Source organism: Bufo bufo, chromosome 5 (genome assembly GCF_905171765.1).
Source record: "Bufo bufo chromosome 5, aBufBuf1.1, whole genome shotgun sequence".
Classification (NCBI taxonomy): Eukaryota; Metazoa; Chordata; class Amphibia; order Anura; family Bufonidae; genus Bufo; species Bufo bufo.
Genome location: NC_053393.1, coordinates 406439972 through 406512060, shown reverse-complemented (window position 1 = coordinate 406512060; position 72089 = coordinate 406439972). Strand labels below are relative to the sequence as shown.

General features: G+C 42.8%; 1 protein-coding gene across 2 annotated transcripts; it reads left to right on the top strand.

Moving 5' to 3' along the window:
* Positions 1 to 31848: 31848 nt before the first annotated feature.
* Positions 31849 to 71109, top strand: SGO1 (shugoshin 1). 2 transcript variants are annotated; one of them, XM_040433058.1, is made up of 10 exons: positions 31849 to 31945; positions 34190 to 34355; positions 34436 to 34632; positions 35913 to 36017; positions 36204 to 36265; positions 37671 to 37774; positions 59741 to 60601; positions 62363 to 62563; positions 67021 to 67150; positions 70063 to 71109. In XM_040433058.1, the coding sequence occupies exons 2-10, from the start codon at positions 34214 to 34216 to the stop codon at positions 70199 to 70201; spliced, it is 1941 nt and encodes a 646-aa protein (XP_040288992.1). In that variant the 5' UTR covers positions 31849 to 31945; positions 34190 to 34213; the 3' UTR covers positions 70202 to 71109. The 2 variants fall into 2 exon arrangements, with proteins under 2 accessions (XP_040288992.1, XP_040288991.1); XM_040433057.1 differs by having other exon boundaries at positions 66955 to 67150.
* The last annotated feature ends 980 nt before the right edge of the window (positions 71110 to 72089 follow it).

The window sequence follows — 72089 nt, the reverse complement described above, 5'->3', positions numbered from 1 at the left end:
ATTGAGAGGATTGATGTTCGAAATTATCTTCTTCAGAACAAATGCGTTGCATTCTGAGGAATTGGCCTACCAGTATTGCCTGCATTACCTTAGGATAATGAGCTGATGTAGCATGTAGGAGGAAGTTGACTGCTGTAGATTTCCTGTAGACATCAGTAGCTATACTTCCATCCAATCTCTTTTTAATCAATATTTCTAGAAATTCAAACTCACTCTGACTGATCTTCTAAGTTAGATTAATGTTCAAATCATTATCATTGAGATCATTCAGAAAGTTTTTCAAATTTGACAAAGAGCCCTGCCAAATAAAAAACACATCGTCTATATACCTCGACCAGAGGAGTACAGCGTCATAACCAGGAATTACAAACAATTTCCCTATCCCACAGCCCCAGGAACAAATTAGCATATGAGGGTGCACAAGATGCCCCCATAGCTGTTCCCTGGAGCTGCAGGAAAAAGCGGTCCTTGAAAAGAAAATAATTATGTGTTAACATAAATTCCTATAAAGATAAAATCAATTCCATCAATCCAGTCTCAAGGTCCGTCATTGATAGAAAAAATCTAGACGCCCGCATCCCCTGCTCGTGGCATATAGATGTGTACAGCGACTCTATGTCACGTGTAACAAGATATACCTCCTCCTCTAATTGAATATCATTTAATCATCTCAACATATCGGTAGTATCCTGCACAAAAGAAGGAAGGAATTCAACACATTTTTGTAAAAAGAAGTCAATAAATCTACCAATATTTGTACATAATCCACCAATCGCCCGATACGATAGAACGCCCCGGAGGATTGGTGGAATTTTTATGAACCTTGGGGAGGAGGTATAATGTAGGTCTCACTAGACAATCCACAGTCAACCCCTCCAACATCTTCAAACTGATAGTCCCATGGTCAAATCCTTCCTTCAACATAAAGTCCAACTCCTTCTTGAACCGGGTCACAGTCTAATTTGTTATAATAACATAAGGTATTATTGAGCTATCTGAAGGCTTCCTTTTTGTACATCTGCACCGGCCAGACCACAACATTGCCCCCCTTGTCCGCAGGTTTTATTACCACATCTTTCATATGTTTGAGTTCAAACAATGCCTGTCTTTGTAATTTAGAAAGGTTATCTCTTTTTTGTTATTAGGGACTATATTTTTTAGGTCCTGTTTAATTAATTTCACAAAAATATCTACCGCAGGACATGATGTTTTAGGGGGGAAATATTGCGATCTCCGGTGCAGATCCAGATCCTTTTGTTCTGCCAAGAGTGTCTGCAAATCACATAGGGCTTGTTCACGAGGGGATGATAATAATGGTATTTCCTGTTCCCTATTAAAATACTTTTTTAACAATAATTTGCGTGAGAACTTTGTATATCTGGACCTGGTCCTCGTCCAAATCCTAGGCGTCCGCCTAAAAAAGAGAGGTAATTAATTGAGAACATGATCTTCTATTGTTTCTTTGCCACTTAAATATCTTATTTTGTTGGTAATCACTCAGATCTCTCGGAAATTTCCTTGATTTGACCGCTTGTATCTCTTTTTCCCACTTTATTAGATCTTCCTCTAATGTGTTATCAAAGATCTCGATCTCTTCTTTTGTTAGTACTTGTTGTATCCTTTCCTTTAAATTATCAATCTCCTTCTCCACACTCTCCAATGCTTTGAAATATGCCCCAATTAGTAATTTTATCAGGGTCTGTAAATATTTAGTGAGAGTCTCCTCCCATTTACTTATAAACAAGGAATCATCAAAATCTAACGTGTGGAAAGCTTGAATTCGCAACCCATGTGGTATAATATTTATTTGTAGGTAATTTTCTAATGCAGCCTTGTTCCACCACAATTTGGTACGTCTCATAAGTGAGTCACAAATCTTTTGCTTCAAATTCTTAATGTCCCGATTGTCTGTATCAGATGTCAGTTTCTCTCCAAAAACTGATCCCAATTGTGTTAACCAATTCTTATCACGTCTCCTGAAATCCATATATGAGGAATTTTCAGAAAATATATATATAAATCATGAACACCTACAACAACCTCAAAAGGTAAAATTGTTGCGCATGGATGTTAAACATCATCATACAACACCAAAAAAAAATCCATACGACCATGTTATATATAAAATATATAAATTGAAAACTTTATTGATTCACATCATAGAGAATAAATTAATCACCAGAGAGAAAAAGATAAGATGGAAACTAATACAGAAAATCTACAGGGGCACATCACCCAATAGCATAGATCTATGTTAAAAATATATATTATGTAGTATGAGACTGGCACTCCCTCGCATGGAAATAGAGCAATAGTAATAGTGTTGTTACACAATATTTAATTGGCAAAATATATTGAAATACAACGTTACAATACAATATTAAAATGACAATCGCTGCAGCGGAAACAATATCAATCCCTAAAAATAGCTAAAATCTAAAACTTCAATAAAAACTCAAAAAAGTCCAAAAAGAAGGGCACCATACGTCCTGAATGTGCAAAAATATTGCAAGCCAAAAGTGTCAGTCTATTCCTTATAATAGTATTGGCATTCCTTTCTTATATGCAATGTAACATGCAAAATCCATGCAAGGTACCTTTTCAAATATTCTCAATTGTCCGATATAAATATTCGATAAAGTATCCAATCGGACACCAAGTTTTTACTCACAGGTGAATGTCAATTATCCTGCAGTCCCAATATTCAATCCTTTTGATTTTTACTCAAGGTATTTATTCATATTCCCGTGGTTCTCAATGATTAGCATCCCACCTGGTTCGTTCGTCACTGGTCTCTCTCGATCGTTATCCACAAAACTCGGATCCGGTTATGCGATTAGGGTGTAATATCGCGAGAGGTGAAATTATACTTGTACTGACCAGTTTGAATGGCTGAAATTCCGGGTCTTTATCTTTGGAGCGCTCCAATTCCTTTGTATATCTCCGGATATTAATAGACAAACTTCCAGTGGTGGTCTCTTGTTGGGGATGTCTTTGAAAAGCATCAAACGCGTTTCGGGGATCTCCTTTCCCCTTCCTCAGTGGTGACATCCCAACTTACTGTGATTCCTTTTATATCCCTTTCAAGATGCGTGTAAGATCACATCTGGAGTAAGGGATCTGCTCTGGAACACCAAAATCTGGTCTGGAACCAAAAAACGCATATGCGGTTTCCATGCGTTTTTTTGGGGGACGATGCGTTTTTTGCGGTATATTGTGCGCCATGGTCTAATTAATCTAATCTATAAAGGAAATAGTCCAGAAAGGTTGCTAAATGGTCAATCCATAACAAAATATATCAATGTGCGGATATCCTGTAACAAAAAACAATTCTAAGTGCTATATTGTGAATATTAATTTCATAAATAACATTACATAAATATAAAACATACAAGTGAAATAAATATAATATTACATATAGTATCCTGATAGATAAAGTGACGGTGCATCTGTTCAAGTGTTAAATGGTGGGTAGGCCCATCACAGAGGAGGGGTCGCAGTGCTGATAGACAGCCAGACATGCGACCCCTCGTCTGACGAGGGGCACACCCACCGTTAGATTCTTACAGGAATCCAAAAATCTCCAGGTCTGCATTGAGACCTTTCGGAATAAGGCTTCCAAATTCGTAAATTTCCCTTGATTCTGCTCTGGACATGGTCTCTACATGTTTCCCTCTTCGCCAATTCTTATCGATCCTTTCCAGAGCAGTGAATTTTAGCCCCCTATAGTCTTTATTATGGGCCTCCTTAAAATGTCTAGAGAGAGAATGTTTCATATATCCGTTTTTTATATTTGTCAAATGTTCCGAAATCCTTGTTTTCAGAGCTCTTTTGGTCCGGCCTATATACTGTTTTCGGCATGGACATTGTATCAAATAAGATACACTGGTAGAATCGCATGTAAGAAAATGCTTGATTTCTACCGAAAACGTGTTCTGAGTTGAGGTGACCTGAGTTGTTCTTTTTGGAAATGTCATGTTTTTACACCCACGACATTTACCACACCTATAGAAACCCTTGAGTCCAATCCAATTGTGCATTATACTTGGTTTTTTATCTTTATGTTTAATTGATGGGGCTATCTTGATCCCTACATTGGGTGCCCTAGTATAAGTTATTTAGGGTACCACGGGTACCAATGGACCCAAGAGTTTATCTTGTAAGATATGATGCCAGTGCCGTTTAATTATTGACCCTATTTGTCTGTGTTGGATAGATTAAGGTAAGATCAATCTAAAATTCGCATTATTTGGTGTAGTTTGTTGTATTTTTGGTAAAACAACGTTCCTCTCGGTATGTTCCTTATTTTCTCAAGTGCTTCCTCTATGGTTTCGGATGGGTATTCTCTCTCTCTAGAAATTGGCCAAAGGGGACATTTAGAAGCCAATTCGGTAGATGACAGCTCGAATATCGAATAAAACCATTCCTCGCTATCGGCTTTTGATACATGCTACAGATGTATTTTTTATCTTTCTGGGTGATCAAAAGATCTAAATATTCTATTTCCTTTTTATTCTCATTCGATGTGAACACTAAATTGTAATCATTTTGATTTAGACCAGCTATGAATGCTATGAGTTCTTCCTCTTTTCCTTTCCATATCAGTAGCACGTCATCTATGTACCTTTGCCAGAGCACCAGGTTGCCCCCACGCTGTGGATCAATGTATTGCTGCTCCCAATGTGCAAGGAACAGATTTGCATAGCTGGGGGAAAACCTGGTGCCCATGGCGGTACCTTTTACTTGTAGGTAATGATGGCCTTCAAAATAAAAATAATTATGTTCAAGAATATGTTTCACCCCTTCTACTATAAAATCAATTTGTTGCTGTTTAAAATTATGCAGAGATCCCAGTATAGTTTTTAAAGCGGAGATCCCTTGACCATGATCTATTATGGTATATAATGATTGAATATCCAAAGTTGCCATTATCCAATCGGATTTTACTTCCAACTTCTCCAACATCTGGATCACTTAAGTATGATCTCATAACTTTGACCAGTGGTTGTAACCACATATCCAAATATTTGGACAAGTTGGAAGTCAGGGACCCAATCCCCGATACTATGGGACGGCCTGGGGGCTCCACTGGGTTCTTGTGAACCTTGGGCAAACAATAGAATACAGGGAGTCTCCCTGGTGTTCCCATTATAAAATCAAATTCTTGCTTGGATAAAATCCCCACTTCCAGGCCTCTATTACAATATTCTCCTAATTCCTTATTGTATTCCACAGTGGGGTCCACTTCTAATTTTTTATAGGTGGTTGTATCTAATAATTGTTTAAAACATTTGTCATTGTATTTATTTGTATTTAAAATCACAATGGCCTTTATCGGCGGGGCGAATGGTGATTTGTTCTTTTTTCTGAAGTTCTTTGATTGCCATTATTTCTTTATTTGTTAAATTGTGATAACCTCTTTTTTTCTCTTTGACTCTTCTCAGATCTGCTTCAACATTTTTCTGCAAACTAGCTATTTCTGGTCCTATTTCGTTCCTGGGAAAATTCTTGGATTTGTTCCTAAGGTTTGTATTTAGGAAGTACTCATCTTTATGAATTTCAGTGGTAATAGGATTTTTCAAAAAATATTTTTTGAGACATATATTTTTTATAAATTTTTGTATGCCAATATACGTGTTAAATTTGTCTAGCTTTGCCGTGGGTGCGAATTTTAAACCTTTATTTAGGAGTGACATTTGCGCCTGAGTGAGTGTAATTTCACTCAGGTTCATAATGCTACTAGTTTCTACTACTTGTGGGATTATCTCCTGTGTTCTCTGTGTCTTCTTTCTCCCTCTCCGTGTCTTTTTGGGGTTTCTTGGTGTTCCTGGTAATGTAGATTGTCCCTCTTCCTTTGTTGATATGGTACCGGATGAATTTCCGGTTCTTGGTGTCTCTGTGTATGAGGTGGTCTTTGTGATTTCGGAACATTTGACAAATATAAAAAATGGATATATGAAACATTCTCTCTCTAGACATTTTAAGAAGGCCCATAATAAAGACTTATAGGGGGCTAACATTCACTGCTCTGGAAAGGATCGATAAGAATTGGCGAGGAGGGAAACATGTAGAGACCATGTCCAGAGCAGAATCAAGGAAAATTTACGAATTTGGAAGCCTTATTCCGAAAGGTCTCAATGCAGACCTGGAGATTTTTGGATTCCTGTAAGAATCTAACGGTGGGTGTGCCCCTCGTCAGACGAGGGGTCGCATGTCTGGCTGTCTATCAGCACTGCGACCCCTCCTCTGTGATGGGCCTACCCACCATTTAACACTTGAACAGATGCACCGTCACTTTATCTATCAGGATACTATATGTAATATTATATTTATTTCACTTGTATGTTTTATATTTATGTAATGTTATTTATGAAATTAATATTCACAATATAGCACTTAGAATTGTTTTTTGTTACAGGATATCCGCACATTGATATATTTTGTTATGGATTGACCATTTAGCAACCTTTCTGGACTATTTCCTTTATAGATTAGATTAATTAGACCATGGGGCACACTATACCACAAAAAACGCATTGTCCCCCAAAAAAACGCATGGAAACCGCATATGCGTTTTTTTTGTTCCAGACCAGATTTTGGTGTTCTAGAGCAGATCCCTCACTCGAGATCTGATCTTATATGCATCTTATCCACCATTCAACACTTGAACAGATGCACGGTCACCTTATTTATTAGTATACTATATGTAATATTATATTTATCTCACTTGTATGTTTTAGACTTATGTAATGTTATCTATGAAATTAATATCCACAGTATAGCACTTAGAATCGATTTTTGTTACAGGATATCCGCACATTGATATATTGTGTTATGAATTGACCATTTAGCAACCTTTCTGGACTATTTCCTTTATAGACTAGACTAATTAGACCATGGCGCACAATATACCGCAAAAAAACGCATGGAAACCGCATATGCGTTTTTTGGTTCCAGACCAGATTTTGGTGTTCCAGAGCAGATCCCTTACTCCAGATCTAATCTTACATGCATCTTGAAAGGGATATAAAAGGAATCACAGTAAGTTGGGATGTCACCACTGAGGAAGGGGAAAGGAGATCCCCGAAACGCGTTTGAGGCTTTTCAAAGACATCCCCAACAAGAGACCACCATTGGAAGTTCGTCTATTAATATCCAGAGATATACAAAGGAATTGGAGCGCTCCAAAGATAAAGACCCGGAATTTAGCCATTCAAACTGGTCAGTAAAAGTATAAGTTCACCTCTTGCGATATTACACCCTGATCGTATAACCGGATCCGAGTTTTGTGGATAACGATCGAGAGAGACCAGTGACGAACGAACCAGGTGGGACGCTAATCATTGAGAACCACGGGAATATGAATAAATACAGTGAGTAAAAATCAAAAGGATTGAATATTGGGACTGCAGGATAATTGACATTCACCTATGAGTAAAAACTTGGTGTCCGATTGGATACTTTATTGAATATTTATATCAGACAATTTTGAATATTTGAAAAGGTACCTTGCATGGATTTTGCATGTTACATTGCATATAAGAAAGGAATGCCAATACTATTATAAGGAATAGACTGACACTTTTGGCTTGCGATATTTTTGAACATTCAGGACGTATGGTCCCCTTCTTTTTGGACTTTTTTGAGTTTTTATTGAAGTTTTAGATTTTAGCTATTTTTAGGGATTGATATTGTTTCCGCTGCAGCGATTGTCATTTTAATATTGTATTGTAACGTTGTATTTCAATATATTTTGCCAATTAAATATTGTGTAACAACACTATTACTATTGCTCTATTTCCATGCGAGGGAGTGCCAGTCTCATACTACATAATATATATTTTTTATTACGCCTTTGTTGATTTGAGTGAATCAATTTGAGACTAGAGCACCCAATCCAGAATTGTAAGGAGAGTGAGCGGTTTGTCTATACTACTTTTTCCCTATGTTAAAAATAGTCTGGTGTAGGTTACTCTCCACAAGGTAATGTTATCCACCTCATAAAGGCTCATGCCAAAAATATAATCATAAGGCAGACACAACACTCCTTGAAGACCACAACCGGACTCTACTCTTGACAGCCCTTCCTCTCAGGGAAGACACACAATGAATGAGCTTAACCACTCAATTACAAACAAGACAAAAACAGCCAACGCCTTCCCCTTTTTTCCACCAAGCAGAGCTCACCCCTGTGCAAAATATTTATTTTTTCCCCGGCTACCACCTCTGGTCTGCCAGTCCAGGAATAACGCTCCTCCACTACAGGCAGATAATTTATAGTCCTCCCGGGACTCCCCGGGGAAACACCCTCTGTCACTAAGACAGATAATTTAGTGGTTCTTAATTTGAGTCCCAACCGGGGCTACCCGGGGTCACACCCTCCGTCACTAAGACAGATAAATCAGTAACCCCTAAATCAAGCCCCGTCCCAGAGCACCCCGGGGCTACTCCCTCTGTCTGGACAGGACCAATAATTAGGTAGCCCCTAATGTGGCTCTGCCCTCCTGCCAGGGGAAATCTCTTGCTCTGCTTAACCATTAACTGTGAAGGTGCCTGACACAAACCACGCAGACAAAACACAAACAACAACCACAGAAGAGCAAACTCAAACTTTTCCTCTAAGGTTCTAGGAATTCAGGATTTTATATCAACCGAAGTTGCTACTACGTACGTAACATCAACAGCAGAACAGATTACCACAGCACAGTGGAGTACAGCAGATGAGGCAGATGAGATGACCAGAATTTTCTCACCTTGCCTTTGAGGCTGCAGTCCTCGTCCTCAAGTGTGGTCCACCAAGCTCTGGGAACCCTCACCAATCAGATTCCACCATTCATTTTTCACAGCTCCTTTTGAAAATGAAAGGTGGAATCTGATTGGTTGCCATGGGCAACTAAGCCAGTTCTACTTTACACCAATTTGATAAATCTCCCCCAAAATCTCAAGGTATGAGATCTCCAATTAAAACAACAGGACACCTCACAGTAATCCAAATAATCCATAAATACCTCTGGCATAAAAAGGAACAGTCTTACCTGTGTAGACCCGTCTGATATACTATCTACCATCTTTATATAGCGCCTTAATTAAAATGATTTAATATATTTTGTGAGATATTACTGGTATGTGTGTGCACATCTTTTTCATGAGTTTTTCTTTTTAAGACTCCTAACCAGAAATATCCTACAAAAACGGAATATTTTAGAAATGTACAATATACTTTATTACACAAAATATACATAGAAAGGAGAAAGGGACTGATTTAAAAAAATATATGAATGATTGATGACATACCTGCAGGAATTGTCCATGATAAGGCTGGAGAAGGTTGTAATAGAGAAAGTGCTGGAGAAGGGTCATTTAAAAAATCCTTCATATGGACCCCCTTCAAAGCTGATAATGCAGTAGTACACATATTCATATACAATGTGCAAAGGCATGCCCAATTTTAAAAAAAAACGCATGTCCTATAAATTTCTACATTTAAAAAAACTAAAGATAGGATATCTAGAAAGGATTTTAAAATATCAGAGAAAAATATATGTGTGATGAAGGAAACTGTTGAAAATTTTACAGGATGACTAAATTGCTGCCTCTTAGTGCAGCTTCATCAGGTACCTGAATATCTTGACACATGTGTAGCACCCCTGTCTTTAGTCCTCAGTTTTGCTGTGCCCACTCTTCCCCCTTCATTTCTCAAAAGCAGAAGTGACATCTAAAGAGATGGACAGAGGGAAGGGGTCCTTCTGTCAACCCATCAGTCTCCCACAACACAATCATGGGAGGCCAATGCTTTACTATGGCAGCTGGGGACTTTGGTTTGTGCACCAATTCTGCCATGTCATCTGCCTTTAGGCCACGACACACGTGTGACATAACACTTTTTGAAAACTTTTAATTTTTATGAATAGTTTGCCTGACAGTTCATTAATAGTTTGTGTCATGCCTTCACAAGCATTAATATCTGTTTTTGCTGTGTGCATTTCATATTCCCCATTGTCATGTATTGCCCTTGCTAATTACTTTGCCAATAGCGCCATCTACTGTTATGATGCAGCCTGTTTTATACCATTTCCTATACTAGTAATTAGCTCCTGCTGAGCTCTATTAAGTTTGGCCATTCCAGCCACCTTAGTTTTCCCATCTGCCCCTTGGGTCCTGCCCCTTCTTCTTGCAGAAGCCATCTTGTCCTCATGGAAGCCAGACATGTTGTCTGGTTCTCTCCACCATTTGCTTCATCCTGATGTTTAACCCTATCATAGCACAGTCAGTGAGTCTTACTACCTTTCTAATCATCCCACACAAGGTTATCTCTGCATTTGCTGTACTCTTTGCTGTACCCATGTTATACCATGCGGTCAGCCTCCCTCATGGTTAGTCAGTCATCTTGCCCACATCTGCCTATACCTTATTGATGCCGTATGTATTTCTATGTTTGTATGTTACATATGCTCTTACTTGCTATGTCATGTATACTGTGTTATGTATATATTTGCCACATAGTAAGCACTGTTATATTTCTTGTTGTCGTTTAACACTGATCCTTTCAATAAAAGCTGTAAAGGACCCCCAGCGTCTACCTCAGTGAATTGTTAGGAAAGAGTTTAGCTGCCTGTCAACTCATTCTCCTGTCAACGTGTGAGGGTGGCAGAACAGTAAAACGACTACTATCAAATCGGGTTTAAGCACAGGACACTGATCCCCGATCAGTAAGCGGAAGCTAACGCACCCAGGCTAGATAGCAAGTCGCTAATCCCAGGTTAGTGAGACCTCCTACAGAGACTTCCCGCGCACTCTTCCCTGCTGCCTTCAGATCGCTACGCAGAAGGATAGCGCCTCACAGGTCGAATGGCAGTACACTGTCTCCACGCTGGTGCCACCATTCAGCGACACCGCCACAAGTAACAATTGTAGAAGTCAAGCCCACAAACAGACATCATGTCAGACAAAAGATCTGAGGAATATGCACCACGTTCCCATACAGTCTCAGGAGCCTCAAGGAGGTCAGTGAGCAGCACCGCAATTGCCACTGCCAGGGCAAGGGCAGAAGCAGCAAAATTGAGAGCTGCCTTTGCTGAAAAGGAGTTTGAAATGAAAAAGTAAAAAACACGCTTAGAAGCTAATAGGGAAAAAGAAAAAGCATGCTTAGAAGCTAATATGGAAAAGGAAAAAGCATGCTTAGAAGCTAATATGGAAAAGTAAAAGGCACTCTAAGAAGCTGATAGAGAGCTACAGAGATTCCTCTTTGAAGCCAACCTTGAAAAACTTACTGTGGATAAGGAAGCTGCGGTGGCAGAAGCCGAAGCACAGGCGTTATAGGAAGCGGCATACCCCACTAGTGAAAGACTAGTCATCGTGACATCTCACTATGTACATCAGACTATGTACTACAGCACGCCAAGTCAGACGACTACCTGCAATCAGCACCAGGAGTGGAGTCACCCCCTGCTGGTACGCCACAACAAGAACCTGTCACACAGCCAGCAACGTCTGCTGACCAAACACTCTACAAGAGAGTAATTTCGCCTGCATCTCATCCTCAGAGAAACCTGCACCCAAACCAGCAAGTTCCTACAACACAGTGACTGCCTTCAAGATGGAAGGATCGGGTGGTGGCGCATCCCCAGATCACTCACGCAAATACCAAGAACTGTCAGATTTCCTCAAGTTCTTTGCACACCGCAAGCTACTCACCACAGGACTCAAAGTTTAATGACCATCCTGAAAGCTACAGAACGTGGAGAGCTTCATTCAGAAATGCGACTGCCGGCCTAGACCTCTCCGCAAGTGAAGAGACCGAACTGTTAGTCAAGTGGCTAGGAAACAAGTCAGCAGAACATGCAAGGCGCATCAGAGATATCAACATCAACTACCCAAGCAGAGGCTTGGACATGATATGGGAGAGGCTCGACCAGTGTTATGGCGCCCCGGAAATTATAAAGGAATCACTCTTTAAAAGGTTAGAGGACTTTCCTAAAATTCCTAACAAAGGTTTCCACAAGTTAAGAGAGTTAAGTGACCTCCTGGTGGAACTCCAAGTCGCCAAGGCAGATAGAGACCTGCTAGTCCTCACATCCCTACACACAGCCCGTGATATTAAATCCATAGTACAGAAGTTACCGCACAGCCTGCAAGAGAAGTGGATCAACAAAGGCTCTAACTACAAACAACGACACAATGTTTTGTTCCCTCCATTTTCTTTCTTTGTAGACTTTGTACACCAGCAGGCAAAGACTAGAAATGATCTTAGCTTTGACTTCTCTACGTTTGATTCTGCTTATCCAGAGACTGAAAGGAAACTAACAAAAGACCCAAGCAGGGAGTGCCCTCTACATAAAAAACCTCACCCACTGCAAAAGTGCAGAGGTTTCGGAGAAAAATCCCTTAAGGACCGTAGATCCTTTCTCAAGGAAAGCAACATTTGCTGCAGGTGTTGTGTGTCTACGTCTCATCTAGCTAGAAACTGCAAAACTAGCATTACCTACTCGGAGAACAACAGCCAAGAGCACAATACAGCTCTACACCCAGGGCCAGCACCATGGACTCTTACACCCTCAGACGATGACACTATAGAGCACAGCGGGGAGGAGAAAGATACTGCACCTCCTGAAGTGACACCCCAATGTACTCAGGTCTGTGGGGAGGGTCTCAGTTGGAAATCCTGCTCCAAAATTTGTCTTGTTACAGTTTACCCCATAGGCCACGAAGAAAAGGCTATAAGACTGTATGCCATCCTTGACTATCAAAGTAACAGATCACCTGCTAGCTCAGTTTTCTTTGACAACTTTAAGATCAAGGGACTTAGCTCTTACTATTCACTTAAAACATGTACTGGTGTGAGTGAAGAAACAGGGAGAAGGGCCACCGGCTATCAAATTGAATCCCTAGATGGTCAAACATCCCTGTCTCTTCCTACAGTCATTGAATCCAATCACATCCCAAACAACAGGGAGGAAATTCCCACACCAGAGGCAGCATTCCATCATGGACACTTGAAAAGTATAGCACATCTCATCCCTACACTTGATCCCCAAGCCAAGATAGTCCTTCTGCTTGGGAGAGATATCATCAACGTCCACAAGGTGAGAAAGCAAATAAATGGCCCCCGGAATTCCCCATAGGCTCAGAAGTTAGACTTAGGGTGGGTCATTGTAGGAGACGTTTGCCTAGGAAACATTCACAAGTCGAACACTGTGAACGCCTTATGCACAAACACATTGGAAAGCAGACGTCTATCCCTTTTCCAACCTTGTCCTAACAAATTCCTTGTAAAAGAGAAACTTGCCAACTCTCTACATCCAAACATCATGGAAGGTAGTTACACCAGAGACTTCTTGTGCAACAGAGATCACCTCGGGTGCACTGTCTTCCAAAGAACAGAAGAAGATCATAAAATAGCCTACTCTATTGAAGATAAAACCTTGCTAAAGATAATGGAACAAGAATTAGACAAATAGCTGGGTAGCACCCCTACCTTTCAAAACACAGAGACCCTGTCTTCCCAACAACAGACAGCAAGCATTAAAACGCCTTGCTTTATTAAAGCACAACTTCCAAAAGAAACAAGAAATGAGAGAACACTTCTTTTCATTCATGGGCAAAATATTAGAAAATGGCCATGCAGAGGTATTTCTATGTTTGTATGTTACATATGCTCTTACTTGCTGTGTCATGTATACTGTGTTATGTGATAAAGAAAGGGATTGCGCTGCAAGAGAAGAATCTTTTAAGTGTTCCTATTCTCTTCTTACATTCGGAAAATTCTTCAGTTAGATGGACCACATTCAATGATTAATTTTCAACAGTTGCATGGAGACCTAAAATGCAGTGAAAAAAAACGCACTATGGGGTAGTATGTTCCAAACACCAATCGTATCGGATGTATGCCATATACTCACAAGGATCGCTCGTACTGCGCACAGAAAAAGACCGGTGTGTCTTCAATCAAGGAGCTCTAGTTGTAAAACCAGCAAGGACCAGGAGCCGCTTGTTCAGGAGATGTTTGATCTGAACTCCGATCCCACTAGGAGAGCGTCACTTCAAGGTAGCAACCGTCTCACACTTCCATAGAACTCAGAAAGGAAGGAAGGCGCAGAAATAGTGAAGTACATCTCAGCGGTTACAGATAAAAATGGTTTATTGTACTTACAACAATACAGGAATAAAATCGTGTTTAAGAACAAGGTATGTTGCCCGACCCGGGTTTCGCCATAATGCTTCGTCTGGACGATCCAGGTCGAAACCCGGGTCGGGCAACATACCTTGTTCTTAAACACGATTTTATTCCTGTATTGTTGTAAGTACAATAAACCATTTTCATCTGTAACCGCTGAGATGTACTTCACTATTTCTGCGCCTTCCTTCCTTTCTGAGTTCTATGGAAGTGTGAGACGGTTGCTACCTTGAAGTGACGCTCTCCTAGTGGGATCGGAGTTCAGATCAAACATCTCCTGAACAAGCGGCTCCTGGTCCTTGCTGGTTTTACAACTAGAGCTCCTTGATTGAAGACACACCGGTCTTTTTCTGTGCGCAGTACGAGCGATCCTTGTGAGTATATGGCATACATCCGATGCGATTGGTGTTTGGAACATACTACACCATAGTGCGTTTTTTTTCACTGCATTTTAGGTCTCCATGCAAGTGTTGAAAATTAATCATTGAATGTGGTCCATCTAACTGAAGAATTTTCCGAATGTAAGAAGAGAATAGGAACACTTAAAAGATTCTTCTCTTGCAGCGCAATCCCTTTCTTTATCATTTATTCTACAGACTTTTTTTCCCACATTGTCTTGGGATTTGCAGCGCTTGAGGGGACTGATTTCCTACACAGAGACTTTGCGCTTTTTATTCCATACTGTGTTATGTATATATTTGCCTCATAGTAAGCACTGTTATATTTCTTGTTGTAGTTTTACACCGATCCTTTTAAAGCTGTAAAGGACCCCCAGCGTCTACCTCAGTGAATTGTTAGGAAAGAGTTTAGCTGCCTGTCAGCTCATTCTCCTGTCAACGTATGAGGGTGGCCGAATGGTTTGCCTCCTCAGTTTTACGAGATTTTATTTTCATTACAATAGGCTTGTAATGGTCTTTTTGACCATAAAGTGATGCTTTAGTAAGGTGGAGTTTTTTTTATTTATTTAAAGTATTTTCCTAAATTATCCCTGAGAGGCTACTGTCTATAGTATGAACCAGGGGCATATTATAACACCTTTGTACAGGTGATGCCCAGATACTGGAAACTGATTTATGGCCATCAACTGCAAGAAAAGAATCACAAGTCTCTCTAGTGCGATGAGTTTGGCTGGTCTCAGAATGCCATTTTTCTAAACATCCTCAGGCATAGAGATTTTTTTAAAATCCAAATAGGAATGATGAGAGCGAATTATCACTGGAGAATTCATTAAGTGCTACAGGATGTAGAGTTTTGCAGCTGCACACTACAGTTCACCCCAGGTTACATCTTTTATTTAAACTGCTGTTTTCTCTTCCCTTGAGATAGGAGATGCTGAAATGTCATTCCCTAACACATTTCACAACATACACATGAAAAGCTTCTGATCTTTTACCCTTGTAAAGTGAAGCAGGACTTCTGTTTGTTTTAGCACTGGCTGATACTTCAGTGGAATGTGTTTCCCTGTGTACTTTTTCTCTGCTCGTCCACGGCGCCTGACCTCTTCAACATGTTAAAGTCGGATGCATTTAATTTGCTTGCTGTTCTTATATTAATACAAGCCGCAGTTTGAGATATAAACAAATATTCCACCCGAGATTTACTGTGATCTTCTGATAATAGAGACATTGAAAGAAAGGGCAATTTTTGAAGTAATAAAAACTCTGGGGAAGAATAAGATGGGAAAACACTGAAGTGGATTGTTTCGAAAAAAATTTAATTGGATGTTCTTTTTCAAAGTTCACAATATTAAAGGGGTTATGCTGTGTCAAATGTAAAAAATGAAAATCAGACATCATATAGGACATGACAATTTCTAGAACCAGCCCTGTACCTCACATGGATCCAGAGATCTCCCCATTCATTGCTCTGCTAGATTTATATCAAGCTGACAGCTCAAGGGGAGTGTCTTTTCTGCTGCAGCTAAGAGGGGCGTGTCTCAGCTCTGCCTATCACAGCTCAGGAGGAAATTGAAGGATGAAACTGAGCATGTGCGGCCATCAAAGTGAGAAGGACAAAGAAATAAGAAAAAAACAAACAGCAGGTGGCGCTATACAGAGGTGCCTAATAAGTACTCAGGTTATGACGATCTTGCTAATCCTTTGTCTTGCATAAACATGATAATTCCTTAAATACTCGGCTGCGTACAGTTTAGACATTGGTCACCCTGGAAGAGCGATCTATAGTAGTGGATTGCTCACCTCTAGAAAGAATACTTGCAGGCCTTAACCCTGGGTTATAGAACCGACAGGAACAGAGTAGAGAGGCTAGGAAGATGCCTCCCTCCAGATATTCAGCTACATGGCTGTTGCTTTCTTGAAGCCTCATGAGAGAACTGCATTCAACTGAACTCTCACTTGGATTTACTTGAGCTCATCTGCACTGGTTTGGATTTACCTCAACCAGGAACTGAACTGAACTGCACAGCACACAACTGCACACACATTTGCACAGAACTGCACAGCACTGCACAGCCTAACTTAGGTCTGAGCTAAGATATATATGCACACTAACACTGCTCCATCTAGTGGAGAAACAAGTGTAGTGCACCCTGACTAGGCCTGTGTAAAGGATATTTGCATGTAAAATCACATTGTGACATGGAGAATATGACAGGCGATAAAATACAAAATACAGGCATATCACATGACATTAATACATAATTAAGATACGTTTGCGGGGCCCACGGTTACTTGAGTGGGACACTGCATACCCCTGTAGTATAACATGTGTCGACCCCGACACAGCCAGTAGCTGGAAGACGGTCATCTGAAAAACACCAATACATACGCCATATACAATCACCTCCAAAAAGAGCAAATATAAATATGGACTTTGCAATGTAATACAAATACATTTTAGGCAAATATGTCACATATCACATATCATATATATATATCAGTAGCAATTTGGGTGAATAATGGGCGTTGACATTGTTCAGTGCTTGACGGGGAAATTTGGGTGACGTTCATCAGTAAGAGCAATAAAGTCCATGGCAAGTAATAAGAGTCCCAATTAGCATTGGTATATATCAAAGTGCAAATATAATATTATAGCATATAAAACAGAAAATGTCTTTCTGGGCATATGGCTGAAAACATTATAAAACATGGTCCATTGCAAAAATCCTAATCAACCTGAAAAGGGGGTTAAAAAAGGAAAAATGTGCAAAAATAAACAGGCACAACGGTGATAGTGAATATTTGTTGCTCAGTAGGGAATCCTGAAACAGGTACAATGTGGCATTTGGATCAAAAGAGTGACTTTAGGAACTTGTCACTAGCCGTGGTGAACTGGCAGCAGCTAAACATTGTAGCAACAATGGTAATACCCAACTGGAAAAGTCATGGTTAATTGGATAAAGTGAGCAGGCCTATTCACAAATAAGTATCCATTCCTCCTTGGTCATCAAAGATGGTGAATCCAGACTCTGCTTTTAATTGAGGTCGGTAGTTTGGATCAAATAAAGGGTTAACCTTTGTAATGGCATTTGCTGGTAAGTAAATTGGAAAAGGACCTACCCATTGCATTGACTCTTTAGGTTGTGGGTCAGATACTTTTGGTAGACGGACGCTGCTGGTAGCATAGGATAGTTTTCTTGCAGATGCTGAAATCATAGGCACATCAGGAATAGCTTTGGTATTTAACCCCTTAGTGACCACCCATACGTGTTTTTACTGCGGTCACTAAGGGGCCTTGGGCTGGAGCACTCCAGCCCAAGTTAGCGATAAAATCAATCGCTGTAGCTCCGTGCCCGCAGCTACCGGAGGTAGCTGAGGGCTCGGGGCAGTGATCAGAGACCGTGACAAGCGGTCTCTGATCACGTGATCGCCGTGATACACTTTATCACGGCGATCACAGAAAATGCCGGCAGCGGAGCTGCCCGCACTAAACTTTCTCCCTCCTCTTATGTAACAAAGGAGGGAGAAAGTCTTCGGTGCAGAGATCGGGTCCCCCAGCGCTTCTGGCCCTAAGCTGGGTCCCAATCCTCACCCCCCACCCCCCCCTTACCCTCAAGAAAGATGGCGGTGGCGGCCCGGCACATGCGCAGACTGAAAGCCGGCCGCCGCCGCTCACAGTAAGGTCTCTCACCTTAGGAGAGGAGAGAGAAGTTCAAATTATGCCCCGATCGGGTCCCCCAACACCTCTTCAACATGTTAAAGTCTCAAAGCCGGTGACTGTTGGTTCCGTACCGCAGCTCCTACTCACCGCAACGTGTCTCTACGATAACCCGCCGGCGTCCTCGCTTGCCACTAGCTGTCACGTGGTTTCGGTCAAGGATCGCGAGAAGGGCCTTTCAGTTAACGTCTTCGAATTGAAGGTAGAACAATCCTGGGGATGTAGGACTTTGGAGTGCTCCAATTTTGTTTAGTCAGTCCATCCAAAGATATTGGTCAATATTTCCAGTAAGTGAAGATGCAGGGGTGATGCAAGGATCAACTTTTGCTCCAGTCCTGCTCTTGACGATTACCGGAGGGAATATAAAAGGATATGACGGATTAATGGGGGTAGAGCCACTGAGGAAGGGGAAAGAAGTCCCCGAAACGCGTCTGGCGTGATTCACCCCTGCATCTTCACTTACTGGAAATATTGACCAATATCTTTGGATGGACTGACTAAACAAAATTGGAGTGCTCCAAAGTCCTACATCCCCAGGATTGTTCTACCTTCAATTCGAAGACGTTAACTGAAAAGCCCTTCTCGCGATCCTTGACTGAAAACACGTGACAGGTAGTGGCAAGCGAGGACGCCGGCGGCTTATCGTAGAGACGCATGTTGCGGTGAGTAGGAGCTGCGGTAACAGTCACCAGCTTTGAGACGTCACTGGTAAGACATTAAGTACCACCTAACCTACTATCTCTACCTAGCCACCAGTTATACATTTGGCTAAAACAGTTCTGACTATAGAGTCTTTATCACGTCTGATGGATTGAATCTCTGCCTGACTGGACTTAACACAGGCTCACTGTGCGTTCTTGTGGAGTAATTACCTCCCCAAGGTGAATACCTGGACATTTTTGTAGGAATACATTGCTGTCTATAATAATATATCCTCAGAATCTAGAGGAGGACTTCTCTATTACAGCCGTTGGATTTCCCTTTCTGTACAGCTAATTAAGGGACTATACATGCGATTTCTGAGAGATTTATCGTGATCTATTCTTTCTCTCTTTGTCCCTTTGCAGATGCACCGTTTTAATATTTTTTTGTATTATGTTTATACCCATCATTACCATAAGCATGAATTGTGTAGCCCATGTGTGACCCAATTGGATCCTACTGGAGTCACGCAGTGTAATACTTTTTATATTACATAATTTTATTGTATTTTTATTGTCTATTTTTAGGAGTATATATCCAATAAATTGTGATTTCTCTCATGTGATACACATAGATTAAGTGCCAGCCTTATATATTTTATTAGATTTTACTAGTGTCATTTTGAGTACTGAGACGGCACATATCTCTTGCATTAAAGTAGGCCATAAAGGATCCGGCCTAGGGAAACCTCCATTAAAATTTAGGCAGGAGCATGGCGGCCTCTCCAGTCCCGGAGAGTAAGCTGGTGGCTCACCCATTTCGAGTACTGCAGCTCTGGGCTGTACATCGGCAGATGCTGGAGTCTTGTTCATTGCTCCGGTGCCCGTCGTTTTTGGGAGCGCAGTCTCTTACATGCTTTCAGACAGCAGGACATTCATCAATCCTCTCCATTGCTCAGTCAGACTTCCTCTTTGTTCGGGCACGCCCCCTAGGTAATCCAGTATAGGGGAGGCGGTGCATATATTGTAATCCATGCTAATGAGGCTTGGTCTGTGGCGCAGCAGAAATATTTCTACTATTTCTTTTCAAATTGAGTGGCGCCAAGTTTTCCCGCTTTTAGGGGGGAGTGTCTTTAGTTTCTACCGCCAAGCTGCTCAGTGATGGCGCAGCAAACAACTACAAGTCCTTCGGCGGCCATTTTAAATGAAAAAACAGTCCATTCAAATACAGCAAGCAGCATTACTGACTTTTCTAAAAAATCCACAATTTTGCAGTTTTAACAATGTGGTTTTGTAGTAGATGAATAGCGCAACACATGCAAACAGTCTTTAAGCGGTTTTAACAATTCCTTGGCCCAATAGAAGCAATAAACAGTTGGGGCTCATTCACAATAGGCAATCCACAATAAAGCAGTGTTTTGCAAGTCCTGTTCTATAAGGCAGAGAGGATATTGATCCTGTTCGTGACGCCAATTTAATCTTATGCGGTATGCCAGACCTTGCAGGGGAATTATGTGTGAGATCACGGTGTGAGCAATAGGTGGGCTGAGGTAAATACAGTTCTGGTTACTCACGGTTATGTCGTCCCTGGGAAAGCTTGCAAAAGAGTGAAAAGGAGAATGGCACAAGAATTCTCTGGGGCACACTCTGGTGTAAGGGACACTGGCCAGATGGTGGTTTGAGGTGCCCTTGGTGGTCTGTATTAATGTGCCAGTGGCAATGTCCCTTGTAATGGTGACGCCAGTACCTTTTGGATGGAGGTACAACCATAAACTATAGTGTTAATAGAGGAATTGAGTCTGAGGCAAGCAGGATAAAACTCCAAATGGCACTTTACTAATGATGACCCTTGATTACAATACATCTATAGGCAATAAACAGTCTCTTGATACAATCCGGCATTGAGCTCAATCTCCCATGCATATGGGGATAGGGAAATGCAAATCCTCAATGAAGTACAGGCTCTTGTAATACATAAGAAACTACTGCTCAGACTAGGCTGGTAATAATGAAAGTCTTACACTGGTAACAACTCCGGCCTGATTCTAATCCTTGATTAAAAAGGTGCTTTTCTGAATCCTGAAACTTCTATTCCAATGTTGCTCTGACAGTTGGCCTGACTGTCCTCAGGATTTAAACTGGAGATGTAGCTATCTCCTACACCTAGTACAAAAGTGCCTAATAAGTCCTCAGGTAATGACTATCTTGCTAATCCTTTGTCTTGCATAAACGTGATAATTCCTTAAATACTCGGCTGTGTACAGTTTAGACATTGGTCACCCTGGAAGAGCGATCTATAGTAGTGGATTGCTCACCTCTAGGAAGAATACTTGCAGGCCTTAACCCTGGGTTATAGAACCGACAGGAACAGAGTAGAGAGGCTAGGAAGATGCCTTCCTCCAGATATTCAGCTTCATGGCTGTTGTTTTCTTGAAGGCTCATGAGAGAACTGCATTCAACTGAACTCTCACTTGGATTTACCTGAGCTCAACTGCACTGGTTTGGATTTACCGAAACCAGGAACTGAACTGCTCTGCACAGCACACAACTGCACACACATTTTCACAGAACTGCACAGCCTAACTTAGGTCTGAGCTAAGCTATATATACACACTAACACTGCTCCTTCTAGTGGAGAAACAAGTGTAGTGCACCCTGACTAGGCCTGTGTAAAGGATATTTGCATGTAAAATCACATTGTGACATGGAGAATATGACAGGAGATAAAATACAAAATACAGGCATATCACATGACATTAATACATAATTAAGATACGTTTGCGGGGCCCACGGTTACTTGAGTGGGACACTGCAGATGCCTAGCAACTTGTGCTAAATTTACAAAGTATGTGCCATTTTGAAAACTTTGTGCAATTTCAAGCAATTATTGCATGCATTAAATGGGTTGTCTGAGATTTTGATACTGATGGCCTAACCTCAGATCGGTGGGGGTTTGACTCCTAGTTTTAAGAGACCATGGCACCCTGGTGAGAGCTGCTGTCTCTTCCTAGGCCAGTGACATCACGTTCATCAGTCACGTGGCCTAGGCACAGCTCAGTCCCCTTCAAGTAACTTGGGCTGAGCAGTAATCCTAAGCATAATCGCTATCCAATGGTTGGGGTTGTGCTAGGTAAGCTGCAAGGAGGACGCTGCGCTCACTGGAGTGAGCTGATTAGTGGGGGGGGGAGTGCTTGGTGTTGGAACCCTGTCAATCTGATATTGATGACCATTAATATTAAACACCTGGAAAAACCCTTTAAAGTCTGTCCTGCTCCTATGGTTGAGCACCCTAATCTACAGCCAATGTAAGGAAGTTCTCTTATGGTGCGTTCATACGTAGTGGATTTTTATCAGGATTTTCTGGCAGAAGATTCAGACACATATTACAGTGGCAGCAGAGTAGATGAGATTTTAACATGCCAATATCCGCAACTGGCAATAATGCCAATTTCAATAGATGTATTATTTATTATCTATTTTATGGAATTGCATTGGCACTGTGTTATAAAATCATGCATATGATTAATCACAAGTTTTTCTCACAGTTGCTTCTTTTTCTTTTTCCTTTCCATTCTTTTCTCTTATCACCATTCACCCTCATCACTACTTTCACTTATTTCACTCTTACTATGTCTCATATTGCTGGCCCTTTGATTCAACTTGTATAGTTCTGTATTATTATGCTGCTCGATATAAGTGGGAGGTTCTGTATACGTCCGATCATGTGATTTAATGGTTTGGTGCCCTTTTTTCTCCCTTTCCCTTCTCCCCTCCTTTCCTGTCTCTTCTTGCATTTGAGGACTATAATATTGATATTATACTTTTGGAGACTGTTCTGGCCCCTTTTTTCCACAATGAGAATCATAATTGAATTTGCATTGCGATGGTCATTAATGCCGCTGCTATCTGCCAACCGAGCGGCCTATCGGCATACTAATTGAATGCTGATGGGCGCGGCCGGTGTGACGATGTGCTGATGCAGCGGTCACGTGTGCGTCACGTGACCTACGTGTCATGATGACGGCACGTTGAACTCTAATGACCCTCATTGATTTCCTTCTTTCCTTACCACCTGACCTGTGATGCGAGTCCCCATTGGTGAGTTAAGCTCCATCACGCACCGAATGAAGATGATTGTATTGATTGAGCGATATATAAGAAGGTAGAGTTCTCATTAGTTTCCTATCCCCGGAAGAAGCCAGGTTGCTGGCGAAACGGCGTTGGGAGAAGGAGACTGAGGGATCGACGCGCTTACCTTGGGTATTTTTCTTAAATTCTTGAATTTCACATTGTTTACTGATGCCCCTATTGGATAATGTGTCCAGGTTTTTTTTGTTCTTTGGTCTTTTTTGGCCTGTATGTGGCATTCTCCAATACTTCTTTATATGCCCATGTGTGTTGATCCCCCGGTCCCCTTTTGGTTTTTTTTCCTTGCTTGAATATGCCTGCTTATTGCTGTTTTTATACCTATATGTGATTATATGTATTCAATAAAGATTTTTTCTTATTATGAGATGGAGCTTCAGTTCTATTGTTTGGGTATTTCACATATTACAGTGTGGCAGCAGAGTAGATGAGATCTTAACATGCCAATATCCGCAACTGGCAATAATGCCAATTGCAGTCATTACAGCCTTTAGATGACGTGTTCAAGTGTGAAAAAAATCCAGAAGAGCATGCTTCCGGGTTAAGACCGTCACCCCCATGCGGCGATCGGTGACGCCAGTCATTCATTCTAATATGCTGAGTCTCTTAGAAGAAACCCAGCGTATTTGAGCTGCAGTTCCTATGTTTTCCCAGCAGGTGGCAGGTTAATATAGGAGATCAGCAATTAGAGATTTTACTATACTCCTATGGGAGTATAGTAACAGTCTTAAAAAAAGATAATAATAAAAATAGTAGACACTGTAGCCTCCTAGAGGGGCTACAAAAAATTTTGAAAAAAGAAAATAAATTATAAAAAATAAATAAATAAAAAATATAAATATTTAAATCACCCCACCTTTCCTTAAAATACAAAAAAATACATGAATAATAAAAAAAATATAAACATCATTGCATCATCACATCTGAAAACGCCTGTACTAATAAAAATATTTTTTCACTGCCTTCCTAGAGCCATAACTTTTTAAATTTTCCATTCAAATAGCTGTATTTTGCAGAACAAGTTGTACTTTCTAATGGCACCATTTTATATTACATACGATGTAGTAGGAAGCTGGGGAAAAAATTCCAAATAGGTGGAATTAGAAAAAAATATGCAATTCCAACACAGTTTTATGGGTTTTGCTTTTACAGCATTCCCTATGCAGTAAAACTGACCTGTTCCCTTCATTCTCAGTGTCAGTATGATTACAGCGATATCACATTTATATCGTTTTTTATATAGTTTTTTATAGTTCTGGTGCTAACTTCCACGCAAGGGTTGTGGGTTGTTGGCCCCCCTGCTGATATTAATGGCTTATTCTGAGGATAGTAGAGTATGTACAGGTGAAACTCGAAAAATTAGAATATCGTGCAAATGTCCATTTATTTCAGTAATGCAAATGAAAAGAAATTGCATTAATGCAGCTTAAAATTAGAATTTTGTGAAAAGGTTTAATATTCTAGGCTCAAAGTGTCACACTCTAGTCAGCTAATTAATCCATACCCCCTGAGCAAAGGGAACCTCAAAATTGTGACTTTGGGGTTTCATTAGCTATAAGCCATAATCATCCAAATTATAACAAATAAAGGCTTGAAATATCTCGCCTTGCATGTAATGAGTCTATCTCATATGTTAGTTTCACCTTTTAAGTTGCATTACTGAAATAAATGAACTTTGCACGATATTCAAATTTTTCGAGTTTCACCTGTATGTTGTATACTTTGTTGTAAATGTGATTGATGTAACCACTGCAAAAAAATTCATAGATATAATTTGCTTAGTTTTACTTTGTACTCTTCCTGTACATAAAAAAATCAGCAGGTTTCTGGCAATAACTGAATTTTGTCACTTAATCTTACTTACTCATGCCTGTTCAATAATTCTGGTCACATTATTTTCAGATGAGGATTTCAGCTCACCAGGACAGAGCAGGTAAATTTTAAGTGGCTCATAAACTCAGAACAAATGACATCAAATGTGATTTAGTGGCCTTTTAACTGCAAGAAAGTTATAGGTATATTTCGAATGGCAAATTCAATAAATATATGTTGCTGTACTTCAGATGATGCTACTGTTTTCTGAAAGTCATCATTTTCAAGTTAGACTTAAAGGGGTTGTGCAGAATCCTAAAAAATGCCATTAAAATGTGTAAACCTCATCTAGTCTCCTACAGAACATAATAGTATACCTGTCAACAGTGGCATAGCTAGAAATGACTGGGCCCCACAGCAAATTTTTGAATGGGGCCCCCCTCCCCCAGTAATTTTTTAGCGACCCCTCCCTTTCATGCCGCCACCATTCCTGTGGCTAGTAAAGATCTCTCTCTCAGACCAGGGCCAGCTGCTGTTCCATCCGTTTTCTACACTGTCTATACTGTCACTGTATATAATTTCATTGTGTAATACTGTTGAGGGGGCCCTGACAAAATCATTTAGTCCTCCTCCTCCTGGATGGGCCCCTGCTTCCCCTATAGCTACGCCCCTGCCTGTCAACTTTTCCTAAGTCTTCATTTCTCGACGCTCCCGCTGCGCTCCATTCTTTACAACTTGAACTTCCAGGTTGTGGGTGTAGATGAGCTGCGGCCACAACACTAAGGCTCTATTCACACGTCCGCAATGTGTTTTGCGGATACACGGAGCCACGGATCCGCAAAACACGGAAAGCGGCAATGTGCGTTCCGCATTTTGCAGACCGCACATTGCCGACATAATAGAATATGCCTGTTCTTGCCCGCAATTGCGGACAAGAATAGGACATGTTCTATTTTTTTGCGGAAACGGAAGCACGGATGCGGAAGTGCGGATCCGCAAATGTGGATGCGGACAGCACATTCCGTCCCCATAGAGAATGAATGGGTCCGCACCCTAATAGTGCTGTGTGTTGAAAGATCAGCCAGAAATGTAATCGCCTACTACACCCTTCCCTGGGCTGAAAACTCCTCCCACTACACCCTCCATAATCCCCTTGCTGACTCCTCTTAAAGTTCCCTCCCACACAGCCTCAATATGACAAGCAGTGGACTCTGCCTACCCTGCTTGTGGATTGAGAGCATGGACCAGCCCATTCCAAGATCACATGGGTCTGACATCACGACTAGAGATTTGCGAAGTTTAAGTTTTCAGAAATTCGATTCGGATGCTTTGCCGAATTTTCCCCAAAAATTTGATTCGGTCCAAAGTAATTTGTGACAAAGCGAGTTAAAAATCAGCTATTTCCTGGCTGCAGTTACGGGGCCAAAACTGACCCAATAACTCAAGCGTGAACTCAGCCTTACAGGTCAATGTTAGCGTCAGGTATGAAGAACCGTGCAGCGGCCCAAGATTCTACTAAAGAGTGAAAGAGCGCACTCCTTTTACACCGTCTTCCACAGGCCATCAAATGGTTCCGCCCCCTCCCTACGTCATAATCTACCTTCTAGAAATGCCCCGTCCTTCTTCCTGTCGGCGGCCAGAAAACTCGCGCAGGCGCAGTACCGCCTGCGGCCTGCGTGATCATCAACCTCCTGAGGGCAACAGCCTCAAAAGTCTCACTGGGCCTCATTAGCATATCATAAGGGACAAAACGAAATCAAGTAAAAAGAAGACTGCTGGAAATAAGGTACTTTAGTGAACATAGCGATGGTGACAGCTTAAAATGCTAAAAGCAGGTGACAGATTCCAATTGCTAAGGACAAAAAAAACAGGAGTGGATCCAAAACAGAGATGACACGTGATTGGAATATTTGCATGTCTTCTGTCTTTTGTACCCACTCCTGCTTTTGGCTACCAAATCAGTAGCATATCCTGATGCAAAATAGGGACCGTGTGATAGAGGCCTTACGGATGCTCCAAAGACAGGATCCGTTGTGTTTATCAATTTTCTGTCCTTCTGACAGATCAGAAGGGTAAAATCAATGGTGATGTCAGCAAAGCCGAACAGGGACACGAGTGGCCCCATCACAGACTGGTGAGGGTGGCAACCGCATGAGAAATCAACATAGTGGCCCTGTTACAGAGTGGTGAGGGGGGCAACCGCATGATTTATATAATGCCAAGATCTGTGACCCCTTTATATAGTGTCTCTTCTTCTGTGCCCCCTTTAGTGCCTTATGCCCTAAGCCCTCCTTCATAACTCCCAAATTTTGAAAATCGCAAAGAGGGACAATATAATCCGGCATGCATCGCGGCAATTTTTCCCATACTTGGCCACGCCTCTAACTCCGCCCAAAGCACAATAACTAACCCCCATCACAACTGCAGTAGCTGGGGATCGGTTAGGCGAGTATAAGTTCCTTTATTTTTTTACAGTATGCGGAGCCCCTCGGACAATTTTTTTCTTGTGCTTCGATATCCATTTAAATACTAGCACATAAATCATCAGATTATAGATATTTTAAGGTAGAAATTGCACAAAATAATGAAGTTATTGTCTAATATACAGGTAGAAACCATAAAGACACTTTAGTAAGGAACAATTTAGTAAATTTATTAAAGCACATTTATGCATTCATTCCCCGGGTCAAAAAGAGGGACATTTAAGGATCAAAGAGGGACATAGGGACTTGGGTCAAAAAGAGGGGCTGTCCCTCCAAAAGAGCGCCGGATGCTCTGTTTCCTCTTGTCATGCATCATGTTCTGGGTCCCCGACAGTGTCTCATGGGTTGCGCTCCCCTATAGTGTGCTTCAGAATGTTGCAGCTGTGGAATATGCCTGCCTTTTCACAGTAGTTATGCCCCTTTAGTGCCCCCTGACAGTAAGATAGCTCTGTTAGTGAGGTAGAATGCCCCCTTAATACCCGCTTCATAGCAGAATGCCCCTTTAGTGACCCCACACAGTAAAAAGCCCCCTTTATGTCCCTGAACAGTAGGATCCCCCTTTATGCTCCGACACAATAGTTATGCCACCACAGTGCCCCTACACAGTAGTTATGCACCCTTAGTGCCCCCACACACTACTTATGCCTCCTTAGTGCCTTCACATAATAGGCATGCCCCCTTAGGGAACAAACACAGTAGTTTAGCCACTTAAAGGGCTTCTGTCACCCCACTAAACTCTTTTTTTTTTTTTTTTGGGGTACTTATAATCCCTATACTGCGATTTATCCATACATAATGTAATTAATCATTTTGGTTCAGTAGATAATGCAAAAAACGTACTTTTATCATATGCAAATTACCTGTCTACCAGCAAGTAGGGCGGCTACTTGCTGGTAGCAGCCGCATCCTCCTATCATAATGACGCCCCCTCCTCATGTTGATTGACAGGGCCAGTGGACGGGATCTCTCTCTGCTGGCCCTGTCTGCGTTCAAAATCTGGCGCCGGCGCCGTACCTGTCTTCAGTCGGCGCAGGTGTACTGAGGGGAGGATGCTCGCTCGGCCGATCCATCCTCAATGCGCCTGCGCCGGGTGTAGATGTGACGTCACTACTTGCTGGTAGACAGGTAATTTGCATATGATAAAAGTACGTTTTTTGCAGTATCTACTGAACCAAAATGATTAATTACATTATGTATGGATAAATCGCCGTATAGGGATTATAAGTACCCCAAAAAAAAGAGTTTAGTGGGGTGACAGAAGCCCTTTAAAAGGGGTCTTCTGAGATATACAGGTAAAACTCGAAAAATTTGAATATCGTGCAAAGTTCATTTATTTCAGTAATGCAACTTAAAAGGTGAAACTAATATATGAGATAGACTCACTACATGCAAAGCGAGATATTTCAAGCTTTTATTTGTTATAATTTGGATGATTATGGCTTATAGCTTATGAAACCCCAAAGTCACAATTTTGAGGTATCCTTTGCTCAGGGGATATGGATTACTTAGCTGACTAGAGTGTGACACTTTGAGCCTAGAATATTGAACCTTTTCACAAAATTCTAATTTTAAGCTGAATTAATGCAATTCCTTTTAATTTGCATTACTGAAATAAATGGACTTTTGCACGATAATGTAAGAAATGAAAATCAGAGGTCGTACAGTACACGACAATCTCTTTCTAACAAAGCTAGAACCATTCCTGTACAGGCAGCTCAAGGGGGGTGTCCTTTCTGCTGCAGCCCAGGGGACTTGTGCTTTCTGCTTCAGCTCTCTCCCTACCACAGCTCAGGAGGCTGTTGAAGGATGAAACTGAGCATGTGTGGGTATCTCAGTGAGCCGGACAAAGAAATGAGAAACAAAGACAGCAGGTGGCGCTATACATTTTATTGAATTCCAAGTGTTCAGATCCAGGTGCTGGTTTGAAAACTGTAGAATATTTTTCGTGGGACAACACCTTTAGTTTTTCTAATGGAAATCGGGACCAGGAAGTATCTATCTTTTATTCTATAGAAATAAATCTATTTAGTTATCAAAAGCAGACACTGATGTCGCTGAGACTATTAGGCCCCAATGACAAGACAAATGTTGTGGTTTCTGAGCTTATGCTGCAGTTTTCTATGTGAATGTTGTGGACCAGTTTGCAGTTTAGTCCCATTGAATGGAGCTAAACCATGAGCAAACACCAGCTGTGGTTTCCCGCAGTGTTGAACCTGACACCACCACACCAAGAAAGGAAATATCAAAATCATGGTGCACCGACGAGAGATTGCGGGGCCAGGTGAGAGCAGGAGTCAAACTCCTAGCCCTGTCTATCACCTAAGGAAAGGGCAAGCTACATGGACCCAGGGAGGGGCAGTTGGTGCACCAAGGAGCTATAGTCTGCCCTCGGCACTCCGAATAGCTCATTAGCATATATGAACAATCAACTTTTTTCTACTGAATGCAGAACAGAAATGGATTAGCATAAGAAAAGTCCGGTTTAATCGACTATTCAAAACCTACCGGCCACTATGAATGGAATGGTCTGAGATAGGCGAAAACCTGCTGACAGACTCCATTGAAATAGAAAAAGACGATCTTCCAGACAGCACTTGAGACTACAAATTGCTTGGTAAATAACGTGAATAGAATGGTCTGATGTGCAAAACCTGCCGACTCCCTAGTAAAAAGAACTTTACTTACTAGATCCTGCAGCAGGGTCTGTCTGTGTCTCTCTGCCTCTACAGAAGCTCCTCCCTTCTTCTCTCTACAAAGACCTTTATGGGCTGATCTCTCATTGAGCTGATAACCTGTCCTCACTGAAGAGGGGTTTTAACAGTGAACTGAGAGTGAATGATTTCATCTTACCATGTGCAATTGAATCCGGGAAGGGGGGAAGACCGTTACTCTAACTGATGTTCATAAGAGTATTGGGGGTCAATCATCAGGGTACATCAACAATATCAGACCAGTGGGGGTCCAACTTCCAGCACCCCTGCTGATCTGCTGTTTGAAAGGTCCAAAAATAGGAAGAAAGCCATCAGCAGGTAAACATGGGTGCAGCTCCCCATCAGTGGTCAGACCCCCACCAATCTGATATTGATAACTCAGGAAAGGTCAATATCATGAAACCAAAATACCCCTTTAATGTGGTTAGAATTTATTTCCAAGTAAATAACTTTAAAAAAAAAAGGCCACAAAGGGGCACATTTTTAAAAACTGGTGGTGGATCCGCCAGAGTTATGAAGAGCCGCAGGCCTCTCTATAACGATGGCGCATCCAGCGTTAGTTCTAAATGTAAGACAGCTTCCGAGCTGTCTTACATTTAGACCATTTTCTATGCCTAAAGCGGGTGTAGAAAATGGTAAATGAGAGGTGTCCCCTTCCCTGCCCACAATTTAAGACCTGGCAGGAGTGGGAAGAAGTCGCAGATTGCGGCGCAACAAATCGTTACACCGCAATCTGCACCTGAAATACTCCTAATATAAGCATATTTCAGATTAATAAATCACCCCCTAAAAGTAGATGAAACACCCAAATCACTCTCACTGATTCCCTGCCATTGTTGTTCCATTGCCAATATATATATATAAATATTTAAACAAAATATTTAATAAAATAAATAAATATAATTATTGAGTAGTAAAACTGAGACCTGTGAATAGTTAGTTATATACAGTTACTCCAAAAGAAAAATAGATGCCAGCTCCTCATAAATGGTAATATTTATTAGCTTCGGATTAAAAACCAGACATCATCAAGGTAGAAAAAAATATATAAGCAATTCACAGTGACGCGTTTCGGGCTCCTTAAAGGGGTTGTCCAAGTGTATAGAAGCGATCCGTACCATTGAAATGAATGGGATGGCTTGGGTGTAATTACACCTGCTCACTGCTGCAGATGCAACGGCGAGAAGGCAATGAAGAGGAGGCAGCGCTGGCATGGCGCGCGCCTTCTCTTCAAACAGCTGATGGGCGGGGGTGCCGGGTGTCGGACCCCCGCCGATCTGATATAAATATAACTTGGACAACCCCTTTAGTTGCTGCCCTTCATCATGACAATTGTCATGATGAAGGGCAGCAATTAAGGAGCCCGAAACGCGTCACTGTGAATTGCATATATTGTTTTCTACCTTGATGATGTCTGTTTTTTAATCCGAAGCTAATAAATATTACCTTTTATGAGGAGCTGGAATCTATTTTTCTTTTGGAGAAACTGTTTATGACTAACTATTCACAGGTCTCAGTTTTAATACTCAATAATTACGGTGTATATAACTAACTGTATATAACCACACAGTAAGTTGAAAAAACTGCAGCGCTCACCAGCTACAGTTAGGTTATATACACCGTTTCAAACGACAGCGGTGGTTCTGTGCCCACAACAAATATGGCGCCAGGCCGTATCCGCAGTAATAACTTCCGGCTTAGAGGGTCATACTCGCTCTGATCACGTGGTACACGCTATTCAGCGAATCCTAGTGCGCGGCGCACACGTTTGAACTGACGTCTTTTCTCCCTGGGCTGTGTGTTGTGTTCCCTCCTACAGGCCGGGCAGGAGCGCTTGGTGACATCGGCGTCCACACCGGGCAGGTAACCCCTGGACCGACACCGAGGGGAGGACGGAGCGGTGCGGTGCGGGTGCAGCGTCTGTTACCTCCGGTATCTACTCTGACCGCGCACCACAGTCCGTACCTGGCAGAGTCTCCAGCCTCTGTGTAATGGATTGTATTCTGGCCACAAGAGGCTTGGCATCCACGGCGGCGCCCTGTGCCCATCCCTATGCCAATCTGATGCCCTTCTAGGTGCTGGCCTAAGCCCAAACTGTCTGTGATCTGTTCTCCAGGCTGGTGTCTGACTGTATTTGTGCCATAGCAAGATGTTGTATGGGGCAGCGCAGGCTGGCATAGGTGCATGGCCAGGCTGTAGGTGGCACCTTGTGCCGGAGGTTGTTGTAGAAGTAACTGGTCTGTGGTGGAGTTACTACTGTGCTGGCTGATAGTCTGCAGTCCAAGCTGTAGTTCAGACTATCAGTCGCTGTTTCTCCGTTCAGCGCACGTAACTCAGGGGTGTGACAAGCAGCTGGCAGGAGACCTACACATAACAGAGGCCGCACTATACTGCTGGTATACAAGGAGAGCCCCTCATGGGTGTGGTAGTCAGAGCAGTTCCCTGGTGGGATCACATTATAGTCCGAACGGGAAAAGAAGTGTCCACATGAGGAAGAGCCCACAGCAAGCAGCAGAGATGGTGGGAGCGAGGCAGGGTAAGTGCTGCGGAGAAGAGCTTAGCTCTGCAGGTTACCACCATACGGTAAGTAGAAAAAACACCCGGAGAACCCCTTTAAAATGGTTTTCCAAGACTTTATTACTGATGACCCGTCCTCATCAGTATTTGATCTGTGGGGAGGTCCAGCGTCCCTGCCGATCAGCTGTGAGCGCCGCCGCCTTCTCCGTGCTCACCAAGCACAGCGCTGTACATTGTATAGGGGTTCTCTGGGGTTTTAATATTGATTACCTATCCTCAGGATAGGTCATCAATATCAGATGGGCGGGGGTCTGACACCAAGCACCCCCCAGCAATCAGCTGTATGCGGAGACAGCGTGCACAGACATTCATAGCAGACAGCAGCAGCGGTGAACAGAGAGAGAGGCGGCAGGTGCATACTGCGCTAGGGCTGAAAAGATTTTTCGATTGAATCAAGTAATTAGACACAAAAAAATAATTGATGCAAATTTTTTGCATCGAGGATCCGTTTGTCATGTGACCACGGAGCGGGAGTGAATCGCTTGCTGTTACTTACCGCTCCGTGGTCACCCGCCGGTCCGTACCGCGCTGCAATGGATCCTGACACATCATCAGGTCATAGTGCACGTAAGTGCGCACTATGACCCAACGCTGTGTGACGTCAGGATCCAGTGCAGCGCCCGGAGAAGAAGAGGAAGGAGCTGTGGAGCGGCGCCCCTACAGGAAAGGTAAGTATTTTATTTCACTGGCGCTGGGGATATGGCACTGAAGGGGGACAGCCAGCAATGGATGGCATGGAGGGGAAGATGGCACCGGGGGACATGGAGGGGCTGATCTGATGGCACCGGGGGACATGGAGGGGCTGATCTGATGGCACCGGGGGGCATGGAGGGGCTGATCTGATGGCACCGGGGGGCATGGAGGGGCTGATCTGATGGCACCGGGGGGCATGGAGGGGCTGATCTGATGGCACCGGGGGGCATGGAGGGGCTGATCTGATGGCACCGGGGGACATGGCAATGGATGATCTGATGGCACCGGGGGACATGGCAATGGATGATCTGATGGCACCGGGGGACATGGCAATGGATGATCTGATGGCACTAAGGGAATGGAGCTGATGGCACTGACAGGAACTGATGCACTTGGGCTGATCGCACAGGGGGCAAAAGAGGGTGTTAGGGACTGATGGCAGGGGGTCTGAGTTTTTATAAAGGAAAACAGTCTACTAATTCATTTTTTTCTTATTAGAGTACTCGAGTATTCGTAAAAAAAATTATCGATAGAATACTCGATTACTAAAATAATTGTTTACTGCAGCCCTATACTGCGCCCACCATCTCTTTATACAGCTGATCGGTGTTGGTGTCGGACCCCCGCCGATCTGATATTGATGACCTATCCTGAGGATAGCTCATCAGTATTAAAAGCCCGGACGACCCCTTTGAGATAGCTGCAGGTCTTACTTTGGGGACCCTCACCTGTCATATCCTATGGAAAAGCTGTAAATGTCCAGATGGGACGACCCGTTTGGTTTATGCATTTCTTTGAGAATTGTCTGTGATCGGGGATTTTTCCTTTCTGATGTAGCAGTGCCCTTGAGCCTCTGAGAAGATGGTTCAAGAACGGTGTGTGAAGAAGAGCTTTCTAGACAGCCTGGAAGACATAAAGGAGCGCATGAAAGAGAAGCGAACAAAGAAGCTGGCAAAGGTGGCCACCGTCAGTAAGGCTTTATCCACCAAAGTCAAGATAATCAGTAAGAGCTGTACCTTCCAGGGGGGAAGGGGGACACACGTGGTGAATGATGTTTTTTAATTTTATTTTTTGTCCGCTCAGACAACAGCTCTGTAACGGTGAAGAGTCTCCAGGCGAACAACAAATCCCTCGCCCTGGCTGTTGAAGCAGAAAAATGTAAGACCAGGCAGGCTCAGGATCTTATTCTTCATTTAAAGCGAGAGCACCAGAGGCTGATGTTTGAGAACTTTATTCTACGGAAGAAGCTGAACATGCAGCGAGAGAGTAACTCATCAGACGTGAGTGTGATAGTCGTCGTCTGCAGTATCGTTGTATTGGGACTGCCTGTGGCCTAGTGGGTTTAACATGCAGCACATAAAATCATTGTTCGTGGCCAGAGGTCGCACTACCTTTTTTTTTTTTTTCTGGAACTCCTTCCATTTTTTTGAGGAGTACGAATGTTGCAGTTATACAAATTCATAATACGTAGGCCTACACTTGTCCACACCTGCGTTGGAGGCTCCGTTCAGAGCCTCTGTCACAGATTCAGTCAAAAAGCCTTGTGCGCAGGACTTTTTTGTCTGGTAAAAAGACAGGATCCCGAACGGATCTTATCATAGTCAATGGGGTCTGTTCAGCTCCGTTCCTCTCAGTTATGTGCCCTATCCAGAACTTGTTTTTTTTTTGTCGTTCTGCTCATCTAATGGAGTAGAACAGAAATAAATAGCGGTGGTGTGAACGAGCCCTACGTGGTGGGTATTTATGCAAGGGCGCCATTATTAGTCTAAATAACATCTTTCCCCTCTGTTCGGCCCCCTTCACCATACAGTCCCACGTAAATGACCTCTCCCCTCATGTCAGCTTCTCTAGCATAGTCCCATGTAAATAACCTCACTGCCCTCCCGTCAGATTCTCCAACATACAGTCTCATGTAAACTACATCATCCCCTCCAACTTACAGTCTCATGTAAGTACTATTGCTCCCCTCCCTCCAGGATAAGGTTAATAAGCTCCTGGGAGGAGTCTGGAGTGAATGCACAGCAAGCTATTATAGTTAAAGGGGTTCTGCAGTTTGTTTAAACTGATGATCTATCCTCTGGATAGATCATCAGCCTCTGATCGGCGGAGGTCCGACACCTGGGACCCCTGCCGATCAGCTGTTTGAGAAGGCAGCAGCGCCGCGGCCTTCTCACTGTTTACCCCTGGCCCAGTGACGTCACAACTTGAATCAACTGACCAGGGCTAAGCTCCATTCAAGTTAACGGAGCTTAGCCACGCCCAGGCCAGTTGATACTATTTGTGACGTCACTGTGGCCAGCGGTAAGCAGTGAGAAGGCCGCGGCACTGCTGGACCCCCACCGATCAGATGCTGATGATCTATCCAGAGGATAGATCATCAGTTTAAACAAACTGCAGAACCCCTTTAAGTGATAAAGTCCAGTCCGGTATAGTGGACCTGAAGCCTGGGATTTGTGTCCTGGGTCCGTTATATGTGCTGTCCACACAATGAAGGGGCCAAATGTGAACTGCATGGTGATTTCCTGATGCCACACATTTTTCTAATTTTTTCTTTTTCTAGGCAAAATTGGCATCCTTGAAGGAAATAATTTCCAAAATCACTCACAATCTGGTGGAGACAGTGGACCTGCTTGGCCCTGCACATGCCTTGTGTTGCAGCGATGGAGTGAGTATGACCAAGTCCCTTAGCCGGACCCGTTTGCCGGAGTCCGACTTCAAGTAAAGCAAGTCATCCGATGTAATAACTAGTTGTGAAAAGTGAAATGGTCTTGGCTCCATAAAATGAAGTTAAAAAAATATTTCTAAGTATAAAACCAAACTTGATTTTGATAATTTATGGTCTTAATTTTAGATTCCGACAAGTACCCCAGCATCTGTGGAGGTGAAACGCACTGCTCTGCCTTCTGAACCTCTGTGAGTTTGTTTACTTGATTTTCTATGCTAGAATGGACACTTCTTTAACTCTATATTCATAGAAAATATTTTAGCTTTTCATTTCGGCAGTAATATGACATTGCAAATTAAATGCAACATTTTTATGTTTCTGTAGCAGTCAACAGAAATGCTAAAGCCTCCTATGTAGTTATGTAACCCACTGCTGCTTTAAGGGAAGGATGTTATCTGAAAGGTAATCCTCATCCTATTAGTAGATGTAGAATTGGGCTAACAATATATAACGGCTCTATTGTTTTCTTGATGGACCAGATGAAGGTGGCCTCAGAGCAGCATTGTGTTGGATAGTGTAAGGAGTAGTACAGGAGGCTCTCTAGGTCACAGTGATGGTCTGACTGAAAAAGTTAAAGGGTTTGTCCGACCTAAAACGCAAAATGAAATAATGGCCAGAATGGGTGTACAATAACATCTCTCTTGTTCCAATGCCAATTGTCCCATCTAAACCGCTTCTGGTCCCCTGTAGACTGAAAGTGTGACGTCTCATCTGTCATTGCTTTGAGCCATTCACTGGCCTCAGCAATCATGTGTCAGTTAGGTGAATGGCTACACACTTGTGGCTTACAGGGGACCAGAAGCAGCAGGGGCAGGTCTGAAGGCGCTGACACTAAGCTGCTGGGGAAAGATGAGTGGCTCCAGCCATTATTTAATTTTGAGTTAGGGATCCAATTTGGTCTGCTAAAACGTAAAAAAAAGAGGTAATTAGAACCAGAACAGGAAGTTAAATGGTAACATTTATTAATTTTTAAAGTCTTCTATCACAGATGTAACTGAGCGTTGTTATAGAGAGTCAGTCTTCAGTATTTTACTGAGTGCTGAAGACACCTGTGTGTAACAAGTCAGATAGGCATGTCCATAGTCGGGGTAGTGACGAGGTGGCTGGGAGCCTCTGTTACACACAGGCCTCTTCTGAAGACAGACTCTCCTTAGCAATGCTGTTAGAGATTTGCTGAGGAGACCCTTTTTCTCCATGTGTATTTTTTTGTTAAACATCCCTGTCCCTACACTCTATTAAAAGTAAACCAAAACAACAGTTAGTCTTAGGCTACTTTCACATTAGCCGGAGGGTGAACAGCCTGCCGGATCTGTGCTGCCGCTAGTGCACGTGTGACGCCGGAGGTCCGCTCCAGCCCCATTGACTATAATGGGGGCAGGCCGAAAGGTCCGGCGGCAGCACAGCAAACGTGCCGAGAGGCGGCCGGAATAAAACTACGACATGTCGGCGGCACGAGTGCACTAGCGGCAGCACGGATCCGGCAGGCTGTTCTCCTGCTGGAACAGCCCACTAAAGTGAAAATAGCCTTAGGGTTTTTTAAGAATAGTCTTTTGTGTTTTTATTGTTGCTTTTACGTTGTTCCTTCCATCACAGGGTACAGATGTGTGAGCCAGCCACGGATGCACAGAGGAATTTTAACCCTGTGTTACAGAGAGGATCAGTTCCTGGCAGAAGAAATCGTCTGGAAGAATCTAAAGGTTAGATTTCATTAGGTTTCATTTCCTATTTTAAAAACTGCCAGCTCATATGTGCTAACTCCTAGAGGAAAAGTTGGCCATCACTGTGGGTGGCTTGGGAAATTAGGACCCAGAAACTTTCTAAATCCTCTTCCTGGCAATAATGAGACATTGAAATACAAAGTACAGTATATTAAAAAAAATTGATATTTTCTGACTAGTGATTAAAAAGGGGTTGTCTCACCAAAGATAACCTCTTTAACCTCCTCCCGTCCGCCCATAGGATATAAACGTCCTATGGGTGGACCTCTATTTCTGAAAGCACGTTTTAAAACGTCCTTTCAGAAATCGCAGCTGCACGCTAATCGTGCAGCTGCTGATCGGGTTGCCCGCTGTCAGTGACAGCAGGGCAACCCAGAGAGAAGGCAGGGACAGTGCCCAGGTGTCCCTGCCTTCTGGATCGCTGCATACACAGCGCTCACCGAGCGCTGTGTCTGCAGAGAAGGAAGCGCTGTGCGCTTCCTGTTCAGGCCCGGCGGTCATGTGACCGCGGGGACCGGAGAGTGCAGGAGCTGTGTGAGGTCATCCACAGACCTCGATCAGCCCTGCACTGAGGCTGTACAGCACAGTATTATGCTGTACAGCCTCTCTGGGGGTGCATTTCTTCTGTAACTGGGGCTACTATGTCAGCCCAAGTTACAGGAGAAATCAACAGTGAAAAAAAAAAGAAAAAGTGAAGTAAATGTTCCCCAGAGGTCTTGTATGACCTTATGGGGGACGAAAAGTGTAAAATAAAAAAAATAAAAAATAAAGGGTTGAAAAAATAAAATAAAAAAAAGTTTCACATGTAAAAAAAAAGTCCCCAAGTAAGGAATAAAAAAAAAATTTAAAAATAGAAAAAATAAAATAAAATAGACATATTTGGTATTGCCGCGTCCGTAAAAACCAGCTCTATAAAAATATCACATGAGCTAACCCCTCAGGTGAACACCGTAAAAAAAAACTGTCAAAACAAGCAATTTTTGTCACCTTGCATCACAAAAGGTGCAACACCAAGTGATCAAAAACGCGTATGTCCCACAAAATGGTACCAATAAAACAGTCACCTCATCCCGCAAAAAATGAGCCCCTTCATAAGAAAATCTCTCAAAAAATAAAAAAACTATAGCTCTCAGAACATGGACACATTAAAACATAATTTATTTGTTTCAAAAATGCTATTATTGTGTAAAACTTTAATAAATGAGAAAAGTATACATATTAGGTATCGCCACGTCCGTAACAACCTGCTCTATAAAAATGTCACTTGACTGAACGCTGTAAAAATAAATAAATAGAAACTGTGCTAAAACAACCAATTTTTTGGTCACCTTGCCCCATAAAGTGTTATAATGAATGATCAAAAAATCATATGTACTCAAAAATAGTACTAATAAAACTGGCACCTTTATCCCCTAGTTTCCAAAATGGGGTAATTTCTTGGGAGTTTTTACTGTAAGGGTGCATCAGGGGGCTTCAAATGGGATATGGCATCTAAAAACCATGTGGAGTTCCTTTTCTTCTGCGCCCTGCCGTGTGCCCATACAGCAGTTTATGACCACATGTGGGGTGTTTCTGTAAACCGCAGCATCTGGGTAATAAATATTGAGTTTTGTTTGGCTGTTAACCATCGATGTGTTAAAGAAAAAATTGGATTAAAATGGAAAATCTGCCAAAAAAGTGAAATTTAAAAATTTGATCTCCATTTTTCTTTAATTCTTGTGGAACGCCTAAAGGGTTAACAAAGTTTGTAAAATCGGTTTTGAATACCTTGAGTGGTGTAGTTTCTACAATGGTGTCATTTATGGGGGTATCCACTATGTAGGCCCCACAAAGTGACCTCAGACTTGAACTGGTCCTTAAAAAGTGGGTTTTGGCAATTTTCTTAAAAATTTGAAGAATTGCTTCTAAACTTCTAAGCCTTCTAACGTCCTAAAAAAATAAAATGACATTTCCAAAATGATGCCAACAGAAAGTAGACATATGGGGAATGTTAAGTAATAAATATTTTACGAGGTATCACTTTCTGTTTTAAAAGTAGAGAAATTGAAATTTAGAAAATTGCGAATTTTTTAAATTTTTCGGTAAATTTGGGATTTTTTCATAAATAAAGGTGAAATATTTTGACTCAAATTTATGATTATCATGAAGTACAATGTGTCACGAGAAAACAATCTCTGAATGACTTGGATAAATAAAGGCGTTCCAAAGTTATTACCACATAAAGTGAGATATGTCAGTTTTGCAAAATTAGGCCTGGTCAGGAAGGGGGCAAATGACCCAGATGGCAAGTGGTTAAAGTTGTATTCCAGTAAAGTAACTTCATTTTTGAAAAACTGCATTAAAGGGGTTCTGCAGTTTGGATCATCAGCATCTTATCAGTGGGGGTCCGACACCTGGAACCCCCGCCGATAAGCTGTTTGAGAAGGCAGCGGCGCTCCAGGAGCGCTGCAGCCTTCTCACTGTATACCGCAGGCCCAGTGACGTCACGACTAGTATCAACTAGCCCGGGCGCGGCTAAGCTCCATTCAAGTGAACAGAGCTTAGCCCCGCCCAGGCTAGTGATACTAGTCGTGACGTCACTGGGCCTGCGGTAAACTGAACACCTCTACTACTTCTTAGTAATCAGCAGAACACTAAGGCCTCTTTCAGACGGGCGTTGCGGGAAAATGTTCGGGTGCGTTATGGGAACACCCGCGATTTTTCCGCGCGAGTACAAAACATTGTAATGCATTTTGCACTTACGTGAGAAAAATCACGCATGTTTGGTACCCAAACCCGAACTTCTTCACAGAAGTTCGGGCTTGGGATCGGTGTTCTGTAGATTGTATTATTTTCCCTTTTATAACCTGGTTATAAGGGAAAATAATAGCATTCTGAATACAGAATGCATAGTAAAATAGCGCTGGAGGAGTTAAAAAAATAATAATAATAATTTAACTCACCTTAATCCACTTGATCGCGGAGGCCGGCATCTCCTTCTGTCTCATTTGCTGAACAGGACCTGTGGTGAGCATTCATTACAGGAAAATGACCTGTGGTGACGTCACTCCGGTCATCACATGATCCATCACCATGGTAAAAGATCATGTGATGACCAGAGTGACGTCACCACAGGTCATTTTCCTGTAATGAATGCTCACCACAGGTCCTGTTCAGCAAAGGAGACAGAAGGAGATGCTGGCCTCCGCGATCAAGTGGATTAAGGTGAGTATTATTATTTTTTAACCCCTCCAGCGCTATTGTACTATGCATTCTGTATTCGGAATGCTATTATTTTCCCTTATAACCATGTTATAAGGGAAAATAATAATGATCGGGTCTCCATCCCGATCGTCTCCTAGCAACCGTGCGTGAAAATCGCACCTCATCTGCACTTGCTTGCGGATGCTTGCGATTTTCACGCAGCCCTATTCACTTCTATGGGGCCTGCATTACGTGAAAAACGCAGAATGTAGAGCATGCTGCGATTTTCACTCAACGCACAAGTGATGCGTGAAAATCACCGCTCATGTGAACAGCCCCATAGAAATGAATGGGTCGGTATTCAGTGCGGGTGCAATGCGTTCAACTCGCCCATCGCATCCGCGCGGAATACTCGCCCGTGTGAAAGGGGCCTAACACTCCCTTTGTTTCACAAGACATTTAGCTAGAGAACTGATAGCAACACACTGAGCATGCTCGACCTAACAAAGGCTCTGAACTACAGGTCGATGCAGTGGGTAGCAGAGGAAGAAACTACTTTTATAACTACTGAATGGTGAATATGTAAAATTTACATTGTATTAGTTAATTATTTTTGATTAATTAGTCTAAAACATAAGTTATTTTTATGGCAACCGAAATACCCCTTTAAAGGGAACTGACCAGGAGATTCATGCTGCCTGAGGCACAGAAAGCATGAAATCCAACAATGTCCCTGGCTGCAAAAAGTTATGTTTCTATCTAAAAAGTCGTGTGTTTCAGAGAAGACCTCATTTAACCCCCTTAAGGATCTTGCTAGTTTTCACCTTAAGGACCAGGCTGTGTTTTGGAAATTTGACATGTCACTTTATATGGTAATAACTTTGGAGCACTTTTACTTATCCAAGCCGTTCAGAGATTTTCTCATGTCACATTGTACTTCATGATGGTGGTAAATTTGAGTCTATTTGTTTCACATTTATTTATAAGATAAACCCAAAGTTTACAGAAAATTTGGAAAAATTAGTAATATTCAAATTTTAATTTCTCTGCTTTTAACACCGATAATGATGCCTCATAAAATAGTTATTATTTAAAGGGTTTCGGTCATCAGAAAAATCGTTATGTATCTGGCTGACATTGGCGATGTGCTAATGTCAGCAGAGCATTACTGTATGACTTATATCTCCCTGCCTGCCGCCGTTCCATCATAATAAAGACTTTTATAATAGGCTAATGAGCCTCTAGGTGCTAGTGGGGTATTGCTGCAGCACCCAGAGGCTCTGTCTTCTCACCCTTTGGCACGCCCATGTAGTTGATTGATGTCCTAGTTCTCCTCTGTGCCCGTAAAATCCCGCGCCTGCTCCGTACCGTTTAGTATTCGGCGCAGTGAGTGAAGCCGGCAGCAGGAGAGCGTCCTTCACTCACTGCGCCTGCGTCGAATACTAAAGTGGACGGCGCAGGCGCGGGATTTTACGGGCACAGAGGAGAACTAGGACGTCAATTAACTGGACATGGTTGTCCCAAAGAGTGAGAACACAGAGCCTCTAGGTGCTGCAGCAAGGCCCCAGTAGCACCTAGAGGCTCATTAGCATATTATTAAAGCCTTTATTTTAAGGGAACTGCGGCAGGCAGGGAGTTAAAAATCAGTTATGTTCTGCTGACATTAGCACATCGCTAATGTCAGCCAGATACATAACGATTTTTCTGATGACAGAAACCCTTTAACATTTCCCAGATGTCTGCTTTATGTTGGCATCATTTTGTAAATGTCATTTTTAGTTTTTTAGGACATTACAAGGCTTAGAATTTTAGAAACAATTTTTTACATTTCCAAGAAGGTTTCCATAAATCCACTTTTTAGGCCTCTTTCAGACGAGCAGGTGTCGCACTCGGACTCTGTTCCGCACTCGGCCTGAACTTTCAGCACTGCCAGGGTCGCTTGGCATTATATTGATTTTATGATGCTATGTAACCACTACAGTTCTGGAATGTATACTCTGATCACACTGGCAGCATTATGTCAGTGTTATCCAGTGCATTCCAGGCGACTTTTTTTCATTTTCACGAGTGTAAACAGGAGAAAAAGAACCCCACTTTTTTTACCCATTTTCTCCTGAAGACAGCAACACACCAGATATGGTAAGAAACTGCTGTTTTGGCACATGGCGGAGTACCATATGGCTTTTAGAGGGCATATTTCACTAGAATAATTTTCAGGCACCATGGTGCATTTGTAGAGACTCTGAGGTACCCCTACAGTGGACACCCCCAAAAGTGATCCCACTTCAGAATACCAAATAAGGAATTTTTAATGGGGTGTATTGAGCACCTGGGCCCAACAGGTATTTCAAAGAATTTAGAAAACCTTGGCAGCGAAAAGGCCCAAAGTTTTTCATTTTTACAATTGGTAACAGAAGACAATCACCTCATACTTTGTTACCCATTTTCTCTTAATTATGACCTTACCCCATATGTGGTCATAAAGTGCTATATCGGCACACCGCAAGGCTCAGAAGGGAAGGAGCCCTATGTGCATTTGAGGCCTAGTTTGGTGATTTATACAGCATTGACCGACAATGCTCTGAGGTTAAATTAAAAAAAATAAAAAATAAATAAAAGAAATGACCTTATTTTAGAAACCAATGGGGTAGTGAGCATTTTGACCCAACAGGTCTTTTGCAAAATTCATTCATAGCACCATCCGCAGTTCCTATATGCAGTGGGAAACTCAAGCCCGCTTATTATTAAACACCCTACATGGGGCCCTAATCTTTTGCCTGGGCATAGAACAGGGCACAGGAGTAAACGAGCACCATGTGCATTTGAGGCCCAGTGTGATGATTTACACACTGACAACTGTGTAGGCTCTGGGCTGAAATAATAAATGGAACCCCTGAAAACTGACCCTATATCGTAAACTACACACAAGATATTTTTTGTGAGGATTTTGACCCCACAGCATGGGACTGTGCAAAATGAAAATTGCAAATTTTCAACAGATATGGCAATTCAGAGCCCAATTAACTGTGCCATCTGAGAAATCATTCCCTTTAAATTGTTAGGTAGATTCTACTAGGTATGGAAATGCCATGTGGCGGTAAACTGCAGTTTGGGTACGCTGCAGAGTTCAGGAAAGACCACTATTTGACTTTTCCTGCGCACATTTTGGATTGCGTTATGGGCCATGTTGCTATTCAACAGCAGTTCAACGACACTTTCTGACCACCATAGGTTTATTTTTTCACAATGTATTTTTGTAAAGAAAAATCATGTTTTTTGCATCACCATTTTAAGAAAGCCATATTATCCCTACATCCTATGACGGCACCAGGAGAGAGGATCCGCCTCCCAGGACAGGAAACCCACAGGTATAAATTAAAAGATGCCTCTCCCTCATTCAGTGGTTTTCTGTCCTGCAATGACGACCTGCAGGTTTTTTATTTTGTGAAGCTACATGGGGAGTAGTTTCTCCCTGGATTTAAGTCTGACTGGGCAGAGGTGTTCGACGGGTGAGTTCCCTGCTACGCACACCTTGAAGATGGAACACTGCATATGATGGAGGGGGCAGCAAGATGCGATGAAAAGCGCCAGCGGGCAGGAAATGTGTTTAAATGCAAGGCCAGATGGCGAGAGGGGACGAAAGTAGAGGATGCGGCGGTACTCGCCAGAGGCGCAGGAGGCATGGAGAAGCGGTAGAGAGATCCCTGCTTCACCTCGTGGCATTCGGCGTCTGGTCTCCCCAGCTGACAGGCAAGTAAGAGTGGGGCGGAGCTTGAAGGAGCGCTTTTTTTCAAACAGCATAGCGGTAGTGACGAGCTCAAAAGTGCCCTGTACACTGCGTGCAGAATTATTAGGCAAATGAGTATTTTGACCATCATCCTCTTTATGCATGTTGTCTTACTCCAAGCTGTATAGGCTCGAAAGCCTACTACCAATTAAGCATATTAGGTGATGTGCATCTCTGTAATGAGAAGGGGTGTGGTCTAATGACATCAACACCCTATATTAGGTGTGCATAATTATTAGGCAACTTCCTTTCCTTTGGCAAAATGGGTCAAAAGAAGGACTTGACAGGCTCAGAAAAGTAAAAAATAGTGAGATATCTTGCAGAGGGATGCAGCACTCTTAAAATTGCAAAGCTTCTGAAGCGTGATCATCGAACAATCAAGCGTTTCATTCAAAATAGTCAACAGGGTCGCAAGAAGCGTGTGGAAAAACCAAGGCGCAAAATAACTGCCCATGAACTGAGAAAAGTCAAGCGTGCAGCTGCCAAGATGCCACTTGCCACCAGTTTGGCCATATTTCAGAGCTGCAACATCACTGGAGTGCCCAAAAACACAAGGTGTGCAATACTCAGAGACATGGCCAAGGTAAGAAAGGCTGAAAGACGACCACCACTGAACAAGACACACAAGCTGAAACGTCAAGACTGGGCCAAGAAATATCTCAAGACTGATTTTTCTAAGGTTTTATGGACTGATGAAATGAGAGCGAGTCTTGATGGGCCAGATGGATGGGCCCGTGGCTGGATTGGAAAAGGGCAGAGAGCTCCAGTCCGACTCAGACGCCAGCAAGGTGGAGGTGGAGTACTGGTTTGGGCTGGTATCATCAAAGATGAGCTTGTGGGGCCTTTTCGGGTTGAGGATGGAGTCAAGCTCAACTCCCAGTCCTACTGCCAGTTTCTGGAAGACACCTTCTTCAAGCAGTGGTACAGGAAGAAGTCTGCATCCTTCAAGAAAAACATGATTTTCATGCAGGACAATGCTCCATCACACGCGTCCAAGTACTCCACAGCGTGGCTGGCAAGAAATGGTATAAAAGAAGAAAATCTAATGACATGGCCTCCTTGTTCACCTGATCTGAACCCCATTGAGAACCTGTGGTCCATCATCAAATGTGAGATTTACAAGGAGGGAAAACAGTACACCTCTCTGAACAGTGTCTGGGAGGCTGTGGTTGCTGCTGCACACAATGTTGATGGTCAACAGATCAAAACACTGACAGAATCCATGGATGGCAGGCTTTTGAGTGTCCTTGCAAAGAAAGGTGGCTATATTGGTCACTGATTTGTTTTTGTTTTGTTTTTGAATGTCAGAAATGTACATTTGTGAATGTTGAGATGTTATATTGGTTTCACTGGTAAAAATAAATAATTGAAATGGGTATATATTTGTTTTTTGTTAAGTTGCCTAATAATTATGCACAGTAATAGTCACCTGCACACACAGATATCCCCCTAAAATAGCTAAAACTAAAAACAAACTAAAAACTACTTCCAAAAATATTCAGCTTTGATATTAATGAGTTTTTTGGGTTCATTGAGAACATGGTTGTTGTTCAATAATAAAATTAATCCTCAAAAATACAACTTGCCTAATAATTCTGCACTCCCTGTATATAAGAGGGGGCGCGAATGATGATGAGATCTCCGCGTCCCATGCTTGATTCAGAAATTTCTTCAGCCCAGTTCAAGCCTACCTTAGGATCTTTGTGGGGTTCTTCCAGATCCAAGGCCGCAAGAGGTATCCCAGCATGGAGAGCTCTGGTGAAACCCCAAGAGACCCAGTTGCACCTGCACCTGTGGTTATGAATGAGGGTATGGGTCTATTTTCAATGTAATTAACTTTTTTGTATTTGTAGTTTAACCTGGCCTTATGTGTTTTTTTTCTAGGATAAACCTAAAAAAGCGGCAACTAAAACGCGCCATAAAGAATGTGGCCTCTGTATAACAAAACTAGATCCCACCTATACTAAAGGTTATGGTTAGATGCATGAAGAAAATGATTAGGGAAGAGGTCAATAGTACCTTGCTATCTAAAACGGAACACAGTCACCATAGACAGAAGTTCTAGAGGAAAGTCCGCTTTAGCTTTGCGAGATTCTGATGTTTCCAGTTCTGAAGAATTCCTAGAAAGCGGGGAAGTAGATTCAGCTTCATCATCCTCGAATGATGAAGGTGGCAGTAGACTATTTTTTCCCATTCAGGATGTAGATCAGCTTGTTAAAGCTGTTAGAGCAACCATGAATTTTGAAGATGCTAAAGAAGTCCGATCTGTTCAGGATGTTATGTTTGAGGGGCTACAAACAAAAGGGAAAAGAGCATTTTTTTATCCATAAAAATATCGAGGCCATGTTTAACAGGGAATGGAAACATCCGGATAAACGCTGTTTCATCCCAGAGTCTGTTAAGAGAAAATATCCCTTTGAAGAAGGTGATTGTTCTTTATGGGATAAAGCCCCTAAAATCATTGTCCCCATAGCCAAAGTCTCTCGGAGATCCCCACTGCCTTTTGATGATCTGTCAACTCAAGGAGGCGATAGATAGGAAGGCAGATAGTGTTTTTTTTTTTTTTTAAGAAGAACTTGGGAGTCCATTGGGGAGGCATTTAAGCCTAATATCGCTTCTACTTGTACGGCGAGAGCACAAATTTTGTGGATTAAACAACTGGAGGCTCAGATAAGGGATAAAACCCCCAGAGATAAATTAATAGAATTCCTTCCGGCCATCTCTAAAGCAGCAGAATTTTTGGCTGATGCATCAGCTGATGCAGTTAGACTATCTGCTAGGGCCTCATCTATGGCTAATTCTGCTCGTCGAGCATTATGGCTGGAAAACTGGTCGGGTGATATGGCCTCTAAAAGTCGCTTTTGTAGCATCCAGTGTGAGGGTAAATACCTTTTTTGGCTCAACTTTATACGACATCCTAGAGAAAGCGGGAGATAAAAAAAAAAAAAAAAAGGGGGGGGGGGGGTTTCCTACTTCCTTTTGTAGACAGAATTTTTCCTTTCAAAGGGGCAGGCGGTTTAAGGGTAGGGAAAAAAGAACGGTAAGTGGAAATTTTCCAGAGCTAGGGGGTTTTTGTTCAAGAATCAGCCCTCAGATCCTGCTGGAAAAGATAATCCACAATGATGCCAGGGGGGGAGGAAGATTAAAAAATTTCCTCCCACCCTGGACAAAAATGACAAACAGCGCCTGAATCCTTCGATCGTTAAAAGAGGGATTCAGGATAGGTTTAAAGTGTTTCCCCCCCCCCCCCCCCTCCCAAGAAAAGTTCAGAGTAACCCAAGTATGGCGCTCAGTTCAGGCTTCCTTAGAGAAAGAGGTTTTAAGCCTTCTTAAGAAGGGAGCACTTATTCCATGTCCAGAAAGAGCCTACAATGAGACCTAATGTCCAGAAAGAAAAGAAGGTATGGGATACTATTTCACTCTCTTTTTAGTAAAAAAAAAACTAGTGGAGACTACAGAACGATTATAAACCTAAAGTCTCTAAACAGATATCTACAATACAGACGGTTCAAGATGGTGACAATAAAATCAGTAGTGGAGCTCCTCTACAAGGACTGCTTTATGGCCGTATTGGACATCAAAGATGCCTATTACCATCTTCCAATTTTTCCAGAACACCAGAAATACCTCCCGAGTGGCACTGAGATTTCAGGGGAGATTGAGACATTTTCAATTCCAGGTGTTACCCTTTAGGATTTCAATAGCCTGAGAATATTTGCGAAACTGGTCTCAGAGATGGCAGCCCATATAAAGGGAGAAGGACATCCTGTTCGTACCATATTTGGACGACTTCCTGATTTGTAGCCCCATCAAGTCAAAAATGTTTATATCATGTTCAGCAGGTGACGCAGATCATGTCGACCCTCGGTTGGATCCTAAACGAGGAGACGTTGAGGCTAGTTCCAGAGAATGCTGAACTGCGTGGTTCAGAGATCCTTTTTAACTCCAGAAAAAAAGCAGAAGGTAAGGTCAATGGTTCACTCCCTGATAGACAACCCTCGAGTTTCTATAAGGAAAGGGATGTCCGTGTTGGGAACCCTGACCGCCTGTATCCCGGCTGTGCAATGGGCCCAGTTACATTGCAGAGCTCTTCAGTGGGAGATCTTAGGGGCTTGGTCAGGCGAGGCAAGAGGCCTAGAGAAGAAAGTTTTAGTCTCAGCTCAGACATGTCAGGCCCTAGATTGGTGGCTTTCTCTGGACAATCTAACCCAGGGCGTTCCTTGGAGAATTCTAAACCCCCTTGTGATGACCACGGATGCCAGCCCACCGGGATGGGGGGCCGCATGTGGGGGGAACCTTATTCCAGGAATTATGGAGTTGCCCGATTTTCGGACAATTCTTCAAATCTGAAAGAGCTCATGGCCGTCCTTCGGTCCCTACAGGGAGTTCTTCCCCTAATCAAAAACCGACATGTGAAGATATTATCCGACAATGGCTCCGTTGTAGCATATCTGAACCATCAAGGCAGAATGCGGTCCGAATCTCTGGGAGCTCTGGCAGTTCAGATTTATTTCCCTGGTAGAGGGGAGAGCCTTGTCTTTGTCGGCCCTTCACATCAGAGGGGTGGACAATTGGAAGGCGGATCGAGTCGTCTGTCTCTGGATCAGAGGGAATGGTCCCTCAATCAATACATTTTTTCCAGGATAGTCAGACTGGGGATTACCACAAATAGATTTGTTTGCCACCAGAGCAAACAGGAAGGTGAAAAAGTTTTTCTCCCTGTCACCAACAGACCTTCCGAACGCAGTGGATGCCTTGCTTCAGCTGTGGAGCCAGGGTCTGTTATATGCGTTTCCCCCTCTTCAGATTATCCCCAGGAGAGGACAAGGCAAAGATAATACTCATAGCCCCTTTCTGGCCCCGGCGAGCATGGTTTTCCTGGCTGAGGATCATGTCTATAGCCGATCCCTGGGTCCTGCCGGAGATCCCGGATCTTCTTATGCAAGGCCCAATTGTTCATCCCCCAGTGAAGGGACTCTATTTGACGGCGTGGCTTTTGAGCGGCACTTGTTGCTAGACAAAGGGTTATCGGAGTCTGTTTCTACCATGTTGCTAAGTAAACCACAAACTGTAGGGCCAAGCATACAATAATAAGCTTGACCAATTACTCCGAAAGTGAAATGGCAAAATGTACTGATCCCCTAGGGGACAAAGGGGGTAAAACTTAACATTTAATAATATAAAAGTAGGAAGTGCTAGCCAGGATGAAACCCTCAAAGACAAACAAACAAAAAGACAGCCCAGGTGGGCCTGGACAAACAAACACTGAATGGTAACAGTATCAGATGGCATGTAAAAGGAACGCTCTCACCCATCAGAAGCTGTAGAAGTTGATAGTCGAGTCACTTTCAATAAAGCAGGCTTCCATACAGTGGACTGAGATACCATTCAGAGATGGTGCCAACGATTGACCTTGGCATGGATAGGAGACGGGAGCAGAGAGTCCCTAAATCACCCTGACAAGGGGCAGGGACTAGAACTCCCTACCTATCTATACGAGGTACTTGCCCCGCAGGGGGCGACCCTGTCCGGATACATTTCCCTAATCCCAGGCGGTATCCCTAGTACACCCTACTGGAGGTAAACTCCCAACGTGTCACGTTTCGTTCCACATGAACTCATCAGGAGAGATGTACATAAATGATGGCAAGCAAAAGGAAAAGCTTGCATTAGAAAAAGGGGAAAAAATAAACACAAAGTTTGGCAGTGGTTGGAGCTTGTATGAAAAAGGGAAAAGAGAAAGTCCTAAAGGGGGGCCAGGCCAGTGGGACCAAGGCCACCCAAAAAAAACCTCAAATAGCCTGTGCACAGGCGCAACGGTGGGTGAAGCCTGCTTGAGTCCAGGTGCGACCCAGGGTATAGTATCCAACTAAACGGCTGTCAGCAAGGAATGCCTACCTGTCAGCGCTTTTTAAATGCAGAAAACAGCGCGCCAGTATTCCCGATCCACCCTTACTAAACCGGTAACCACCAAAATTTATGCCAGAACTTGGTGGGCGTTTTTTAAGTTCTTGGGTGTTTCTCCCTCTACTTCCTGTCAGCTCCAGCTCACTAAGGTTCTAGATTTTCTCCAGAGAGGGGTAGAGAAGGGTTTAGCAATAAGTACGTTAAAAGTACAAGTGGCAGCCCTTAGTGTTTTGTTTGACTACAAATTAGCTTTTCATCCTTTGATTATTAGGTTCTGTAAGTCAGTATCCAGGAATCTCCCTTCTAGGATGCTTAGGACGCCCCCTTGGGATCTCAGTCTAGTATTACAGGCAATGGTTAAACACCCTTTCAAGCCTATAGATACCTTGCCGATCAAAATGCTGGCTTTGAAATGTATCTTTCTAGTGGCCATTACCTCGGCTAGAAGCATAGGCGAGCTTCAAGCCCTCTCCATAAGTCCTCCATACACTATCATTCAGGAAGATTTGTCTTAGAACCGATCCAGCGTTTCTCCCAAAAGTAGTATCGGACTTCTATAAAGCCCAGGAGGTGATTCTCACTTCTTTCTGTGCAGAGCCCAAAAATCAGAGGGAGGCGGAGTTTCACTGTCTGAATGTTAGGAAATGTGTTTTAGAATCTATGGAGGCTACTAAAGACTGGAGAAAATTGTCTTCCTTCTTCGTTTTGTATTCCGGTCAGAACAAAGGGAAATCTGCTAGTAAGGGAACTTTAGCTAGATGGATTAAACAGGCTATTTCTCTAGCTTATCTTTCTATGCAGAAACCTGTTCCTTCCGGATGGTCTGCCCATTCTACCAGAGCAGTTTCTACTTCATGGGCAGAAAAAGCAGAAGCCTCCATACAGGGCATATGCAAAGCAGCAACTTGGTCTTCTGCTTCAACTTTCTATAGGCACTACCTAGATTGAATCTCTCAGCGGTGTCTGATCTTTCTTTCGGGCGTAAGATTCTTCAGGCTGTGGTTCCCCCCCCCTCCCTAATTTTTCACTCTCCGGGATATCTCCTGGTGCTGTCATAGGACGTAGGGATAAATGATAATTACTTACCGGTAATTTGATTTTCTGAAGTCCATGACAGCACTCTTCTAATTCCCCCCCCCCCCCCCCTATTGCCTTCTTTTTCCTGTTTCCTAAAGTATTGGTGATGGGTCTGAGTTTCTATTTTCACAAGGTGTGCATTAAAAAAAAAAGGAAAGAAAATTTAACGCTAACCGAGGAAGAAAAGAAGGTTGGGTTGGCCCAAACAAAATGAATGGATCTAAGGTGGTCTCTCGTCTCTGGAAACTACTGAATGAGGGAGAGGCTCCTTTTAATTTATACCTGTGGGTTTCCTGTCCTGGGCGGCGGATCCTCTCTCCTGGTGTTGTCATGGACTTCGGAAAATGTAATTACCGGTAAGTAATTTATAATTTATTTTTATTTTTCTGGCAACGGTCTTGTTTGAGGACTTGGTGTCCACATTTTGTTTTGAGTTAAGGTGACCCAAAAATGGGTATTTTGTGCTTTTTTTTTTTTTTTTTTTTTTTTTTTTGTCTAACTATACCACCTTTTGGGGGTCTGATCATCTCTAGTCCATTACAATACATTGTGCATTGTAATGCATTGTCTGTCAGCTTTTACACTGACAGAGTGCCTATGAGGCCCAGCCTAGGGACTGGATCTCATAGGCTTTCGTAGGAGGCAGGCCTTGATCCCTGTGGAAGGCATCAGGCTGCCATACCAGTCATCAGGCCCCGTCACCGCAGTGCGGGGATCCGATGGGGTGGGGGATGGTGCCTGTACCCTCCGCAATCACAGTCAGCATTGACCGTGGCATACAAGGGGTTAATACGCTGGCATCTGTGTATCCACCGATGCTGGCGTATGCAGCACGGGTTCGGCTGTAAGGAGCGGGTGCAGCCCCTGCCTGATCAGAGCGCTATACATGTACCGCGCTGGTCCTGAAATAGTGGCCCGCAGCACTGTACATGTACAGCACAGTTCACCAACTGGTTAATGAGCCTGGAACAGGGAGAAGAGTCATAGGGGTCTCTTCCTATGTATAAGTGCCCCACAGCATTTTTTTTGCACAGCAGGGTTCCCTGCCAGTTTTTCTCATTTAAAGGGAATCTGTCACCTTCTTTTACCATTTTAAGCTGTCGCCATCGCTATGTTCCCCACGTCATCGTCTACCTTCTAGAAATTCTCCGTCCTTCTTCCTGTCGTCGGCCAGAAAACTCGCGCAGGCACAGTACTGCCTGTGGCCTGCGCGATCATCAAGCTCCTCAGGGCAACAGCGCTCAGGTTACATCACTGGGCTCGGCGCATGCCCAGTGAGACTTTTGAGGCTGTTGCCCTCAGGAGCTTGATGATCGCGCAGGCGGTACTTCCTGGCCGCCGACAGGAAGAAGGATGGAGCATTTCTAGAAGGTAGACTATGACGTGGGGAGGGGGCGGAACCGTTTGCCGGGCTGTGGGAGGTAATTTAAGGATCAGGAGGTGTTCTTAGGCACTGCAGGGGGGCGTCACTGGGCACCAGAGAGGGGAAAAAATGCCCCGCTGGGCACCTTTTATATCAAAAGGACAAAACGAAATAAAGTAAAAAGAAGACTGCTGGAAATAAGGTACTTTCGGGAACATAGCGATGGTGACCGCTTAAAATGGTAAAAGCAGGTGACAGATTCCCTTTAAAGGAAAAAAATAACTTCAGTTAGAGACAATCCCAGAAATGTTCTTGTCCTCCGCATTTGTAAGCCAGCTGGTATACATATTATTTTAACTAACTTAGGCTACTTTCACACTAGCGTTTTTTGCGGATCCGTCATGGATCTGCAAAAACGCTTCCATTACAATAATACAACCGCATGCATCCATCATGAACGGATCCGGTTGCATTATGTCTTCTATAGCCATGAACACCATTGAAAGTCAATGGGGGATGGATCAGTTTTCTATTGTGTCAGAGAAAACGGATCCGTCCCCATTGACTTACATTGTGTGTCAGAACAGATCCGTTTGGCTCCGATTGGTCAGGAGGACAACAAAACGCTGTAAGCGGCGTTTTTGGTGTCTGCCTCCAGAGCGGAATGGTGGCTGAATGGAGGCAAACTGATGCATTCTGAGCGGATCCTTTTCCATTCGGAATCCATTAGGGCAAAACTGATCCGTTCAGGGCTCTCACAAGCGGTCCAAAATGGATCTCAGAAACAGAAAGCCAGAACGCTAGTGTGAAAGTAGCCTTACATGTTGTATTTATTTTAGTCATGTATATTCTTCCATTACTTTCGCCAGTTAGTTTGTTACCCTCTGTGAAACTCGCTGGATCCTATAGCATCTGCTGTGTGGACAGGAAGTCGTTTTTCTCTATTCATTCCTATGAGAGCCTCAATGTCAGTCTCGTAGGAATGAATAGAGGAACTGACTTTCTGTCTACACAGCAGATGCATTGGGGTCACATAATCTAACTGGCTCCACTTGAATGACAGCTGAGCTGCAGTACCACGACACAGCCTCTACACAGTGGACGGAGCCATCTGCTGCCCGGCTCCGTCCATTTCATATTTTACATTGATCTGACATTAAGGGCCTATCCCAAGGATAGGTCATTAGTATCCAAGTCCTGAAAAACCTCCTTATTACTTTACATAGTTTAGTATTGTCAACCAAAAGTGATATTTTACTGTGAAATGTCTAAGACCATGAATGAATGTATTACAGAGAGTAGGACCCATTATTGGGTTCGGTGTCTATTGCTCCTGGGCCGGCTCTTCCTCTCCCTGTCATGCTGAGAACAGCCATCGACCTGGTGCAAGGGGAGCAGGCCGCAGTTGTGGCCTGTGATTGGCTGCAGCGGTCATGTCACCCCCTGAGGATAGGTCATAATTATCAATACCTGGATAACCCCTTTAGTTCATAATTGCTCAAATAAATAAGCACTTTCCCATAAATATTATATATCTGAGAATAGTACCTCCTCTTCTACGTGGCCATCTCAATGGAGTTCAAATGTTAATATGCCTTTTAACCACTTCAGCCCCCAGTGCTTAAACACCCTGAAAGACCAGGCCACTTTTTACACTTCTGACCTACACTACTTTCACCGTTTATTGCTCGGTCATGCAACTTACCACCCAAATGAATTTTACCTCCTTTTCTTCTCACTAATAGAGCTTTCATTTGGTGGTATTTCATTGCTGCTGACATTTTTACTTTTTTTGTTATTAATCGAAATTTAACGATTTTTTTGCAAAAAAATGACATTTTTCACTTTCAGTTGTAAAATTTTGCAAAAAAAACGACATCCATATAGAAATTTTGCTCTAAATTTATAGTTCTACATGTCTTTGATAAAAAAAAAATGTTTGGGTAAAAAAAAATGGTTTGGGTAAAAGTTATAGCGTTTACAAACTATGGTACAAAAATGTGAATTTCCGCTTTTTGAAGCAGCTCTGACTTTCTGAGCACCTGTCATGTTTCCTGAGGTTCTACAATGGCCAGACAGTACAAACACCCCACAAATGACCCCATTTCTGAAAGTACACACCCTAAGGTATTCGCTGATGGGCATAGTGAGTTCATAGAACTTTTTATTTTTTGTCACAAGTTAGCGGAAAATTATGATTTTTTATTTTTTATTTTTTTTTCTTACAAAGTCTCATATTCCACTAACTTGTGACAAAAAATAAAAAGTTCTATGAACTCACTATGCCCATCAGCGAATACCTTGGGGTCTCTTCTTTCCAAAATGGGGTCACTTGTGGGGTAGTTATACTGCCCTGGCATTCTAGGGGCCCAAATGTGTGGTAAGTAGGTAAATGACCTGTGAAATCCGAAAGGTGCTCTTTGGAATGTGGGCCCCTTTGCCCACCTAGGCTGCAAAAAAGTGTCACACATCTGGTATCTCTGTATTCAGGAGAAGTTGAGGAATGTGTTTTGGGGTGTCTTTTTACATATACCCTTGCTGGGTGAGATAAATATCTTGGTCAAATGCCAACTTTGTATAAAAAAATGGGAAAAGTTGTCTTTTGCCAAGATATTTCTCTCACCCAGCATGGGTATATGTAAAATGACACCCCAAAACACATTCCCCAACTTCTCCCGATTACGGAGATACCAGATGTGTGACACTTTTTTGCAGCCTAGGTGGGCAAAGGGGCCCATATTCAAAAGAGCACCTTTCGGATTTCACAGGTCATTTTTTACAGAATTTGATTTCAAACTCCTTACCACACATTTGGGCCCCTAGAATGCCAGGGCAGTATAACTACCCCACAAGTGACCCCATTTTGGAAAGAAGAGACCCCAAGGTATTCGCTGATGGGCATAGTGAGTTCATGGAACTTTTTATTTTTTGTCACAAGTTAGTGGAATATGAGACTTTGTATGAAAAAAAAAATAAAAAAAAAAAATAAGCATTTTCCACTAACTTGTGACAAAAAATAAAAAATTCTAGGAACTCGCCATGCCCCTCACGGAATACCTTGGGGTGTCTTCTTACCAAAATGGGGTCACTTGTGGGGTAGTTATACTGCCCTGGCATTTTCCAGGGGCCCTAATGTGTGGTAAGTAGGTAAATGACCTGTGAAATCCTAAAGGTGCTCTTTGGAATATGGGCCCCTTTGCCCACCTAGGCTGCAAAAAAGTGTCACACATGTGGTATCGCCGTATTCAGGAGAAGTTGGGGAATGTGTTTTGGGGTGTCATTTTACATATACCCATGCTGGGTGAGAGAAATATCTTGGCAAAAGACAACTTTTCCCATTTTTTTATACAAAGTTGGCATTTGACCAAGATATTTCTCTCACCCAGCATGGGTATATGTAAAATGACACCCCAAAACACATTCCCCAACTTCTCCTGAGTACGGCGATACCAGATGTGTGACACTTTTTTGCAGACTAGATGCGCAAAGGTGCCCAAATTCCTTTTAGGAGGGCATTTTTAGACATTTGGATACCAGACTTCTTCTCACGCTTTGGGGCCCCTAGAATGCCAGGGCAGTATAAATACCCCACATGTGACCCCATTTTGGAAAGAAGACACCCCAAGGTATTCAATGAGGGGCATGGCGAGTTCATAGAAATTTTTTTTTTTTGGCACAAGTTAGCGGAAATTGATATTTTTAATTTTTTTCTCACAAAGTCTCCCTTTCCGCTAACTTGGGACAAAAATTTCAATCTTTCATGGACTCAATATGCCCCTCACGGAATACCTGGGGGTGTCTTCTTTCCGAAATGGGGTCACATGTGGGGTATTTATACTGCCCTGGCATTCTAGGGGCCCTAAAGCGTGAGAAGAAGTCTGGAATATAAATGTCTAAAAAATTTTACGCATTTGGATTCCGTGAGGGGTATGGTGAGTTCATGTGAGATTTTATTTTTTGACACAAGTTAGTGGAATATGAGACTTTGTAAGAAAAAAAAAAAAAAATTCTGCTAACTTGGGCCAAAAAAATATCTGAATGGAGCCTTACAGAGGGGTGATCAATGACAGGGGGGTGATCAATGACAGGGGGGTGATCAATGACAGGGGGGTTGATCAATGACAGGGGGGTTGATCAATGACAGGGGGGTTGATCAATGACAGGGGGGGTGATCAGGGAGTCTATATGGGGTGATCACCACAGTCATTGATCACGCCCCTGTAAGGCTTCATTCAGACGTCCGGATGCGTTTTGCGGATCCGATCCATCTATCAGTGGATCCGTAAAAATCATGCGGACGTCTGAATGGAGCCTTACAGGGGGGTAATCAATGACAGGGGGGTAATCAATGACAGGGGGGTAATCAATGACAGGGGGGTAATCAGGGAGTCTATATGGGGTGATCACCACAGTCATTGATCACGCCCCTGTAAGGCTTCATTCAGACGTCCGGATGCGTTTTGCGGATCCGATCCATCTATCAGTGCATCCGTAAAAATCATGCGGACATCTGAATGGAGCTTTACAGGGGGGTAATCAATGACAGGGGGGTGATCAGGGAGTCTATATGGGGTGATCACCACAGTCATTGATCACTCCCCTGTAAGGCTTCATTCAGACGTCCGGATGCGTTTTGCGGATCCGATCCATCTATCAGTGCATCCGTAAAAATCATGCGGACATCTGAATGGAGCTTTACAGGGGGGTGATCAGGGAGTCTATATGGGGTGATCACCACAGTCATTGATCATGCCCCTGTAAGGCTTCATTCAGACGTCCGGATGCGTTTTGCGGATCGGATCCATCTATCAGTGCATCCGTAAAAATCATGCGGACATCTGAATGGAGCTTTACAGGGGGGTGATCAGGGAGTCTATATGGGGTGATCACCACAGTCATTGATCATGCCCCTGTAAGGCTTCATTCAGACGTCCGGATGCGTTTTGCGGATCGGATCCATCTATCAGTGCATCCGTAAAAATCATGCGGACATCTGAATGGAGCTTTACAGGGGGGTGATCAGGGAGTCTATATGGGGTGATCACCACAGTCATTGATCATGCCCCTGTAAGGCTTCATTCAGACGTCCGGATGCGTTTTGCGGATCGGATCCATCTATCAGTGCATCCGTAAAAATCATGCGGACATCTGAATGGAGCTTTACAGGGGGGTGATCAGGGAGTCTATATGGGGTGATCACCACAGTCATTGATCATGCCCCTGTAAGGCTTCATTCAGACGTCCGGATGCGTTTTGCGGATCGGATCCATCTATCAGTGCATCCGTAAAAATCATGCGGACGTCTGAATGGAGCTTTACAGGGGGTTGATCAATGACAGGGGTGTAATCAATGACAGGGGGGGTGATCAGGGAGTCTATATGGGGTGATAACCACAGTCATTGATCACGCCCCTGTAAGGCTTCATTCAGACGTCCGGATGCGTTTTGCGGATCCGATCCATCTATCAGTGGATCCGTAAAAATCATGCGGACATCTGAATGGAGCTTTACAGGGGGGTGATCAATGACAGGGGGGTGATCAGGGAGTCTATATGGGGTGATCAGGGGCTAATAAGGGGTTAATAAGTGACGGGGGGGGTGTAGTGTAGTGTAGTGGTGCTTGGTGGGACTTTACTGAGCTACCTGTGTCCTCTGGTGGTCGATCCAAACAAATGGGACCACCAGAGGACCAGGTAGCAGGTATATTAGACGCTGTTATCAAAACAGCGTCTAATATACCTGTTAGGGGTTAAAAAAAAACACATCTCCAGCCTGCCAGCGAACGATCGCCGCTGGCAGGCTGGAGATCAACTCTCTTACCTTCCGTTCCTGTGAGCGCGCGCGCCTGTGTGCTCGCGTTCACAGGAAATCTCGGCCATCGCGAGATGACGCATATATGCGTGACTCTGCGCAGGGCTGCCACCTCCGGAACGCGATCCTGCGTTAGGCGGTCCGGAGGTGGTTAAAGAGGACCTTTCACCTGGAAAAACATTGTGAACTAAGTATCCTGACATATACAGCGACGCCCAGGGATCTCACTGCACTTACTATTATCCCTGAGCGCCGCTCCGTTCTCCCGTTATGTCCTCCGGTATCTTCGCTCAGTAAGTTATAGTTGGCGGAGTCTGCCATTGTTCTGCTGGGCATCTCCTCCTAGGCTGTAGCGCTGGCCAATCACAGCGCAGAGCTCACAGCCTGGGAGGTTTTTTTCTCCCAGGCTGTGAGCTGTGCACTGCGATTGGCCAGCGCTACAGCCTAGGAGGAGGAGACGTCCAGCAGAACAAGGGCAGTCTCCGCCTACTATAACTTACTGAGCGAAGATACCGGAGGACATAACGGGAGAACGGAGCGGCGCTCAGGGATAATAGTAAGTGCAGTGAGATCCCTGGGCGCCGCTGTATATGTCAGGATACTTAGTTCACAATGTTTTTCCAGGTGAAAGGTCCTCTTTAAGTGACCGTCTTGTGTGTACACTGTCTATATTTTGGTACCTTAAGAGATAATGTAATAGAAGTTTTTCATTTGTACTAATATTATACTGTTCTAATCTGCCTTTATCAGCACTCATAGTGGACTAAATGATTATTTTTCACTTTATTTTTTTTTGTATGTTTGCTTTAATTGCCAGCATGGGCTTCTAGCTCAAGTCAACCCAAGTCTAATCTCGAGAAACCAAATTCGGAAGCTGAACAGAATAATAGTTTTTTAAGAAATGTGTCTATGAGACGCCGTGCCTCTAGCTTAAACGTCTGTATAGAGGAATTGCCCATTATAAAGTCACTTGAGGAAGAGCCAAATCTCAATCCCAGGTGTGATGTTTCTGAAGAAGAAATGCTGATTCCTGCTGAATGCTTAAATAAAAGTAGTAATGATGGAGTAATGGACGTGTACCCTGATCAGAGCCCATCAAAAGAAGAATTTATTCCATTTACAAACCATTCACAGATATCAAGTTCAACCCCTGAACCCAAACCAAAGCAATCTCAGTCTCTTAAATGCAAATCAGAGTCTCGCGCTGGGAGGGAAAAGGTAAGGAAAGGCAAAACAGATTGGCAAGGTCCTGTCCAGCTGAAAAAGCCTTGGGAAAAGTCAAAACCGAGGGACAGATCAAAGAGTCGAGAGAGGAGTGCAAGCAAACCGATAATCTCCAAAGACAAAGTCAACACGTCCTTAAATTCAGGTGATGCTTATGATTTTTCCTGTGAGGAAAGCATACACATAACACCTTTTCGGCAAACCAAACCAGGCAGCAACCTCGAAGAGAACGAGGAGCCAGTCAATGACCAGTCATTGAAAAGCCCCAGCAGTAGTAGTGAAGAGGAGCTCAATGACAGCTTGTATGTGCCTACTAAAGCCAAGGCCAAAAGTCGTAATGTGGAGCAAAATGCAACATCACTTCCTTTAAGACCGCGGTCCAAACGAAACAAACCTCTGCAGCAGCAAAGTGCCGAAAAGACTGAAAATAAAAGCAGTGAACAGGCTAAAGAAGGTTTGTGGCTTTGTGTGTGTAGATGTGTTATATATTATAATCATTCTCTAAGTTGAGCCTATAAAGCAGTAGAAGACGACCACAGACATAGTATTTAATAGTATGACATCAGATGATTATAATGAAAATGCATTTTTGGTGATGCCCCCCACGAGGTGGTAAATTGGATGGGGGGGGTATGTGGTGATCTTTTCCTTTTGACTTTTAGCTGCATCACCTTACACCTAAGCATACGAACAGTTTTATCCATTACAATGACTAGGACTGTGATGTTCATGAATGCGCTCTCATTTAAGCAGCCTTTGGGGATTTTGTTTCATGGAACCCAGTCTATTATACACTACTCAGAGTTAGGGATATTTGGCTTGTGGGTGAAATTTCAGGATGAACTCTGTACCCCAGAACTCCAATGACCTGAGGGCCGCCCTTCAAGAAGAGTGGGACGCCATGCCTCAGCAGACAATAAGTCGACTTGTGAACAGCAGGAGACGTCGTTGTCAAGCTGTAATCGATGCTCAAGGCCACATGACAAGTTTTTGAGACATTGACATTTTTTGTGGGGGTATACCCACCACTGGTGTTGGCTTTTGTTTCTAAAAATTGTTTGGCATGAGGAAATCACCGTTGCATGCTTCTACTGAAATGCCCTACTTTCATGATGTAATATCACTGTAGACTGAACATTTTACGTTTTCCATAAATTTCACCTGAAAGCCAAATATCCCTTACTTTGTGAGTAGTGTATTTTTTCCTGACAGGTCTCAAAGTCTGTCCACTAACTTTCTGTAGGAAATGATGAAATATATAACCCTAATCTTCCCTCGTAGGGCTCTAAAGTAGTTTGACTTATTGCTTGTCAGTGATGGAGCTTGATGGCAGGTGAGCTACAGGACCTCCTAGGCACCATTCTCTTGCCAAGCTCCTTACAGGAGAGGCTTCTGCCAAGTGAATTGCCCGCTCTGCCTTGTTTATCCCACCATTTGACTAAACTGCAAATGTCGGACAGTAGTTTAGCTAATTGCGTGTTGTATATATTGGCCTGAGATTAAAGCAAACCCATCACCTTGAAAATGCAGTGCAATCTGCTTGCAATATGCCATAGAGCAGAAGGAGCGGACCAGATTGATAAGCATCTTTGCATTTTATTTTTTTACTTTTACAAGTGGGTGGTCTTAGTCATTGACTGCAACTTTTCTGGACACTGAATAGGGCGGCCTACTTGGCTCTTCATCGAAAGGGCATTGATTTAAAGAAGACTCAGCAGCAGGATCATTTCTATTAAAACGGATATACAGTTGGCTAGGGTCCTGTGGTTAACAATGACAACTGCATGGCGAAAATCTGTAATACTGTTTCAGAGCGTTTTAAGTCCAAGTAAATTCGGACTTCTGTGAACCCAGGGGTGGAGAGGGCCTGTGGCGAACACAGACAAGCTGATGGAGTAGAGTCCCAATTTGCATTTGGAATTGAACAGTTCTCTGCAATGGATTTTTGCCATCCAGTTATCGTAATCAGCGGGATCAATCCTAACAGGCAGTATTTCAGCTTTAATGGGGTTGATCCAGCCAACATGTCCTTTTTATAAATGAGTGAAATACAAGTTGAAATGCATCCTTTCCAACAAAACTATATGTCGATAGCTTCTCCTGCTCTTTACCATGCTGCCTGCAGATTGTTCCTCATTCTCTCTCACTGATGGGTTTCCTTTAAGGTGCATAATCTAAGATATTTAAATGTGTTGTCAATATTAAATGATTTCAGATGTCGCCAGAGGAAAGAGAAGCACAAGAAATGGTTTCAAAGGCTCAGTGGAGACTGCGCTCAAACCTAGTAAGACCCCAGATGGAAGCAAAGAAAATGTCTTGATGCCAGAACGCATAAATACGAAGGAAAACGCCAAGCTAAGCACGAATGTCCACGCTGCTCAGGACGACCGGGTGTATTCTATAGACAGGAATATGTGTAGGCTCTTATTTATATACGTTTGTATCCTCCTGAAAATCTGTGCACCTTATTAGCCAGCAGATAGAAGTTATAAATTGAGAGTTCTCAGCCATTGATAGCTTTTTAAAGGGATTATTCCATGGTTAATATGAAAATACATACATAATCTAGTACATGACAAAACTAGAACCAGCTCTGTACCGCACATGGCTCCAGAGATCTCCCCATTCGTTGCTCCTATTAATCTGCTAGATTTATTTCAAGCTATCAGGTTAGGGGGATGTGGCCTTTATCAGGGATGAGTCCTTTCTGCCACAACTGGTGGCAGTTGAAGGATGGAACTGAGCATGTGCTTCCATCTCAGTGAGCAGGACACGGAAATTAGAAGAAGAGCAATTACAAAAATATTCAGATTCAGGTGCTTGTTTGAAAACTAGAATATTTTTCATGGGACAACCCCTTTAATGGCTAAATGCTAACAAATGGCAAGACTACTTGGGTCTCCTTATCAGGCATTGTATAAATCAGAATATCTGCAGTCACAATAGTTATACACGAAAAGACATCGGACTAGTATAATAAATGAGTCAAATGACTTAATACAGAACACTAAACCGTTGTAGCAGTGAATACCGGAGCAGTTGATGGAGAAAGAGTTTGAAAGTTGTATTGTCCTTTGATTGAGATCTGGTCCATGGTTATAATGTACCCACCAGGTCTGAGGAGCACATTTCTTAAAGGGGTTGTCCAGTTTCAAGAGGAAACTGGACATCTCAGTGGGTCAACCTGTAATAAAAAATAGATTATTGCTTACCTAACAGATCCCACACTACTATTCCTGTTTTCCTGGCTGCAGCAGTGACATCGGGTCAAAAACATGTCATTTCTGCAGCCAATAGATGGTCTTTTCAGCACACCTCTGAGTCTACTGATTGGCTGCAGTGGTCACATGTTATGTAGGGACGTTTTTTTCCTTTTTTGCAGGGAAATGTTCCTATTGTTGGGGAGAGCAGTGGGCTCCTGACGATGTGTCTCAGATTTAGGGGGGGTGCCTATAACACAGAAGAGGGACAGGTCTGAAAATATAGATTTCAAATTGTCATATTTTTGCAATGTTGGATAGTTCCTGTGCAACTTTCCTAAGCATCTCCAGATGTGGACTGTAGGTGACAACCAGAAGCATCTGATGGTTTTATTGTTTTGGTCTGTATTGTAGGAGCTCACTTTCTGATATTCTGGTTGCTCTGGCAATCTGTCAACCGTTTTTGAAAGGTTGCATGATTCAAAAATGTATTTTTGAGGCCACCAAGGTGTGTGTGCATATCTGTGGTGTTGGAACATATACAGTTGTATCTAAGAGCTTGACTATAGGCTATGTAGTTTTTGATGAGTTTAGGATGAAAGCTGTCGCATCTGAGGTATATTGGGTCGGCCATTGGCTTCTGGTACAGTGATGTCTCGATCTTATTGTCCTGTATCTTGATTTTGATGTCTACAGTAGTTGAGTGGAGGGATGTAACTGATTGAAATGTTTATGGAATGTTTTTATTAATACATCAAGCTTGGCCATGGAAAGATTTGAACAATGTGGTTCCATTGCAGTACACGTCTGTTATAAATATATCCTGTCACCAAATGAAAAGTGGTTATGAGTAAGTTACTCCATAGATTTACCACCAATTCCCTTATTTTCCATGAAGACCTTGCAGGATGTTAATCCATCCTGGGGTGAGATAGTGGAATGTAAAGATTCCACATCCATGGTGGCTAGCATAGTTCACTCTGGCATGGGACCTATTGTTGGTTGTATCTTGAAGGTAGCTGGCTGTATTCTTGACCAAGGGTTTAAGAACAATTTCGACCCATCCAAAAATGTGCCCTGTACATGATGGTGCCTACACATGAGGTTATCAGTCTCCCTGGATTTCCAGGTTTCTGTACTTTGGGAAGCATGCTAAATGTCCCTAATTCTGGAATGGTCATGTGGCACTATACCGACTCGTCAGAAAGACTAGAAATAATTGTATTTAGTTTGCACCACTTGCTGCATTTACCACACTACTTCAGATATTGTCTGATACCATATTGATGAAAAGACCAAAATAGATTCAAAAGCCTGCTGTTTGTTCCTGTTAGGGATGAGCGAATCTACTTCGGATGATACATCCAAAGTCGATTCGCATAAAACTGTTTAAATACTTTACGGAGCGAGCGCTCCGTACAGTATTAGAATGTATTGGTTCCGATGAGCCGAAGTTATTACTTTGTGAAGTCTCGCGAGATTTCGCATAATAACTTCAGAAATTGATTTATACTGTGAAAAAAAATAATTCCTGAACTCTGGTTTGGTTCCAAGTGGTACCTTGGAACCGAACCAGAGTTCAGGAAATGTTTTTTTACAGTATAAATCAATTTCTGCAGTTGTTATATACATACAGTATTGAAACAAAGTTTTATGCGAATCGACTTCAGATGTTTCATCCGAAGTCTATTCGCTCATCCCTAGTTACTGTCTATTCAGTTGGCCATTAAAAGGTATTGGTGTGTACAGTCGTGGCCAAAAGTTTTGAGAATTACATAAATATTGGAAATTGGAGAAGTTGCTGCTTAAGTTTTTATAATGGCAATTTGCATATACTCCAGAATGTTATGAAGAGTGATCAGATGAATTGCATAGTCCTTCTTTGCCATGAAAATTAACTTAATCCCAAAAAAAACCTTTCCACTGCATTTCATTGCTGTCATTAAAGGACCTGCTGAGATCATTTCAGTAACTGTCTTGTTAACTCAGGTGAGAATGTTGACGAGCACAAGGCTGGAGATCATTATGTCAGGCTGATTGGGTTAAAATGGCAGACTTGACATGTTAAAAGGAGGGTGATGCTTGAAATCATTGTTCTTTCATTGTTAACCATGGTGACCTGCAAAGAAACGCGTGCAGCCATCATTGCGTTGCATAAAAATGGCTTCACAGGCAAGGATATTGTGGCTACTAAGATTGCACATCAATCAACAATTTATAGGATCATCAAGAACTTCAAGGAAAGAGGTTCAATTCTTGTTAAGAAGGCTTCAGGAAAGTCCAGCAAGCGCCAGGATCGTCTCCTAAAGAGGATTCAGCTGCGGGATCGGAGTGCCACCAGTCCAGAGCTTGCTCAGGAATGGCAGCAAAGAAGCCATTTCTCTCCAAAAAAAACCCATCAGGGACAGATTGATCTTCTGCAGAAAGTTTGGTGAATGGACTGCTGAGGACTGGGGCAAAGTCATATTCTCCGATGAAGCCACTTTCCGATTGTTTGGGGCATCTGGAAAAAGGCTTGTCCGGAGAAGAAAAGGTGAGCGCTACCATCAGTCCTGTGTCATGCCAACAGTAAAGCATCCTGAGACCATTCATGTGTGGGGTTGCTTCTCATCCAAGGCTGACTCACAATTTGCCCAAAAACACAGCCATGAATAAAGAATGGTACCAAAACACCCTCCAACAGCAACTTCTTCCAACAATCCAACAACAGTTTTGTGAAGAACAATGCATTTTCCAGCACGATGGAGCACCGTGCCATAAGGCAAAAGTGATAACTAAGTGGCTCGGGGACCAAAGCGTTGACATTTTGGGTCCATGGCCTGGAAACTCCCCAGATCTTAATCCCATTGAGAACTTGTGGTCAATCCTCAAGAGGCGGGTGGACAAACAAAAACCCACTAATTCTGACAAACTCCAAGAAGTGATTATGAAAGAATGGGTTGCTATCAGTCAGGAATTGGCCCAGAAGTTGATTGAGAGCATGCCCAGTCGAATTGCAGAGGTCCTGAAAAAGAAGGGCCAACACTGCAAATACTGACTCTTTGCATAAATGTCATGTAATTGTCGATAAAAGCCTTTGAAACGTATGAAGTGCGTGTAATTATATTTCACTACATCACAGAAACAACTGAAACAAAGATCTAAGAGCAGTTTAGCAGCAAAGTTTGTGAAAACTAATATTTGTGTCATTCTCAAAACTTTTGGCCACAACTGTATATACAAACATGCCTGCTGCAGACAATCAGTGGTACACAGTACGTGATGACCAAGGCCAGTGGTTGTGCGCACATGATCAGTTGGATGGGCATACCAATTTGGCACTTGGCAGAAAAAAATATTCCTTAAATGCATAGTAAATAGAATAGACTGAAGTAAAATATAAAGAATTCCCTCATTTGGAAATAACTCCTAACCTTTTCTGAAAAAGGCATTCATTCTTGGCCATAAAGAGCCGTCCATCTGTTCTGTGCCAAAGAGCATTTTAATCTGCCCTTCTTTTGATATGCTGCATAAGGTTCTATATGGACTGTTCTAATGGCAATGTGTGCAAAGCCTAAGACAGTTTATTTGTGACTCGCAGTGACCTTCTTTTGCCATCCTATTTCAGGTGAATTTGAGGGTACTTCTGCATCTCAACGTATCAGCCTGTTAGATGTCACAAATCTGTCCACAGGCTCCGGGAGTATTGAATCAAAGAAACACTCCTTCCCGTTTTCTGACGAAAAAAGGAAAATGTCTGGAAGTTGCATGAGGAAGAGGAGGTGTACAGTGACGGTCAATTACGCAGAGCCAAGTCTCAACAAGTGAGTACAAAGCTTACATTTACCATGTTTATACCAGCAGTATTTAAAGAGGACCTTTCATCTGAATCAAGTAAGTAAACTGAATATACATACATGGAGAGCGGCGCCCAGGGATCCCCCTGCACTTACTATTATCCCCGGGCGCCGCTCCGTTCTCTGGTTATAGGCTCCGGTAAAGTCACAGTTAGGCTCCACCCATTGGAGCCTGCCGCAGTCTCCTTCTCCTATGCTGTAGCGCTGGCCAATCGCAGCGCTCAGCTCTTAGCCATGCTATGAGCTGAGCGCTGCGATTGGCCAGCGCTACAACATAGGAGAAAGAGACGCTGGCAGGCTCAAATGGGTGGAGCCTAACTGTGACTTTACCGGAGCCTATAACCGGAGAACGGAGCGGCGCCCGGGGATAACAGTAAGTGCAGGGGGATCCCTGGGCGCCGCTCTCCATGTATGTATATTCAGTTTACTTACTTGATTCAGATGAAAGGTCCTCTTTAACACCTTAATGACTAGGTTTTTTTTTTGTCCCAAAGCCATAACTTTTTTATTTTTCTATTCACATAGCCGTATGCAATATTGTTTTTGTATAATATTTTTGAAAGTTGTACTTTCTAATGTCGCCATTTTCGGTTTCATACAACTAGTAGGAAGCGGGGGGGAAATTCCAAATGGGGTTGCATTATAAAAAAACACAATTCTTCCACAGTTTTATGGGTTTTGTTTTTACAGTGTTTCCTTTGCGATAAAACTGACTGTTGTTTTCATTCTATGGGTCAGTACAATTACAGCAATACCACATTTGTATAGTTTTATTTATTTATTTTGAGTTTTAATACTGAAGAAAATAAAAACTGGAAATCGTATCTTTTCTTTACGTCGCCATATTCCGACGCCCATAACTTTCTTTTACTTCTATGTGTTCGGAGTGTATAACAAATTATCTGTACACACACACAGATCATTTTTTATACACACTAACTATTGGTCTGATTGGTCAGATAATTTGTTGGTGTAATATGCCCTAAAGGTAAATCGTTCCTGCAGATGCTTGTTCCCAGTAATCTGAATGATTATTGATTCACCTACAGTGATGCCCATAATTATTCATACCCCTGGCAAATTTTGACTTAGTTACTTTTATTCAACCAGCAAGTAATTTTTTGACGGGAAATGACATAGGTGTCTCCTAAAAGACAATAAGACGATGTACAAGAGGCATTATTGTGGGAAAAAAACATTTCTCAGCTTTTATTACATTTGAGCAAAAAATACAAGATGTTCCGCACTGTGGAAAATCTCAGAGGACATGGTTGGAAGCCAAAAGGGACACCTGTGCTGGCCAGGAGGATAGTTATAGAGGTGAAAAAGAATCCAAGGATCACCACCAAGGCCATCCTGGTGAATCTGGGCTCTGCTGGTGGCAAAGTCTCAAGGCAGACAATCCAACGGACACTGCACACTGCTGGGTTCCACTTCTCCAGATAAGGCACACAAAAGCTTGCTTGGCCTTTGCGAAAGCTCATCTGGACAAAGAAGACGACTTCTGGTCTTCTGTGTTATGGTCAGATGAAACAAAGATTGAATTGCTTGGTCACAATTATGTTTCCTTCATTTGGCGCAAAAAAGAAGCCTTCAACCCAAAGAACACCATCCCCACTGTCAAACATGGTGGTGGGAACCTAATGCTTTGGGGGGTTTTCAGCCAATGGACCAGGGAACCTAATCACAGTAAACGGCACCATGAAAAAAGAGCAATACATGAGAATTCTCAACGACTACATCAGGCAGTCTGCAGAGAAACTTAGCCTTGGGCACCAGTGGACATTTCAGCATGACAGTGACCCAAAACACACAGCAAAAGTGGTGAAGAAATGGTTAGCAGACAACAACATTAACGTTTTGGAGTGACCCAGCCAGAGTCCAGACTTGAATCCAATTGAGAATCTGTGGAGGGAGCTAAAGATCAGGGTGATGGCAAGAAGACCCTCCAACCTGAAAGATTTGGAGCTCATTGCTAAAGATGAATGGGCAAAAATACCTGTTAAGACATGCGAAAAGCTGGTCTGCAATTATAGGAAGCGTTTGATTGCTCTAATAGCCAATAAAGGCTTTTCTATTGATTTATTGAGAAGGGTATGAATAATTTTGGACTGGACACTTTTTGCTCGAATGTAAATAAAAGCTGAGAAATGTTTTTTTCCCCCACAATAATGCCTCTTGTACATCGTCTTATTATCGTTTGGGAGACACCTATGTCATTTCCAGTCAAAAAATTACTTGCTGGTTGAATAAAAGTAACTAAGTCAAAATTTGCCAGGGGTATGAATAATTATGGGCAGCACTGTAAATTGACCTTTAGGGCTTTATTAAACCAACAGATTATCTGACCAATTTCTGTCCCAATCAGACCAATATTTGCCATTTGACCAATGATTGGTCAGAAAATATGTCTGTTATAATAGTAGATTGTAGAATTGAGTTAGAGGTTATGCAGTGCTGTAAAATTGATGACCTATCCTCAGGATAGGTCATCAATGTAAGATCTGCATGCCGATCAACTCTGGATACGTCATCAATATTACAGCACTGCACAACCCCATTATGACAGCTCTATTGTTGGTTTGATGGGCCTAGCTAAAGGTGCCCAGAGCAGAGCATTGATCAGTGTGATGCTGTCAGTCACTCGCCCCCTTTCCTCCTCTGGTCAGAGCGTATGGTCTGACTGAGAAAGTCAAGCGAGGCTGTTTACCATGCTAGAAGTCCAAAACAAGAAGTTATTGAAGATCCAGGACATTACATCGAGTAACCATCCCCTCTATTTTTTTTGTAAAAAAAATAAAAAATGTTAATATGTGAGAATGTTTGATGGTAGTGTCCCTTTTAAATAGGAATATTTACAATGTAATTTTACCTTCCAGGAAACTCAGAAGAGGCGACCCCTTTACAAATACGGAGTTTTTACTTTCTCCCATTTTCAAGAACGATAATCCAAATCGTAAATCTGCTACCAGGAAATCGCTTGCAAAATACAATGAAGCATTTGTTGGCTGTCGTTAATGGACTGAAAACTACCAACTATTCTAAATGTACATATTGTAAATGCTAATAAGGGTCTGTGTGGCCAATGCAGGATGCCCCCACTCATAACTTTAGACAACAGGCCACCTCTACTGCTTGGCGTAACATCCGGAAAGTTGTATGTTTGCTTTTCAGCTGTGACTTTCACAGGAACTGCAGACCCTGGACTTGTACATACTAGTAAATGGAAATCCCAGCCTAGAAAGGGGAATGCCACAGATATCAATATACAGTTATATATACTGGCAATTAACCTGACTCCTGTTGTGAGCAGGAACCTCCACAAAGGTGTAGGTATCCTTTAACATCTTGTGTCCTTCTCTGCTGGAGGTAGTCACTTATTACATCTAGATACAATGTGTCACAGCGGTGCACACTGCAGTACGTATTCATCATGCGCCTCACAACGAGGAAAGAAGCCGGTGTCTGGAGCTTTGTGTACAATGGCTCAGTGATACATTGGACGACTCTATTGTAATAATACCGTCATTAGTACGAAAGGTGTCAGTGTCCAGTGCTTAAAAGGAATCTGCCACCATCACACTTCCTGAACTATTATCTGCTGTAAGCAGTCCGATTTTATTTTCCTTCTGTCCCCCATTCCCTTGCAGTCAGCGCTCAAAGCTGCAGAGGACTCCTGTGCACATGCAGTGTGTTTCGGTGCAGCTTTAAGCGCTGACAGCAGGGGAGTGAGAGACAGTAGGAAAATTGAAAAATGCAATCTACTCTTTCTGTACAGTACTACTCATGTAGCACAGCTGATAATACTGCAAAATTGTAGTGACTAATCCCCTTTAAAGCTCCAGACACCATGTTCTGCTCTTAAGCCATTAAGGCGCTAGCTGCATGATTTTAGCATCTTGTTCCCTGGTCAGAGATCCCCCCCCCCCTCTTTTCCTTCAGGCCAGCGATGCTTAGTTGGGCTCCCTTGCTGAAAACATCCTGTTTGACATCCCCGCAGCCATTCACTGGCGAAGGCCGGATCCCCTTGCGTCACGTGACCATTTTGTCCTGATGTCGGTCATCACCACAGTGATATGCTGTGCTATTGTCAAACTGGATGTTTTCAGCACGGGAGCCTAGTGGAGCATCGCAGGCACGGGGAACCACCACCCTGTTCTTGCACAACCCTATTTATTTAAGGATTACAGCGTTGGTGTTGTACATTATGAATTGTTCTCAGCGTTATTATGTAAAATATACATCTATGTATTTGTAAATATTTACGTGTACAGATTATATATAGCATTGTCTGAAGCCACTGTGTATTCTTGATTACTCTTTTCTCAAACACCAGAATAATTTTAAGTATACCTCCAGTTATCGAAAATGTGACGTAGAGACAGACTAGAAGTTTGGAGGCGTTATGGGCTCTGAGACTTCCACCCATTCATTAGATCAAATCTGCTAACGCATTCAGTAGAGCACTTAGCAGCTTTGGATTCTTTTGTCTTGCTTCCAGCTTTACACAGGAGAGTAGAAGATTGGTTGCAGCCTTGCATTGCGGTCTACGACCAATCTTGAGCTCTCCCCAGTAAACCAAGAGAAGCCAACCTGAGCTGAAGCTGACGTATGCTCCATTGTATGCTTAAGCAGCTTTACTATGTAAAGTCTGTTACACAATGGATCCACTATGTACCTTCTAGTGTCTTGAGATTTGAGTAATCAAAGTAAAACAACTTTAATTTGTATATCACATGCCTCTAGAAGCTAATAGTTTACTTTATGCTGAATTTGTGATGACTTGGAAACAGTAGTGGCCTCCATTGTGCTGTAGTGACACAGGAACCGTCCTGGTGAAGTCCATTTTCCTTGAATAAACTCATTTCATAAAGTATACACACATGAAGTGGAGGTGGCAAATGTA

Coding starts and splice junctions, on each gene's coding strand:
- SGO1 (XM_040433057.1), top strand. CDS start 34,214: ATGGTTCAAGAACGGTGTGTGAAGAAGAGCTTTCTAGACAGCCTGGAA. Junction 36,018..36,203: donor CCTTGTGTTGCAGCGATGGA/GTGAGTATGACC, acceptor TCTTAATTTTAG/ATTCCGACAAGTACCCCAGC. Junction 67,151..70,062: donor GCAGAGCCAAGTCTCAACAA/GTGAGTACAAAG, acceptor TTTACCTTCCAG/GAAACTCAGAAGAGGCGACC.